The 72,089-nt window shown below is 29.3% G+C and overlaps 3 protein-coding genes across 3 annotated transcripts; 2 read left to right on the forward strand and 1 right to left on the reverse strand.

Annotated features, from left to right (window-relative positions):
- Positions 1–13,602: 13,602 nt before the first annotated feature.
- LOC123297471 (4-coumarate--CoA ligase 1-like) lies at positions 13,603–28,547 on the forward strand. The gene is made up of 8 exons (XM_044879140.1): positions 13,603–13,701; positions 13,766–13,905; positions 22,243–22,813; positions 23,263–23,451; positions 23,912–24,058; positions 24,742–25,058; positions 27,984–28,151; positions 28,228–28,547. Exons 2-8 carry the CDS (start codon positions 13,819–13,821, stop codon positions 28,348–28,350), a joined length of 1,602 nt encoding a protein of 533 aa, XP_044735075.1. The 5' UTR covers positions 13,603–13,701; positions 13,766–13,818; the 3' UTR covers positions 28,351–28,547.
- An 848-nt stretch (positions 28,548–29,395) lies between these two features.
- On the forward strand, positions 29,396–33,475 carry LOC123297807. The gene is made up of 6 exons (XM_044879598.1): positions 29,396–29,552; positions 30,102–30,249; positions 30,413–30,725; positions 31,441–31,611; positions 32,166–32,414; positions 33,464–33,475. Exons 1-6 carry the CDS (start codon positions 29,453–29,455, stop codon positions 33,473–33,475), a joined length of 993 nt encoding a protein of 330 aa, XP_044735533.1. The 5' UTR covers positions 29,396–29,452.
- Positions 33,476–33,542: 67 nt separating this feature from the next.
- LOC123299263 (adenylate cyclase type 2) lies at positions 33,543–49,715 on the reverse strand. The gene is made up of 18 exons (XM_044881599.1): positions 49,587–49,715; positions 43,286–43,633; positions 42,964–43,158; positions 41,740–42,086; positions 41,504–41,662; positions 41,302–41,431; positions 40,167–40,436; positions 40,016–40,077; positions 38,467–38,643; positions 38,143–38,395; positions 37,769–37,873; positions 36,399–36,562; positions 36,115–36,286; positions 35,217–35,429; positions 34,834–34,941; positions 34,138–34,255; positions 33,948–34,072; positions 33,543–33,668 (listed from the first exon to the last, which is right to left on the reverse strand). The coding sequence occupies exons 1-18, from the start codon at positions 49,713–49,715 to the stop codon at positions 33,543–33,545; spliced, it is 3,201 nt and encodes a 1,066-aa protein (XP_044737534.1).
- Positions 49,716–72,089: the final 22,374 nt, after the last annotated feature.

The raw sequence follows: 72,089 nt of genomic DNA on the forward strand, positions 1-72,089 counted from the left end.
CTTACTTAGTTTGACAAATGGAGTGATAATTTGTTTTTAATATATCTGGAAATTAATTCTGCCGTTTTAACTTTAAAATCTCTATCTCCAAAAAATACAATTTTAGAATAAATAAAAAAAATAATCTCTAGATCTGGTTTGGCTGTAGTTGATAAAAAAGTAGATAGTACTTTATACTGTAATTTTTTATCTAAAATATTACTCATTGGTCTGGGTTCGTCGTGTTTCCCCTTGCCCGACCCTTCTTCCACTGTATCCCAAACTTGGATATTTGTGATTTTCACTTGTGTTTGAAATTTCATGCTCCAAATTTTGCTGTCGATAAACCAATTTTAATATCCCAAACGTGAAAATAAAACAAAAAGTTTTGATTTCATGATGAATAAAATAATTTCCTATCACAAAATTAAAAATAATTTAATTTGATGTAATAATTATGTTTTTAACTTTATCACGCATGATCGAAACAAATGATTATTATATGCCTTATTAATATTCTAGTCACTTGAAGTATTATTTGTTATTAATTTTATTAATTTTAATAATAATAAAATTTACATACACTAATAAGAATAATAATTATCTACAATGTTGTTTTTAGAATTTGTGGCGCCAATTTAGTTCCAATAGAATTCATTTACAATTTATTCAATCAAACCCATAAAATTCAATAAATTATTTAATAAAAAAAAAAAAATATTGTTCGCCCAACGTATGTTATATGAATCTTATAAATATTAATTATTACCTGTTTACAGTGATATATCAGTATTTTGTGTATTAAATTATAAGTAGTTTTTGATAAACATTTTACTGATTCTAGTTGTTTATACCTGTTCTGATATAAGCCTGCACGCCAAAAAAAAATTATTTGCATTTCTTAAAAGTTAATTAAAAAAATGGTGTGAAAAATGATCTTTAGTTTTAAAAATTGAATAGGTTATTTTGGAAACGATTAAGGTAGTTTAGACTTGTGGTTGAAATTATTTGTACCCTGTTTTCAACTTTGATGAGGAATTTTGTTATAACTTTATGAATGTAGACGAAAATACATCCTTAATTAGTCGGCCACAAATATCCTGTGAAAAACTATCGTGTTTAGATTTATTTTTGAAAAACGGATTTATTTTTATGAGCGATGTTGAATCCTTACTACAACAGCAGATCTTAAAATTTGTGTACAGAAATAGAGCTCTATCAAAAAGCACCAAGGCAATTTTAAATAAGTCTAATTCAATTCTGAATTTTACGAGAGTTGCCCGATTATTTAAATAAATAAATGACTTCAAAAGTACGCATATTTAACATTGGTCTTAAGGGAAAACGGTAGATGGATGATATGTTTTCGTAGATTTCTCCAAGACTAGTCAGTGGAAATTTTAAAAAAACCCATTTAAACTAAAGTTAAAAGCTTAATAAATTATTGAAAACAAAAAACATCCTAAAGCTGTTTTATATGCCCCGATCTAATCTAAGGACTCTTTTTTGCTTTTGTATAAAATCGATTATCATATTTATGTGTAATTAGAACATTTAGAATTACATAAAACACTTAAATCATGTTATTTGATATAAATTACATTTGTTAATAATGTTGACATCACCAAATAAAAATGGCATCATAAGTGGCTCTTCTGCTGTTATATTGTTGACGTATTTCTTTCAAAAAATTTATGTTTTTAAGATGCGTTTTATACTTGTAACTAATAATGATGTTGTTGAACTTTATACCAAATAAATCATTTAACACTGTAAAAATAATTATTAATGTCCTTTATTTGAGCTGTGTGTAGCTAGCACCTGTCGCGATATTAATAGCAACGAGTTTGGACCGATTATACAACCAATTTTCCGAAAACTCCAGGAGCCGGGAGATACCACCGAGTAACAAATTTGGAATCGAAATAAATACCACGATATTCGAAATAAAATTGTATATTAAGAAATTCTATTTAAAAAATACAATTAAAAAGCATACAACAGACTTACATTTCATCGTAATACGTAATCATCATTTTTTAGAAATTTATATAAGCGATGTCAAAAATTATCGAATCGAGAAATCTTGCGACAACTGTTAAAGTTGTATATAAATTGAGGTCGATAGAAGAATTTTTCAAATCCACTAAATAATTTGCTGTGAAATGTTTACAAAAAGTTTGGTGGTCTTGAGAAATTCTTTTCTTCAAATTTGTGATAATTTTTGTATTTTTATTTTTGTAAATCGTTACTGTAATTATTGGTAATGTTTTGCTTATTTATTTTTTATTTTTGTGAAAAATGTTTATATGTAATGTGTTATATGAATAAATTTAGCTACTGACGATGATTGCGTTGTAATCAAAATATCGCAAATTAGCGACATGTAAGTCTGTTGTATTTTCAAGGGTGTCAGGGTGCTTACTTCACACAGGGATTTATTTACATGTGTTTTTTAAAACTATACTCTAGCAATATTACATAATAATGTGCGTATAACGAATGCAAACCACTTCTTTACTGTAATTTTAGCAAAATTATGAAAGAAACATTTTTGAGGGGGTAATATTGGTTTACTTGAATATTTACTAAAAATTTTCTTGATTACTTTTGTATAGTGAACTTTTAGATGGTTTTTTCATATACTTTCTTTACCATTGACATATCATTTTATTTTCTTTGAATTTTTAATTTTTAGAATTTGAGCGAGGACTGACAAAAACTACAATCAAACGAAATACAGTCATATCATACGAAAATACAGTGTATATAATTTCGATATTCTATAGAGTTGTTGTTAGGTGTTGGTATAGTACAGTTAAAGATGGTATAAATAACGGAAAATGAAACAAACCGCTCGCATTTTGCTAAAACATGTGCTTCCTAAGAATCAAATATCATTGGTAACGCAGGATTTCGTGGCGTAAATGTTTCTATTTGTTAATAAACAAATTCTTAATTCAATCGAACGGTTAATGTTAAAGTTGACTTACAAAATGAATAAATAAGCAACTTGAATTACGCATACGTTATACATGTATAATAGTTTTCGATTATTTGACAAACTCTTAATATTAACGTCATACAAGTTACTCTTAATATTAACGTCATACGTCATACTAATTTTTTAAGTGAACTTTAAAATTGATCGTTTCATTGAATTAAAAATTTATTGTTTATTAACAAATAGAAACATTTACGCCTCTAACTCATTTATTATCATGATATTGGACACCTAAGAAACACATTCCATGAAGATTTAGCAAAAGCGAGCGTTTTTTTCATTTTCTTATGTTAGCCGATTTTTGTAATATCTTCTCTGTACTAGTAGTCTATAAAATAACTAAATTGTTAGTCATTTCATAAATTGTCTAGCTAAGTTATAAAGTGTCGAACGCCCAGCCAGTAATGTTTCAAATACTACGATGAGCAGTAATTTTGTATATATGAAATATTGCAAGATACACTAAGTTTAGACCCAAGTTTGTAACGCTTATTTATAAAATCACCTAATTTGTCGGTATTTATAAAATCACCTAATTTGTCGGTATTTATAAAATCACCTAATTTATTCATTTACGGATGTCCGTTTGTCTGTCTGTCTGTCCGCCCATCTGTCACGACAATAATTCAAACAAGTGAAAACAAACAATTGACTGAGTTAATTGTTGAAATACCATGCATAGTCAGTGTTGATTTCTTTATCACATTACACATACAAACATGTGACACATACAAACATGTCACACATACATAACTGATAATCAAGTATAGTACATATTATAAAATTTCCGCCTAATTAGCACCCTCACGGGTAAACAGTGATGTTTACGAAAAAATGTTTCAAACAAAAGTTGTTTAATTTTTGATAAGGAACATTTTTTACATTTAAACTTTTGTTCTATCTCTAACGGTTTACAATATGGGTCCTACGGACCCAAGACCCAATTGACCTATGATACTCATTTACGAACTCACTTTTTACGTCCTGAGTACGCTGTACAAATTTCAGCTCGATATCTTTTTTCGCTTTTGAGTTATCGTGTCCCCAGACGGACGGACGGACGGACGGACAACCGGAAATGGACTAATTAGGTGATTTTACGAACACCTATGACAATTTTTTTTTCTTAGCATCATTAGTTTTAAGCGTTACAAACTTGAGACTAAACTTAATATACTATGTATATTTCATATATACATGGTATAAAAAGAAAAGAGATATCAAGCTGAAATTTTTCTAGTGTGCTGAAAACGTAAAAATAGGAATATCAGTTATATGTGTGTGACATTTATGTATGTGTGGTTATCTATGAGAGGCTATCTTTTTTTAATTACATGGCTTTAAAAAAAAACGATTGCATAATCAACACTGTCTATACATGGTATTGCAACAGTTAATTCAGTCAATTTTTTGTTTTCACTTGTTGTGTGTATGTTGCCTGGGTCTTTAAAATGAAAGATACATTATTGAAATTTCTGATGGACACGGAAATGATTTCTCTTTTACTACAATGTGGTAACAATGGACTTCACAAAAGAAACATTAAAAATTTAAGAGCTATACAGTTAAACACTTAAGCTAATCGAATATCATTACCAAAATTATAAAATAAAGTTACATAGTGCAGATATATTTAAATTCCCCAATGTGTTTTATAAATTTATAATTTATATCATAAAAAATATTATACGCAATTATAATTGATAATCGTTTATATAAAATAAATCTAAAGTCAGGATCGGATTTAACCTTAAATCAATAAAGCTTAAAAATAATGATGTGGGTGGTCTCTGTTAAACTGTTAAACTCCATTATTATTTATTTATATTATCATTTGAAATTACCAACAAATTTTCAACTTTCTTCTATAGTTTTGGAGAAATTTAAAACTCAATTTTTGCCCTAACTTATATCTTTATGGGAAATCAATGTTTACGAAAAAATGTTTCACTCGAAATTTTTTTTATAAGTCTGCTTAATATCATTCCGAGCTGCAAAAAAAAAAAGTTTAAATTAAACTTTATATAGGCATAAACTAAAATTTCATTTTTGTGTCACAAAGTCCAAGGTACCTACGTCTAGCCAAATGTGTAACCGATGAAATAAACTTCGATATAGAGTCTATAAAAACTTGAATCCGACTCATAAAAATGACGTAAAGATTTAATAAATTACTATGTATAATTATTGTGTGTATGTACAAGTACATGCAAATAATTTGTCACTAATTTATTACTTCACACATGTTTAAAATGCTCCATGTGTGAAGCACTTTGATTTGTAATACAAGAATAATTTCATTTGTATATGGAATATTAAATCATCAATTCAATCATTATATCATCAATACTACAATCATTTCAGATAGTTTATATACAATAAATCTCTATTTAACAAAAATACCCCAATAGCCAGAGCAAAAAAAGTAGTTTCATAATGCAATTTACTTACTGCAGAAATTTCGCCTTGGAACATTTTTATCTAGGGGTATCCTCCGAGTGTAAATCCAAATTGGCGGGAGGCAGGGGACTGGAGCTTTCACTACGCTCGCATATAGCTCTAATAAATACCTGAATAATAATAAATAATACCTCAATACTATTAAATTAGCTGTTTACAATTATAGGTAAATATGGTGGGAGCGCAAATAAATACATTTGAATAGTAAAATGTAATGTAATATATCATTTACATACACATCCACCATGTATTTCATGGGTTTTAATTTGGTTTCTTCTAAAACATCCACTTGAACACACACACAAAATTTTATCAAAATCGATCGACCCGTTTAGAAGGAGTTCACTTACAAACATAGGCAATGATGGTGGTGGTGACAATGACGCGAGTTGCATGGTTTTTGTTCAGCTAAAAAGTGCCCAACGTGCACTATATTATAAAAATGAGAATTTACATATTGAAAAAACTGAAAGAAAATTCGATAACGTTTTTCCAAAAAATAGAAAACTCTAACCTATGTACATCTTTATACCGTTTTATTTTTGACTACGGGCCGGGCTAATAACAGCTTTATATGATTTTTTGGCATCAAGACCTTAAAACTAGAAAACCCTTTGAAAACTCATGATTGATTTAGTGGGTGAAAAATAAAATCCGATAGCAATTTCTTTATGGTTCTATTATGCGCTATCTCATACGAGACTGAATATTAAATAATGGCCATTATTATATTTCAATAATATTTCATGAGAATTTAAAAGTAATAATGGAAAAAAAAACCAGTAAATCAGGTCTAATAAATGGAAATTATTAATTTTTAATCGCTAATGTTTGTATCTACATAATGTGACAAATAAATTACAGTATTATTGCATGTAAATCAGTAATAAAGGAATGATAAAGTTATTTAATTATACGTTATTTAATATTAATTATATTAAAGATATAATCAAATACAAACTCATAAAAATCGTTAATGGTTATTTCAACATTGGTTGAGCGATTTAATAAAAAAAAATGGAGTATTTTACAGAAAATGATTTATTTATTGAAAATGATTGAAATATCGGTGCCATAAATTCCGTAATTAATACTAAAATGAAACTATTCTTGCAACACCTATTAAAAGAGCATGTATAATTCATCCAACCTATTATTTTTTGTACAAATCAGTACACAAAGAAGAACCTATAAAAATGAGAGGCAATTCTTCCAAAATGACAAAAAAATAAATTATTTTCGTAAATCGGACTCTTTTATTTGTACCCATATATCGATAAGGTAAGTGCCAATTCCATCAATTTATAAATGCACTTGTCCACAAATTTAGCTGTGAGATCTCGAGTTTCAAAATTTTTGGTCTAATCAGCTGCAAAGTTCTCAATTCCCGCATTCGAAGCATGTAAAACTCACTGTCCTCTCAACTATTTTTTAGGATATTAAAAAATTATCTCGACAGAATTGATAAAAAAAAAAAGGAATATTTTTAGAATAAAATAAATAAAAAAGTGGTTCATATATATTAATTTTGACATAAATTGTTTAAAATTGGGAACGTTTGCATAATTATCTCGTGTTTCTGAAACTTTAGGATTTACTAGCAAGCCCATTCAGTTCTTAAATTTAATTTCTCGTTCAATTTTGTCGAACAAAAATTTTACTATAGGTTTAACATAGGAACTGAAAATACCATGTTAGAACTACATTAAAGGAAGTTTGCCCACTTCTTATTCTATTTATCAAAACAATTGCTTTTCTTGATAAATTTAAATGATTAACCCATGTTTTTTTTTTTTTTTTTTGAGTGAAAAATTTTGTTATAAAATTTGCCAAAAAATATATAACACTGCCATCTTGTGGAATTTGTCCGCATTATAAACTATTAATAAAGATAACTTCTGTATTAACATTTTGTTTGTTTCTTATGAGTATAAATTTTAAAAACATGGCAACTTGTTCATTAGATATGTATGTAGTATTGCATAACTAACTATTCATAATACACACATGTTAAATCATATACTGTTTGTGAGAAGCTGAGTGAATATTACTTAGATAAATACATTAATTCAGAAATATTTAAATTAAATTATTTATGAAAAAAACACCTACACATCACTCTGGAATTAGAATCTCTGTAGTTTGTCTTTTTAATTCATTATATACACGTTATTCTTCAGATATGCTTAGTTTCTAATCAAGGTTTAATAAATATAAGTTGTTCTGTAGTAGATTTGACTTAAATATGACAGGTTTTACTGTGCCTATTTAGCAATTAGTGTGTGATTGCGTGTTAAGTAAAATACCTTTTATGTTCTTTTGTACAATAATGCTTACACTATTTACACCAAGTGTAATTGGAAAAAGATCATCTTATTACCATGTAACATTGCCATTATTTTCTATCTACACTCGCTCAGTGCAAAACACCGTGACAAAAAGAACAAACGTCGGAATATTGCTATTGATAACAAAGATCAAGGTCCTACTATTAGTTATTGATAGGTACTTATCTACTATTTGTTTTTAAAACTTTACATTTTAGGTGTGTTATAATCGCTGTAAACTCTGCTCAAATCAAAACAAAATCATGAAAAATTATTTTGGTAACTTCATAAACGTGCGAATGTTTGGTTCTGATCACTTCCGGGTGCGGCCTCACGTAAAAATTAAGACTAAAAAAGGTAAGAGCGGAGATTTGGAACAGAAGAAAGGTGGAAGGAAATGTACAAATTTTTGGAAAAAGGGCACCTCCAGAGGGCTTGGGTAGATTTACGAAGACTTTAAAAATACATACCCGTTTTGCTAGAGGCCCTGTGCTTTTTTAATTTGGCACTAACTACAGTCGTCATTTCACCAACCTAGCTTTTTACAAAGAAAGTAAGCTATATAAAAGATTTTAAAAATCATGGAATATTTTCTAGTTGTTCCAGGCACAGAACCCTAAACTCGCACTTGAAACATAGCTAAGAACACTCCCATTTAATTGACTCTTCAAACGAGACCAAAAAAATACAAATCGGTTCATCCGCTTAGGCACTACAATGTCACAGACAGACATACAGACAAACAAACAGACACACATAGCAGTCAAACTTATAACACCCGTTTTCTGGTTCGGGGGTTAAAAACGTTTTAATTTCTCATTAAAATCAACGCAATGATAGTATCTATGCAGTTGAATCGAAAATTTTTCTTCATTCTAGTTCATACTGAAATATCTTTCAGAGTCCTGCAAAGCAGAAGCCAGAAAGTGATACACTCTAATATCTACGATTGCAAGCAATTGATATATTTGCAGAGTTTTTTAACATTTAGTCCGTGGAGATACCCTGTTCTGTGTACCTCCGATTGACATCAAATTCGAAGAATTATAATCAATAGATAAACAATTTCTAGAATACTTTTCAAAGTATAGTTGTTACAGCATCATGAGTTTTTAAGTAATTCAATATAATTTGAATGTTGTTTTGAGCTACTAACACGCACTGAATTTAGACATAGGTAATTGTTTAATTTGTGATGGTTGTCCATTGAGTATAATTTGCTGTATTAGTAAAAACATATTTGTACTTGTATTCAAGGCTAAAAATTTATGTAACAATTTTGTATTTTCTAATCGATTATTTTTCAAATTTACACTTGATTTGTTAGCGTTGATCGCGGCTTGGATTGAGTTCGGCATTTTCTACTTCATTTGTGCTAGAAATTGCTTCTTAGCAATTATCAAAATCTTATTTTTCATAAACAAAAATGACAAAAAACTTTTTTCTAACATTTTGGGTGCCAAATTTTTGTGTGTGTTGGCCAAGACATTTCGAAAAAAACATTCATTTCCAAAAATTTTTTGGAATCTCTGAAGTATAGAAAGTATTTATCATGCTAGCAATTTGCAAACACTTCAAAGTGTCACTCACCTTCATAACACGCTTAGAATTTTTGAAAAAAGCATGGCAACCGACGCTATCCTAATTTTAAGTATATTTCTTACGATTCGTTTATGAAGAACTATTACAAAAACAAAAAAACCCTCAGTTTTATTTAGGAATATTAAATATTTTTTATTAACAACTGAATATACTTACATTAAATTTATGTGTTAATTTTACAAGCTATTTAAATCAGACCTCGTCATTACTAAAAGCGTAATCAAAATATTTACCCAAACAATTGTTATCAATTGACGGGAGTATTTTTATCATTACCATTCTTAATATTCTCATACGATAAAGTTCAAAATTTTAAAGTCGAACAATTTTAATCACTTAAGTACAAAAGGTAAATATTATTTTGAATTGCTTATCAATTTACAATACCTTATCAATTTCTATAATAAGTGGGTAATGATTAATACCTAATTATAATATTATGCCATTTTTTTAATTGCCAAGAAAAAGGTGTGAAATAGATCGGTATAATAGTTCAGTCACTCTATTTTTAGGGCGAATTTTTGAGGTACACACTTCTTGATCATGGGAGATGGATTCGAAATGTTATCAAAATCAAAAATCCAAAAAAGTTGTATAAAAATTTGACCTGGAACGATCTTTTTTGGCGGGTTTTTTGGAAAATTTGTTAAAGGTAAATGGTTTTTTGCGAAAACTTTCGATTTTCGCTGATAACATCAAATGGAAAAGTTGAAGATAATACAAAAATAAGTATTTTGAGCCATGACTCGATCCTATTTCTTTATCCGTTTTCTAGTTATAAGCATTTGAAATTTTGACAATTTTTTTTCTCGGAAAATGTTCTATTTATGATATTTTCCGAATTTGTATTAATAACGGAAACGTGTCTATACCTGTTTTCTTTTAAATTTGATGGACCATCGCTGACAATTGATTATTTGTTCACACTTTCGCTGCCTTGATTCGAGCCCGCAACCTCCCAGTCAGTAGCCAAACGCTCAAAGACTAACGCCTTAGACCGCTCGACCTCTGATCCGGATGAAATAATGTATGTGTCTTTCTATTTGACACACTAGAGATCAAACGCGTGAGCCGATTGTGTTGGGCGACCACCAGACACCATATTATGAATACAAAGATACAAAGATAATAAGATAATAGTACAAAGATAGATAAGCATTATTTTCACGTGAAAAAAAGATTAGCTATAGCAAAATAAAAACAACTTATACTGAAAATTATGAAAAGTATATTTAAATTCCAAGTAACCAATAACAAAAATGATAAATTATGCAAACTTTGAATTTGATAATTGACTTTTTAACTTTGAATATGATAAGAGCATATTTTTTTCGGATTTATCGAAACTACCGACATAGATCATATTTTCTGTACTTAATAATATCACTTAAACTATCATTAAATCGTAGGCGTATTTCATCAAATTTAGCTTGTCTCTTTCTCACTAATAATTGATGAAAACTCTTACTCGACTTTGAACGAGAATATTAGATTTTGCACGATGATTCCCGTAACATCTGGGTCGGCGAGTGCCAATAATTCACTCGAAGCACTTGATATTTGCAATAAAGATGCGTTTCTTTATGACCTAGAACATGGTGAACAAAAGTTTGAACCCCTCCCTAGGATAATTTCTGCGCATGAGCCTTTAAAATAAATATTTCTCGGAGGTTGTTTGTTTATCGGACTCTCTTAGGTAATACTTCATCAATATTGATAAGAATGTGGTTTCATTTTGAAGATCTACATATCCTCTTTTTGCATCCTTTGCATAGATTGCAAACACAAAAATTTTAATTTTTTTTTCCTACATAAAGATGTTTCCCGGCAAAAAATGTGCATTTTATCGAATTTTGTTATTTTTGTTGTGGTATTTAACCTGTTTTGAGAATAAAGAACAAAATAGATAAAATTAATTATACAATACAATGTTTTAATGGCGTACTTTATCGAAACAATACACTAATTACTTTTATTTCTAATTTTCTAAATATTATAGTTATTAAAACTAACTATGCGAATTATTATGATAAAGTGGAATTGAAATTGTATGTCAGTATTATTATTTTAAAATTCATTCAAGGTTTATTTTAGAATATGGTCTAATAATAGGAATTTCATATCAGAGTATATCTATACAATATATTCCAGAAATCCTTAGCCACCCTTTAATGAGATCTTTCTTGAAAAGATCTATAGTACCAAGCATTCTTGTACCAAGAAAATATTTACTTACATACCAGGCTAAGAACTTATTTCGCAACTATGTATTTTTTTACTGAATAGGAAATGAAACTTATGTTGTTGTTATCCAGCTTTACAAATAATTAATCAAACTTTGATTAACGACAGCAATACATATTTCCAAATTTTTTATCTATTTTATAATAGTTGTTGTGTGTTTTGACTTTTGATAGTAAAACTTTTTTGATAAATATTCTACTTTAGTTTTTATAACTTATCAATACTAGATCCGCTGATTAAATTTGATTAAAAACGTAATTGTATATTTATACATTTATGGCTTAAAAACGTAACACAATCAGACTATCAATATTTAAATTGTGAATTTTATCAGGTTAAAGTGCAATCAATGTTTTTAAAAACAATAGTCAATCAAAATTAAAAGTCGAGTATACGACAAAACTACCTTTTTTTTTAATAGTATATTCATGGGTGTAACAAGAAGAGGGCTGTTCAGTGCAACAGCCTGTACCTGGACCGTGGCCTTTATTTAGTAGTCTAAGTATGTGTTTTTTCCAAAATACTATTAAATTAATTAAATTTTGAGGCACAAAGTTTTTGAATTTGGCCATTTTTAAACCAAAACTTTCTCATGGTTTTCCTTTGGGTTAAAAATGTTAAAAATAACACGATCTTTCTGACTCACAGTGGTGCTATATCTTTGATCTTTTTGATCTCTCAGGGTAGAATGATTCCTCGTTATTTTAATTGAACTCTTAAAGCCATCTAGTACATTTATCGATAAATGGCTTCCGCCCGATAAAATTAATCGTTCAACAAAGACTTATGGTGATGTATAAACTAATTAGTGTTTCGTAACAAAAATATTTTACTACTTATGATTTATGGTAAGAAAAATTTCAACGTAAAATTTCTTTAATTTCTTTTTTTGTGATGGTTTTTGCAGGCTGTTTGTTTTACTCTTGGCTTTTGTTTGACACATTTTAACGATAATCAAATATGTCGTTACGGGTAAAATGATCCCCTTTATATACGTTTAAATGATCCCTATTTTGTATGTAATATTATAATTGGTCTTGAATGTGTTGATCTAGAATCTAGATGATTATTTTAGCAGTGATTTTTGTTTTCATACTAATCGTTGATGGAATGTAAAAGAACAGTTAATATTATTCTTACAATATTGGTCAAAACAATCGATCCTTTTGAGAAATATTGAAAAATTTGAACAGATCAAAAGAAATTATTACATTCCAATATTGAATAACATTTGAATAAAGAACCCAAAAATATTTTGACGTTGTACATATCACGAATAGTTTGGCTTTAAATTACATTTTGCTTAGGAAAATCATTATAGGCCACGTTCCCCTACCTGCACTGAATTGTTTCGGAAGGATAAAAAGCTGTTGGAAAGAGAGGCGGGTAAATGCTTCATGTTTGAGTCACTTAACTCTTGACTCTTGAGTGTACTTAACTTTAAGTGATATCATAAAGATCGCTTAACATTTTGGCTCTTACCATCTGTAATAACAATACATTTTCGATTCAACAGCGTTATCTCATGTTAGACTTAAATGGAATGTTGATATAATAAATTAATTTTATTTTAAATAACATGATACTAATTATACTTTGGTTTAATCCCCACCATTAATATTTTTATGATTATTAATAAAATATTAAGAGTAATGATTTTTATTATTATGTTATCTCGCAAAATAAACTCAAGTCACAATGGAATAAATGTTGTATGACATACACTCTACTCAACTAAAGTCAATATCACCGTGCAAAGTATTCAAACTGAATAAATGCTAATCAAGTTTCCAGTTGTTAGTTATAATCGGGTGCTTGTTTTGTGTGGAATATTATTATATTAAAAGAAATAAAATATTTTGTTTTGTACATACTCAAACTTATTTTATTTAATAATAAATAAACATAGTGATTTTGAATTAAGTTTTTTTTTTTAAACTTTTAATTAAAACAATAAAATGGCTTTATATAAAAATAAACAATTAATATTACTTGTAAATTCTGTACTTAATAAAAACAATAATTCAATAAAATTAGTATTGAATCAACAATTACTGTATAATGTAAATACCTCAAGTTGCTTAGGTATTTATACTGATGATGTGTTCAATATGATTTTATTATTTATATTATCATTTTTTTCTTGCAGAACATAGAAATAATTTTTCTACAAGTACAGTTAAACGAAAAATTCATCAATCAATGTTACCGTCAATTGATTTTCCACAAGTGACCTTACCAGAATATATGTATAAATATTATGATTTATGGAGTGATCGAATAGGACTGGTAAGCACTTTAAAATCTCTTATTATATTAATTAAAAACAATTTCATATTGAAATAAAATGATAATTTCACGTTAAGTGGTCGAATTTTTGTCGTTCCAAAGTTTTTGGGAATGAATGCGAATATGTAGTTATTAAAAAAAAATCCCAATTGTGGAATAGGATATTCGTAAAAATCAGCGAAAGTTTTTGGGTGTTAAACCTTTATTTTATAATAAAATAAATAATTTAAAAAAAATAAAAACCCGCTTAAATAAAATCTGAAAAGAAAGAAACAAATCCAGTTGTTTACATAGTTCCTCGTTTTTAACAAACGAGGCCCATTATTGGGAAGATTTGAGCCAGTCGCTATGTAAATTAGTTGACTTGTTTCTTTCTTTTCAGATTTTATTTAATGCAGTTGGGTTTTCTATTCTTTTATTTTTTATGTTATTTTAGACTTTTTAGTGTCTAATCAAATTTAAACATAACTAATATATATTTTTTTAATCCCCTTTTAATTTCTTTTATATTGATACCCTACTCGATAGGTTTTTCTTTATTAACGTATTACTATTTCGCTCCAAAAATCCGTCATTTTGTTTTGTTTTTTCAAACACCTATCTAAGAATACTTGGGTTTTTGAGAAAAATATAATGAAACCTTAAATGTTGAAATCCATCAAGCTGTTTGGAAGAAACTTACAAACAAATATGCATACGTACAAGATACGCGCGAAAAACATAACTACTCTTTAACAGCCGGGTAAAAATTAATGTAGGTATTAGCGAAAAAATCAATCTCACTTTTTCAATCTCCAATCTCTCAACTCAATCCTAGCTCCATAGATTCGTTAGTTCCCCAACTAGCTAGAATACCTAAAAAATAGCTAGCAATTGTTAAGCTAAAAAGAAATATTAATAACATAAATTTTTTTTTTTAAATACAGTTATTTAGATTTAATTAAGTATAATTTTCCCAATACCCTTGCACATTTTTATTTGCATATTTTTTGCTTGACGAACGATAAATTCAATGAATATTCTAGTACTTTTATTATTTTTTTAATTGCTAAAATTTTAATTTTAAAAGAACAGAATTTTTGATAAAATAATCAAAGTGTCTTCAAATATATATACAGTCTTGATTACTCGACCGTAGGGCAGAAAGGGTGCTTTGATAAATGATTTAATACAATTATGAAACTTTGTGAGTTTCTTGTTTGGCGAGTCTACCAAACTTTTCTCTACGACACACAATTTGGAGATAATGTATGCATGTGTGTGTCTGTGTGTCTACATACATCCGTGGTCATTTTTTTCGTCGTCGATATTGCGCGAACAAAAAATGATTTCAACATCGTTAAGGAGTTGATTGTATTAACCGCAATTCGATCCGGAAAGGATTTCATAGCATTCGGTCGAGTTTTTTTTTTTTAATTTTTTTTTTTTACTTTTTTTATGCTGGGATGTTATTTGCGTTGACCTTAAGGGTCGCACCAGACTGTATTTACGGTTTTTTTTTCTTTTGTTTTACAACCTGGGTGCCGCAACACTTTAACAAATTTTATTTATAAACAGTTTAAGGATTCAATAGAAATCATATTATGGTGTCTACCCACTGATACACTCTCCATACTACTTCCAGCCTTGTTTGAATATAGAGGTTTATATTTCTTGTCCAAAGTCCACATCGAAATTTTTATTTATGTGGTGGGAAGAACCAAACTATTAAGCCATACACACTAAAAGGCTGTGTATTGTACTATATTGTATGTATATCACAACTTCTATTTGCTTCAAAAAGTTAATGAACTTTGTCAAGGTTGTACCCACTGTACAAGATCTATGTCGATACAAATATTGACATTAACCTTTATAAATGTTTACTGATTAAATATCGATATTTATAATAAATTATTTAATTAGAATTTATATTTTTACATTATTGCATAAACATTCAGGAGTTTAGTATAATAATTAATGTAAAAATTAAGTTATAATGGTTTTGGAAATATTTAGGTGCACTCTTTATTAGAACGTGGCACTGTTTATTAGATACATTATACGCTCGTTTTTTTTTTCATTAAAAAAACAGTTTTTTTTTCGAAGAAAATAATTCAATGACTTAATTGTTTAATCCCGAAGTTTTTGCACACATAAATATAAGTTATTAATAGTTATTTAAAGGAAACGCATAGCATTGATTATTATACTGCACCAACTACCTTAAAAGTTTAAACTGTGGTTTGAAGATAACATACCCTGCGGCTGAACCGCTTTCACTTGTTAAATTTCATTTAAAAAGTTCATCAAACTGACAATCATTATAGGCCATACGACAGAGATCGATTTTTTTTTCGGGCAAAGCAGATTGAGATGCGGTTTTTTCTTTCTATTCGATTCAGGAAGATAATTATAAAACTTGTGGCCTATTTTAGTTCTATCACTAAGAGGATTATCACTAAATTTATGTAAATTTCATCCAAGTCCCTGTTTACAGAGCTCATTTCCAGTGTTTTTCATAAAATTAGTCACAAAATGTATCCAAAAACGGTATTAAGAGATTTTTAAGGTTTATGATCATAAATATGGTGCCGTGGCAAATTTTGTGCAAAATCTTGAAGGTGAGCTCGGTAACAAGGGACCTGATAAGCGACTTTAAAACACAGTATCGATTTTGGATGCATTTCATGACTAATTTTGTGAAAAATCCTGGAGATGAGCTCTGCAACCTGGGTACCCTGGTCTCCAGGTACATCGAAGAGTATTTTAGATATTATATTCGTATCAGCAACCTCGAAAACCGCTGGGTAAAATTATTTTAAATGGGTTTTATAACAATTTAGAGATAATATAGATGATGATGTTGTACAACCAGGTCATCCAAGTCACTAGATGCATCAAGGAAACTTTGGAACATCATATTCCTGATCTGCTACCCCAAAGACCCCCACCTCAGCAACCAAATTTAACTCAATTCGTTTCTATAAATTTTTTCCATAAGGTTGATCCTTACTATATGCCAAAAAAATGTTCATGTGTTGAATAAAATCAAAATAGGTCACTAATTTGATAATTGACTTCTGGATCTGTCTTGCCGTTTTTGGTGTTCTATTCTATTGGCGCCTAGTCTACAAAAAAAGACATTCTCGCGTTTGTATTAAAGACGCTAAGTACCTTTCCTTTACCGGTTAAGAATTTTAAATCATCCAAAACCAATCATAAACTATTGTTGAAATAAATAATTTTGATATTTTGGAAGCACTTAGGTATCATATACAGCCTTCTATTTTTGCTAATTTGTTTATGATGTTCAGAATATGAAAGTTTTCAGAATGAATGCAAATAATTCAGACTTTTAAGGATGTTTTAATTTTTTTTCGAATTCAATTTTCTTATATTATTTTATTATCTGTGGGAATTTTTTATTCTGGTCGAATAGAGTGAAAAGTAGGTAAATTAATCCTTTCAAACGTAAATATATGTATATTATGATTTTGATAATTTTAATTATATAATAACTGAAATCCCCTAGTTCAATATATTTAACACTTAGTGTCATATTATTATTTTGTCTAATATTCAATGATTTATGATGTATGTAAAATTTTAGCATCTCTGATAAAGGATGTTATATATTTTAGAAACATAATTTTTATTTAGATAAATTATCATAAAATTCAGTAAACATGCAATGAAATATAATGTTCATTGTGTGATAATTTTATTATTATAATTTTAACTTTCTTGATAATTTAAATTTTGAAATATCAGGAAATTTTAAAAATAAATATCGTTTTTAGTTAATATCGATTTTAAAAAAATCGAAAGTTTGGTAAAACTTGTCGATTATTATATAGGTGTACGGGAATGAGCGTATATCCACAAAATTAATTAATTTAATATCAATATGTTTCTAATTCTAATATAACTGTTTAAAATAATATTTTTTCGTGCCATTATTTTCTCTAGAAATGAATGAGATAAGAATAATTAAAATTAATTAGTTTTAATTTTAATAAAATAATTTTAGACAAGTTTATGCAAAAATTTTCTACGATCAGCAGTAAATAATTCTCAATCAATAAAATTAAAAATTGTTTCCATATTGACTCCAATCGCTCATAATCATTTTAACCACTGATATACAAATGTTTCTAATTTATAAAATATTAAAATTTCCTGTAAAATTATTATTCAAGTATCAAACCAAGCTATGGACTGCGACTAAAGTTCATTTTGAAAGTTTATTTTAAAATGAACTATAAAAAAGATAGCAGCAAATACCGAATAACTTTCTCTAATTCTGTAATTAATTGTAAAACGTTTTCGTTGGATATTCAGTTGGCGGTATCTCCGTTAGGATTGCTCTTACGAAAAGGAAATACGAACCAATATCTTAGTTTTTTTTCTATTTTATCAAGGTGTTTATATTCTATTTTATCACACTATTTCTGAAAAAACGTACAGATTTCGAATTGTTTAAGAATTTTGTGAAAAAAATGTAAACATTTCTAAAAGTAGTACAATATCTCGGCAAACTTTAACGCTAGAAACTCATTAAAAATATGTAATAGAAAATTTAGAAAGAAACAAATTTTGTTTAAAATATTTTTAAATTACTTCCCATTTTTGTCAATTTTTCTTGTGTTAATATTCTTAAAAAGATTTTGTGTAGCTACCGTTTATTGTATTTATATTTTCTTAGTTTAAAATTTAATGCCAATAGTTTCATTAAACTATGGGTTCTTACTATGCCCAGATTGTACATAGATGTTTAAAAAAGATACTTTTAAATTCCGGTAATCATACACAAAAATTATACACCCTTATCAAATTGGTTTTATCCAGCGTAAATGGGCTCTTTTAATCGCCGCTTGACGTACACAATTATTTAATAATTTATTCAATTAAATTGCAATAATAATTATGTACAGACCTTTGAACATATTAATTAATTATTTGCACTTGATAATACTAAGCACCTGGCGTTGGTAATTAAATTCTAATTATTTAATTGGAATGATAAGATAAGAAGCTATTGTATAAAAAACAAGTGAAAACAAACAATTGACTGAGTTAATTGTTGAAATACCATGTATATACAGTGTTGATTACACTGTCACATTACATATACAAACATGTCACACATATACATTTAACTGATATACCCATATAATACTATACAATTTGCGCATAATTCGCGCTCACGGGTAAACAGTAACGTTTACGAAAAATTGTTTCGAACAAAGTTGTTTGTTTTCTTATGAGGAACATTTTTCAAATTTAAACTTTTGTCCTATCTCTAACGGTTTACAAGATGGGTCCTACGGACCCAAGACTCAATTGACCTATGTTGCTCATTTACGAACTTGACCTCACTTTTTACGTCCTCAGCACGCTATAAAAATTTCAGCTTGATATCTCTTTTCGTTTTTGAGTAATTGTGATGACAGACGGACGGACGACAGACAGACAGAGAGACAAGTGAAAATGGACTAATTAGATGATTTTATGAACACCTATACCAAAATTTTTTTCGTAGCATCAATATATTGAAGCGTTACAAACTTGGGACTAAACTTAATATACTATGTATATATATTTCATATATACATGATATAAAAATAAGTAAGATTTTTTTAAAACTACACATTAAGCTTCATATCTTACTTAATATACTATATAATAGTGCGATTAACCACTTTCTAAAATGACATCTCAAAAGCATAAGCAATTCGATGAAGTTAGAATGTCTTAAGCTTACGTAGCCCCTGTGTGACAAATTTTTTTAATTATTGATTACTTTTTAAGAAAATCTCCAGTTTTAACGATAACTAAAAATATCAAAATAAAGCATGATTACAAAAATTTGCTATAATGGTGGTTTTCAAGATTAGCCGGATTGAATAAGCCATAAAAAAAGTAAAGAAGATTAAGAGTTTTAAATCTGACAAAATCTTATTTGCATATCGTATGATGGCCTTGTACGCTTGTGGAAACTGGTTGTAAAGTAGATGCAGGGTTGGTAAAAATAAGAAAGGACTAAATGGCGATATGTTTTCAAAATATACTTATATATTTTTTGGTCCAATCGTTAAAACGGTTGTGTACATTATTGATGTGTTTGTTACGCTTGTTTATTTGTTACGCTTTCACGCAAAATAAGCGAATGGTTTTTAATGAAACTGCACAGCAATATAGTTCCTGCATCAGAATAACACATGAGCTATAAATAAAAAAGATACAGATACTACAATTTAAAAAATTGAAAACTGGGCATATCTTTTAGCTGCGTAAAACAATCTTTTCAAGTGTTATGGAACGTTGATAAGTTTGATAAATGAGATCAAAAGAGCTAGAGGCTATAAAGCGGTGGTTTTACTTTTAAGCCCAATGAAGCGGGCGGGTATCAAGCTAGTATAAAATAATTTTATCTACACTTGTCTGGATTACCTATACTTATACCTTAATTAAGCAAATTGTTTACCAGTCGAGTTTATCAAAAAAAATAAGTATTTGCAAATGTTTATTTATATTTTGTTTATTTAATTTGTTATAAATTGTAAAAACAATATTTGCAATACAAAAAAACAAATCATTAGGTTGTGTTCCAAAGTACAGAGTCCAAAACCACACACCACAGCAAACAGTTCAATTAATATAAATATTATTAAGTATATGTATGTATATTATGATATGATATAATAATCAATTGATGATGACGAAATATATTTATCAACAGAGATTATTAATTACATCCTATTAAATTTAATAAATGGAATGTGTGTATTAATATGTGTTTTATTGATACATATATTTTAATTGACATGTCATTTTAAGATTTCAAATGTTGCTTAGTTCATAAATTTGGCAATATAAGTAATCATAAAATTTAAGAAAATTTAAATATAACCTTCACCTTGTCAGACTGGACGAGATACAATAAGACTTAGATAAGACCAAGACTATAACTTAAGGATGTATGAGCACGGTAGTGGAGGCACAAATTTAAAAAATTGATATTTTCAATTTTGATTATAATATATGTTATAACTTGACGATATAAGACGAAAAGTAAGAATCCAAATTTTGCGATATCTGGCGTATTTTTTTAAATATCGAAAATTCAAAATTTTGTCTCAAGTTACTCAGCTTTCGATATTTGGTAAAACACATTTGGTACATTTATAAAGATATACTAAAATTTATCATCAAAGTTGAAAATAAGATAAAAATAATTTCAACCTTAAATCTACCCTGCTCGTACATCCCTTATATGGACGGAGACACTTGGTTTGTTTCTTTTCTGTCATTGCTAATATGCCTACTTTCTATTAAAAAGTTTTTTTTTTTTTTTTTAAATTTATTTTCATTCGTTCCAAGGGAAAATGGTCAAAAACCTTCAAAATATGTCGTTTTTTGAGATTTCTCCATTAGAGTAATGTATTTTATATCGATTTTCAATGATATTTTTCTTAAAAATTTGCATGGATACCTAAGCTGAAATTTTAACCACATATTCTTTGAGTAAAAGTCATTAAAAAAATTTTGAGCCTTTAAATCAATTATTGTTGCCATGCTTATACATCCTTGATATATAATTTGTCTAAAACAAGAATAATAGTTCAGTTTAAGATGTTACAAATAAAGGAAAATGAAAAAAACCGCTCATTAGTTCTATTACTAATATCATTAGTAATGCATGAGTGGCAAATGTTTCTATTTGTTAATAAACAATATCTTGTTAATTCAATGGAACGGTTATTGTTGAAAGTTAACTTACAAAGTTAATAAATAGGCAACTTCAATTACTGATACGTTATACATGTATAATAGTTTTCGATGATTTGACAAACAATTAACATTTACGTCATACAAGTTGCCTAATTACTAATTTTTTAAGTGAACTTTAACATTGATCGTTTCATTGAATTAAAAATTTATTGTTTATTAACAGATAGAAACATTTACGCCACTTATATGTGTTAATTTATGCGCTAGTAATGATATTTGACACCTAAGAAATACATTCCATGACGTTTTAGCAAAATCCGAGCGGTTTCTTTCATTTGTTTTATTAGTCGATTTTTATAACATCTTTTACTGTACTATAACTACGATAGAAAAACCAAGGCCATTACTCTATCATCAAACCCTAACATTGTGTTCTTAGTTACGAAATATTTTTTATTAGTTCGTGAACTCAGCAATAAATAATAATAAATTTAAATTTAAGTTTAACATTCCCCTCGTCAAACTGGGCAAAATCTTACCTCGACGCTTTAACGCTTGACATTGGAAAGAAACTATCTGGTTAATTCAAACACTTAATAATGAAAACATTTTTTTTTTCAGCAATGCTGTGATACAGATCGTCAATACACCTATAATGAATTAGCAGTTCGCACAAAAGCTTTTGCCGCAAATCTTAAGAATAAAATTGACTTACAAGATGGTGATGCAGTATGTACAATTTTAGGAAATATCCCAGAATACTCAATTATTAGTTTAGGTATAATACATGCAAATTGTGTTTGTACAACATGTAATCCAGTGTACACATCCGAAGAAATCTATAAACAATTAATTAACTCTGATGCAAAATGTATAGTTGTTTCAAATGATGTATATGATAGAGTAAAAGTTGCAGTAGATAAATTACCAAAACCATTACCTATAATTGTAATAAATCCACAAAATGGTTCAGTTCCAAAAGGAGTACATAATTATGAAGATTTCGTAAATCCAAATACCAATTTAGATGTATTAAGTAAATTAAAAAAACCATCATTGGATGACACCATATTTAGACCGTATTCTAGTGGTACCACTGGTTTGCCAAAAGGTGTGGATTTAACGCACCGAAATCTTGTTTGTAATTTAGAACAACAAACATCTTCAAAAATGCTTGTTATTCCATCATTAGGTAAGCACTTTTTTTAAATTTATTTATAATTTTTATTATAATTTTAATGAGATGTAGGACATGCGGCATGGTTCTTTTAAATGTATCACTTAAACTTCTCCCTCGGTTTCCAAAACGCAATTTTTAATTTTAGAAATTAGATCAATAGTTGTTGCAGTACCTAATTATCGGTGTTACATGAAAATAATAATGTTTTAAAAGTTGTATAATATGAATATTGTAGATGAACAATAGAAAGAGTTTTCCAAAATTGTCAATTATAAGCGAAATATTGGCGTGAAAACTTTCTAGTCACAAAACAAGAAAAACTTCCATCTTCAAACTTTCATTTTTGATAAGTAAAATTATTACTTATCAAATTTAAAATTTTCAAGCGAAATATGCGATTCTCTGCAAACCTTGATTTATGATTACTGCTTTTATATTAATTTTATTCTCGATAATTTTAGGTGAGGATTATCCATTGGTCGTACCAGGAATTTTGCCTTTTTTCCATATTTATGGATTATCTGTGTTATTGTATGGAAAGTTAATTCTTGGACAAAAGGTTGTAGCTATGCCAACCTTTACAATTAATAAATTTGTTGACATGCTCAAGAAACATCAACCACACAGCTTGCACGTAGTGCCACCTTTAGGTGAGTTAGTATTAAAAATTGATGATAGGTTAGGTTAGAGTGGCTGTCCTGGGGTGGGATACACTTAGCCCATTAGGTCCGTTGTGATACCGAAAAAGGATGGCCCATCCCCGGCCACTACTCCATGAACCATTTGGAGCTGTTGAAGAGCAGCGGGAGTGCTTTGACGTCGACGAAATTTAGGTTGGAGAGGTCGTCAAAGAGAGGCCGGCTCAAGTAAATCCATCTCCTTGTGGCAAGAGCTAGACAGTGACAGAAGATGAGATATGGTTTCCTCCTCCTCCCCATTGTGAGAGCTCTTGTAAGATTGTGCTCAGACCATATCTGTCTTGTAGTACAACAAGGACGTTCCTCCCTGCATCTAAGATTGAGCTTCTTTAAGATATCCTCTTTAAGTTGCCAGCTTGCAGTTTCTCTCAATATTTTCAAATCAAATAATTTTCTAATTAATTTTTTACAGTGTTTTTAATGAGTTTAAATCCTAACATTACGAAAGAAGATTTAAAGAATGTGGGAATTGTATTAAGTGGAGCAGCTCCAGTTGGCTTATCCGATTTCGACAATTTGAAAAAGAAACTCAGTTTTAAAGAATGTTGCATTATGCAAGGTATGTATTATCAAGGTAGAAAAAAATTATATTACTAGAAGGTACTACAGATATTCATTCAAGAGACCCAAGGAATCTTCAAAACCATCTAAGCTTTTTGTCTTTTCGCTTAATCAATAAGTATAATTCTTTTAAAACCAATTGGAAGAGAAAAACAAGCTTAGTAGTTTATTAAAATCTACACTAGCTTAAATTTTTCCAATATAATTGGCCTTGATTGTTAAAGTCGCTATGTAAACTACTGGACTTGTTTTTTTCTTCCCTGAGACCGGTAAACTTATTACATTTTAATAAATCTTTTGTTTTAGTCATTTACTCTTTCAAACCTTTCGTATTTAAGTTTCCATCTCATAATTCTAAAAACGATTTTTATCAAAAAAACTTTCAAAAAAATCTGTTGAGAGCTTTAAAATTTTTAACAGACTTGCGACACATTAGCTGAATTTCATTTAAAAGAAAGACCTTGTTATTTTTTTTGAAAACTACTGTGTGAAAAATTTGTTGGGCATATTTGCACTTTAGGTCGAGCCATTTAAAATTCCCGATCAAAAATTTATTGCTATTTGGTAACTACTGAAAATATAGAGTTCGTTAGAACATCAGATACTGTATCTTAGACTATTAATCCTTTGTATTTATAAAGAATAAAATATAATATTGATGTAATTATTCTTGGTCTACAGGATATGGTTTAACTGAAACGTCGCCAGTTGCATTAGGTTTTCATCGAAAATTGAAAAATTATAATCCTGGATCCATCGGTCACTTATTACCAAACACAGAAATGAGATTAGTCGATCCATCAACGGGTAAAGACGTTGATGACGGACAACTTGGAGAATTATGGCTTCGTGGACCACAAGTTATGAAGGGATATTATAAAAATGAAAAAGCAACCAAAGAATCAATTACGGAAGATGGCTTTTTCAAGACTGGAGATATTGCATGTGTTGAAGATGGTTTAGTCTATATTAAGGATAGGATAAAGGAATTAATTAAGGTACGTTTGCAACTAAAAAAATTCCGTACTTAAAATGATGTACAAGTGAAATTTACAAAATTGAAGAAAACCCCCGACCAATTTTTTGGAACCAACCCTAAGCTCGCACTTGATACATATCTAAGAAAACTCCCTATTAATTTACTTTTTTCCTTAAATCCTTATAACACCCCTTTTTTTGGGTCGGTTGTTAAAAATACAAATACATTACGACTTTTTATACCATGTATATAGGAAATATACATAGTATATTAAGTTTAGTCCCAAGTTTGTAACGCTTAAAAATAATGATGCTAGGAAAAAAATTTTGTCATAGGTGTTCATAAAATCACCTAATAAGTCCATTTCCGGTTGTCCGTCCGTCCGTCCGTCCGTCCGTCCGTCCGTCTGTGGACACGATAACTCAAAAACGAAAAAAGATATCAAGCTGAAATTTTTACAGCGTACTCAGGACGTAAAAAGTGAGGTCAAGTTCGTAAATGAGCATCATAGGTCAATTGGGTCTTAGGTCCGTAGGACCCATCTTGTAAACCGATAGAGATAGAACAAAAGTTTAAATGTAAAAAATGTTCCTTATCAAAAATTAACTTTGCATATTCCATTCAAAATTATTAATTATTCCAAAATTACAAGTATTGGTTTTTTCGATTTTTTGGAATTTTTTTAAGGGGTACCCCTTTATACAAAATCGAAAAAATCGAAAAAAAAATGTTGGCTCCGATTTCGATAAAACTCTGTTTATAAGGTAATTTTGACCCATAATTTACAAAAAACGTATTTATATAACGATTAGGAAACTAGTTTCGGAGATATCGAGCCAAAATATGGGATAATGGGTGAAATTTCAAAAACTATGCTTCCAATCATCAAATGAATACGATTTTTGAATTTTTTGGGTCAAAATTACCTTATATACTAAGTTTTATCCAAATCAGAAACCATAAATTTTTTTCGATTTTTTGGAATTTTTTTAAGGGGTACCCCTTTACAAAAATCGAAAAAATCGAAAAAAAAATGTTGGCTCCGATTTCGATAAAACTCTATTTATAAGGTAATTTTGACCCATAATTTACAAAAATCGTATTTATATAACGATTAGGAAACTAGTTTCGGAGATATCGAGCCCAAATATGGGATAATGGGTGATATTTCAAAAACTATACTTCCAATCATCAAATGAATACGATTTTTGAATTTTTTGGGTCAAAATTACCTTATATACTAAGTTTTATCCAAATCAGAAACCATAAATTTTTTTCGATTTTTTGGAATTTTTTTAAGGGGTACCCCTTTACAAAAATCGAAAAAATCGAAAAAAAAATGTTGGCTCCGATTTCGATAAAACTCTATTTATAAGGTAATTTTGACCCATAATTTACAAAAATCGTATTTATATAACGATTAGGAAACTAGTTTCGGAGATATCGAGCCCAAATATGGGATAATGGGTGATATTTCAAAAACTATACTTCCAATCATCAAATGAATACGATTTTTGAATTTTTTGGGTCAAAATTACCTTATATACTAAGTTTTATCCAAATCAGAAACCATAAATTTTTTTCGATTTTTTGGAATTTTTTTAAGGGGTACCCCTTTACAAAAATCGAAAAAATCGAAAAAAAAATGTTGGCTCCGATTTCGATAAAACTCTATTTATAAGGTAATTTTGACCCATAATTTACAAAAATCGTATTTATATAACGATTAGGAAACTAGTTTCGGAGATATCGAGCCCAAATATGGGATAATGGGTGATATTTCAAAAACTATACTTCCAATCATCAAATGAATACGATTTTTGCATTTTTTGGGTCAAAATTACCTTATATACTAAGTTTTATCCAAATCAGAAACCATAAATTTTTTTCGATTTTTTGGAATTTTTTTAAGGGGTACCCCTTTAAAAAAATCGAAAAAATCGAGGAAATTTTTTTCTCTCCAATTTCGGTAAAAGTCAGTTTATAAGGTAATTATGACCCATAAATGACAAAAATTGTATTAATATAACGGTTAGGCAACTAGTTTCGGAGATATCGAGCCAAAATATGAGAAAATGGGTGATATTTCTAAAACTATGCTTTCAATCAACAAATGAATACAATTTTTGAATTTTTTGGGTCAAAATTACCTTATATACTAAGTTTCATTCAAATCAGAAACCATAAATTTTTTTCGATTTTTTGTTTATGTACTTTAGTTTATGTATATGAAATATACCAAGGTATACTAAGTTTTGTCCCAAGTTTGTAACGCTTAAAAATATTGATGCTATGAACAAAATTTAGGTATAGGTGTTCATAAAATCATTAAATTAGTCCATTTTCGGTCTGTCTGTCTGTCGTCTGTCCATTTGTCATCACGATAACTAAAAAACGAAAAAAACATATCAAGCTGAAATTTTTATATAATGCATCTAAGTGAGCAGTATACATGTGTTCTCTCCCACTCTTTGCAGGCACACAACAGAAGAACTGTTGTATAGCTGAAAAGACATCGAAGCCACGATACAAGTCTTTTTTGCAATTTCATATAACATCTATAATATCTCTTACTTAGATGCATTGCTTAACGCATGTACTTTGTCATACTCGCGATATTTATATGCCTAGATGTAAATCGAACTAGTGGTATATGTGTGACATGTATGTATGTGTAATGTGAAAGAGTAATCAATACTGCCTATACATGGTATTTCAACAATTAATTCAGTCAATTGTTTGTTTTCACTTGTTTAAATCAATTTTCGTACAATTATTATTATCAAAATATAAGTTTGGCAACTTTTATTAGTGCAACATTTGAATTTTGATTTTTGGACTAAATTGTTCGAAATCTCAACCTTTCTACATGAACCTACTAATTAAACTCTAAAAGTCTAAATATTATTCTGTCAATCTTTTACAACACAAACTTTTGATACAGGTTAAAGGATTCCAAGTTGCTCCAGCTGAGTTAGAACAGATACTTCGTTCGCATCCAGATATTGTAGACTGTGCTGTTGTTGGAGTTCCTCATGAATTCTTTGGAGAATCTCCTAAAGCGTTTGTTGTAAAACGAGAAAATTCAAAAATAAGTGCAGATGATGTTGCTGTAAGTATTTAATAATAAATTTTATTTTACAAACTATTATTTACTTCAAACTAACAAAACATTTTCTTTCAAATAGGATTTTCTTGCCAAGCAAGTAGTGGAATATAAAAGATTAAGTGGAGGTGTGGAATTTTTAAATGCAATACCAAAATCTGCAGCTGGTAAAATTCTTCGAAGAGAATTAAGAAGTCAAAAATAAATCTCTGAAATAATTTTATTAAGTAATTCTTAAAAGTTACGAGACAGGCGGGATTTGTACATTTTGTTTTGAACATGAGAAAATTGTTCGAATGTGGTTTCTTGTTGTCTGTTAAGTTTTTATTTTTTATTAGTTTTATTTGTTACGATAAGTTAGGTATACTATTGTTAAAACTTTTAATAAACTATTTTTTATAACATGGCATTTTTATTTACTCAGACTGTCAACACACAGAACGTTAGTAAAATTATCGATATCTTTGATCTCATAAAAATTAATCTCACAGCTTCTAATTTTAATTAGGGGAAGGTGTTCTATAATGATCCCCCTAAGAGAAAATGTTATTTATAGCCAAAATATTCGACATATGTATAACGTCGAAATATTTTTGATTTCTTTATTCAAGTGTTGCAATACTGGCATGCCAATTTCTTTCGATTTGTTCCAATTTTTAGAACTATTCAATATTTCTCAAAGGGATCGTTTTACTGACCTTGTAATAATAGGTGGATAAAGTGATCCCATTGCATTTTTTATCAAACGGTATTTTAGCGTATATAAGGGGGATCATTTTACCTGTAACGAAATATTTGAATATCGTCATAAAAACTGACCTTTATTATAAGTCTTGAAAAATGTGTTATAATATTATTAAAAGTCAACAGAAGCCAAGAGTAAAACAACCTGCCGGCGAAATTAACTAACACAAAAGAAGAAATTTTACGTTGAAATTTGTCTTACCATATACTATAAGCAGTAAAATTAATATTTTTGCTACGAAACACAAAATAACTTCATCGTCATAAGTCTTTGTTGAACGATTAATTTCATCTCGTGGAAGTCATCATTCGATAAATATACTAGACGACTTTACTGGTTCACTTAAAACAACGAGGGATTATTTTACTCTGATGGATCATTATAGAGCACTTTCCCCTATTATATAAGTACTGAGTAAATGTAAACATTTTTAATTCCATAGAAATTGAATTGAAAAAAACAGGGTAATATTATTATTTTTTTGTAGCATTTTGAGTGATGGAAGTTAATTAAACGTAAACAAAATTTTAGATGATTACATATATAAATGATTTGAAAAATAATGAATTTAAAAATTCTTAAAATAGACATTTTGATTGTACTTCTTCCCTTTGTAAGTGCAATAATTGTTAATGATCCAGCCCACGTTGAACTAGCTGTGTGTAAGTATATTTAGTAATTCAAAAATAGAATTAACACAAACAGTACAGCTTTTTGAGCTTAATATATGATAGGTATATAACTTTTAAACCGAAATAACTTGCTGTAGTAAACCGTTAAGGATGTACGAGCGCCAGGGCAGGGATTTTTTTATATGAAGTTGGACTAAGTGTAAATGAATTCTGAAAATTTAAGGGGAGGGGGGTTGGATTATTTAAATAATAAAATGACTTCAAATGGAGGCATATTAAATATTGTTATCATGGGAAAACGGTATAAATGGATGATATGTTTTTTTTTTTATAAATAACCAGTTTTAAACAGCAAAACTCAAATTTAAACGATTAAAACTTCTATTGTTATTACCAAACTTGTCTTTATCAATTCCTCAAACGCCCGTGGCGCACAAAAAGAACTATAGAAATTTGTCAGCATTATTGCCTGAAATAACTGTGATAAAAAGCAACTTCTAAAAAATTTGTGGCAATTTGTTAATAAACAATTAAGAATTTCTCGTTGGACACTATAATGTAAAGTTTTTATTTTTCTAGCTGAAAAAACACCAGTTTGTATCATTTGTACAAAACGCACACAATGGGACGATAGTAACTTACCCCCAATTTTAGCATATTGTACTTGCGCAATATTGTCACCGAAAATGGTAATAACTGCAAAAGCTTGTTTTATTCAATTTAACTGGTGAGTTTCGCAGATAAAAATGTATAAGTTAAGAACTAACTACTGTCTAAATGAAAAACATTATATAATGTTTTTTATGATACTGTTATACTTATTGATTCAATTTTTTGCTGCAATAAAATTTTCCTTATGGGTTTATAGAAAAATAAAATTTTAATTAAAGGTATGTGTATATAATTGAAGACACGAATGGTACCATCTTTGATGAAATAAAGCACTTAGAAGAATCACGTTTATATAAAATAGCTCATGTGTATGATTCGGATCGTATAACAGTTGCGTATACTGAAAAAGTAATTGAACATGAAAACTACAGTAAAATGTCGTATAATGTTAAAAAATCGCAACCAGTGGATCAATGCTATTTGGTGAGCTATGTAACACCATCAAATAAACCAATTATGAGTACAAATGAATTGGAAATATTAAAAAGTATATGGAAAGTTGGTAGTACATTAATTAAGGTACCTGTTGAGGTAAATTTTATGCTTTCAGTAAATATAACACTACAATAAACCACTACAACGAGTATAAAAAGAGTGGAACAGTCCAATAACTCTCAATTAAGATTGCAATTTTACAACAAAATCTTTAAGCTTTAAAAATATTTTTCGTAGTCAATGAAAAGCATCCCAAGTTCGCAAATGTTACCATTAAATTCGAAGAATTATATAATTGCCTTTTTTACGATCAATTATTAAATTAGACTAAAATCCCATGCTAAAATTTTTCGTCTAAAATGTCATCCTCCTTGGTGCCTGATCATTGCACCAGCTTATATGTTCGGCGTTGCTGGATACTACCTCTCCATAATTATTTGAAGCAAATTACATAAATGCCGTACAGAAGTAAATCACGTAGTTCTTCGGAAATTGATGGGAGATCAAAAATTTTACCGAAGTTACCGGATTTATTTCTGCACGGCATTTATAATTAGCTTCGAATGCGTATGCAGGTTTCGGTTCCGGGAATGCCGTAAATATTTGCTGGTGCAATGGGACATTCAATTCTCCTTTGTACTCAACCTGTATCGCGCAAAAGCTGACGCCATGGTGCTTATACTTATTTTTATATAAAGGAGCATCTTTTTCAACATAATTCCTGGCTTGTAGTCTACAAAGAAGTTTCTGCGTATTGCACAAAAAACTACAAACATTCTTTGTTGATATTTATTTGAATAATTCTATTCAGATTTCAGGGTATGAAGATTCTCCATGCCATTGGAAACATTCTTTTGATCAACCACCACTAAAAACTGGTATTGAACCTGGATCTTTGCTGTGTATTACACCTAAAAGTGTCTTGTTTGATACATGTGCCCCAGATCTAGGTGCACCAATTTTTTGTGATGATATTCTTGTGGTAAATATTTTATAAATTATTATATCAATTTAACATACTTACTCTTATCAATTTTGTCTATTTTAAAGGGCGCCACCAGCTATCGGTGAAAGGGGCAGTACGACAGACAGATAAATTTAATAACTGTAAAAAAATCGTATTCGAAAGATTCGCGTGTTGAATTCGAAAGATGTTGCGAAATATCACAGACTTACCCCTTACCAAAGTCTTGCCTCTCTTGGGAGAGAGTTATCCCTCCTTGGCGACGCCCTTGACTATTTTGTAGACATTTGTTCGAAAGTTACTATAATATATATGTTCACAAAATAAAAAAATACCTTTTATATGTCCGTTAAACTAGGCGAAATAAATAATGTTTCCCCCTGAATGAAGTTGGATGGATAAAATATCGTGCAAATAGGTACCTGCCTTAAAAAGGCCCAAAATTAATTTTAAAGTTAATATATATATTCCCATATTTGATATTAGAATTTCCATAGAGTCGTTTCATACGGGTACTTTACGAGAGAGAATCCCTGAGGAGACAAATAATTTTTCAAATATTTAATTTAAAGGGAATACTTTCAACAATGATTAATCGCCCACCAGATGGAATTCAAAATTCAAGATCAAAAATACCACTTCATGTGCCTAATTCATGTTATACTCCATTAAACAATTCAAGTAGTATTGAAGAAAATTATTCGTACCTAGCAGAGAATTTAAAATATTATGATGTGCATACATTTATTGAAGGAATTATTGCACGTCGTCAAGTATTGGATAACATGGAAGCGGCAACCGATGGTGAAGATAGTTTATATGTGACACAATTTATTTATAAATACTATTTTATACTATATTTCATGATTATTTTAATAATAAATATTTATAGATAATAATTTGTATTAATAATTGTTATTTTGAAATAGATATTAAACATTGAAGCACGAACAACTGACACCTATCTGGTTCGTTTGTTAAATTTTGTCAAAAAATTAAACAAAAACTGTATGTGATGGTGAGGTTATCACCATCAGACAGTCGCTTAAACGGCTCTTCAATTGTTCTTCAATACAGCTGTTCAATCTGGCCACAGAATGATCTGATGCGGGTTATTCTTAGCGTACTTGTACTACCGTCGAGACGAATCGGAACTGTGCCATCAGTGCCCTTAGTAATGCGTTCCTCAGATAACCACTTCCAGATCATATATTGTGTATTGATTGAACAATTGACGGTGATCGACTTGCATGAGCTTTGAACCTTAAACCTATGGAATAGAAGTCCAACACTCTACCAAGCCTACCACACCGCCGTTGGAAATGACAACAAAAAAATAGAATGTAAATTTGATTTTTGCTCAATTGGTCTTTAGCTGACTTAGATTAACGGTAAAATTGCACTACAATTGGGTTCGTTTTTTTTAAATTATGACAAAAAAAAAAAAAAAAAATATTGGAGTTCGAAAGAGAATGCTGGCCAAAGTGCTCCCGCGTGTGGGCCCAAGTAGCCAAAAGAGCTTCCCTTGATAATTCCAGGTTAATTTATAGAAATTAAAAAATAGCTGCTGAAGTGTTCTCTACAAAAAACCTGCTTACGGGTCACAATAGTTGTAAAAGCGACCCTGAATGTATCTGGAGTAATATTAAACGTAATATTGGGTAAGATTATTCCTTAATTCAATGTTTCGAATATTTCGACCATGCGAAATTTTAGAAAATTAAAATTTCTAAATTCGAATTATCACTACGATAATATTGTAATCTAACACAGAATGTATTTGAAAAAGAGTAGCTGGATTTAATTGAAATACTGTCAGCTGATTGGCTCTTGCGGTGTAAATTGATAATGTAATATTGATATGATTTAGATGCTGGATTAGATTTTAGATCCAATTAATTGCATTATGTTGAATAAAAGAACTCGCACAAAAAATAAAATTAAAATTTTTATTTCTCAGAATCAGTTTTCACAAAATATGTATTTAATGTGCCTTTGCCTTTAATATACGTAGGACCTCGACTTTCACATTGATAGTTTGCAGCCATCAAAATTTTTGCAGTTTCTTCTGTCACCTAAAACAATAAACAATCTGGTTTTATTTAGTTTTAAAATTTCATGATAATGCCGGTTTTCTTCTAAAAGGACAATTGTGTTTTTATTGAAAAACAAAAACAAAACTTAATCTATAATGACCATTACATTGCCAGTCTTAAAAAAGTTGCATTGAAAGTCCAAGTGCCAGTTATTATAAAAGGGTGCAGTTTTGTTTTTCTTCGACACGATAGTTAAAGTTTTGTTTTATTGGTCCGTTTAGTCGAGGAAAACCAGCATTACACGTCATTATACTTAACCTGAACATGATTAATAAGTCCACAAGAATCCATGCGACTGGCAACATTTACTGTATTGCCCCATATATCGTACTGTGGTTTTTGAGCCCCCACAACACCAGCAATTACAGGACCATGATTAAGCCCTGTAAGCACAAAGATCATAATGAACTTCAGATTTGATTTTTGTTTTAATTTTAATTAAAATTACCAATTCGTAATTTAAACCGTTGAAATGATTCACGATTTATTTGATCTAATACTGCCATTAGCGCAACAGCAAAATCCATAAGTACAACAACAATATGTTCTTTTTTTCGTATGGCATCCTAAAAATGGGAAATATTTGTTATGAATTAGAGAAATCAAGTGCGACGAATTAACTACTTAAAAACTGAATAAATGGTGGTTAATGCTCAAAGTATCCAGAATCAAAATTCAAAAAGACCTGCATGAGCTGAAATAAATGAAATCATTTTGCTGTCTATGTTACAAAATTGACAGGCGGTGCAAGCATATGCTCTATTTATTCCTTCTGCTAGATGACAATTGATCGATTTAGAAAATTTAGATAAGTAAAAATTAATTTTATGTAGCAGACCAGCAGCGTGAGCCCTAATCCACCAGGCAAGTTGAATTCAGATTAAATTTTTAGGGGTTGAGTTTCGACCGTCATTTCGTCGCGATGGTTACGCGAGTTCAGTACATTTTCCCGATCCTAAATGTGTTCAACGCATCTAAAGAAGTTTTCACTTCAAAAATGCATGCTAGCCTTGTTAATACCTATTAGACTAATTTATTTACCTGTTTATTTACATCCTTATGATAATTGTAAAGAAAAAATTGATTTGTTTTATATTTTTATTACTACAATACTACAAAACATCGCTTTATAAAATTCTCTTACTTTTGATGTGCTGTCTTCAATACCAGGTCTTAATCCTGAAGCAAGCATGTATGTACTACCAATTGTTTTAATCTTTTCAATACAACTGAATTTGGGTTTTAGTAATAACTAGAATATTACATAAATTATTATTACATAAAAATACATTATTTCGTATTCAAACATCACATGATCAAAGTGAAATATTTCCCATTCATTCAAGAAAAGACCCCGCATGATTACATGAGAAAATGGCTTTCTGTGAAACTTTTTCAAACCGCCCCCAAAATGTTCTTCTAATAGTTCTGATCAAAAACTCTCACGGCCACAAAGCTTTTTAACGAGTAATTTTCGAGCGGGGTCCTTTCACTTTATGAAAATCATTTAATATTAAGTTTATTTACTTTATCAAAATCACAAATGATTTCATTTAGTAACCGTAAACATTCCAATCCTTGTTTGTTCACATCTGTTTCATCATAAAACTCATGGTAATTTGGGATCGATGCAAACATAACACCAATACACGAATATCGTTCATGATATAAACCTTCGGTCATTTTTCTAGATAAGAAATGTTCTGCCACATGTGCTGGTAATATATTTTCTAATAAGATCTACAAAATATTTTAAATTAGTATTATTATTTTCGAAGATATTTTGTATTAGAAATTAAGGATGAACGAGTGCCAAGGCAAATATCGAAAAATTTTATTCTCATTTTTCGTCTGCATTCATGAAGTTATAACAAAATTCATCATCAATATTGAAAATAAGGTACAAATAATTTCAACCACAAGACTAAACTTGCCTTGGCGCTTGTACTACCTTAAGGTTAAATTTTCACGGGTCGAGTAGGGAGTACAGCCGATTGGTATAGTACAGAAAGAGTGTGAGATAGAGGAGAAGGCTCCCATTATTGACTATGTGAAATAAGAGTATACGAGTTTTAATTCCTCTAGTGATTGTGCCCAGTCATGAAAATGTAAAACGCGCGTGATACCCCATTAAATTGAATTTAAATTTGAAAGTAGGAATGTGTCAAAACTAATTGATAAAGAAAAATTGAAATTTATAAAGTTTATTCCATTCAATATCAAAGGCAATATACTTTAGTACTTGGATAGAAATACCAGATGGCTTTCGTGCCTGTATACGCTACCTTCTGCTCTATCTTATACTCTTTGGTACAGAAGTTGTACCATACTGTATGAGTGTATGGCTTATTTCGATAAAATCAAAAAAATTAACTGATTCAAATTTATTCAGCCGAAAATAAATACAAATAATTTGTATCCTAACTTTATTTATTCCACGCATTGTTTCAACTTCCTCTTGTTCAATTTTTAATTTGGCTTGCCACAGAAAATCAGTTCTCGATGTGAATTCAATTTGACGATCCAAAATGTGTAACAGTATTACCACTATGGACAAAATTAGTGCACTTTTCAATTCAAATGGAAGAGTTGATAATCTAAAATTTAAAACTATCTTAATTAGGGCATTTTAAAAAATATTTCTAAAAAGAAAATCCCTTTTTGTGGAAATTTTCCTGAGGGCAAATAGCTTTCTTGGCATAAACTTACTCGTCATCATGAGTATCGTGATATAGTTGAAATAGTTTATATCTACTGAACAAGTAAACATGTACTGCAGCTGATGTGACCATTAATAAAAATTTTAATAAAAATCCAATGCGTAAAAATATTGAAATCACTGTTAGACTCAATGCAGAACTGTACAAATAACTCTAAAAAAATTATAAATGGTAGTTACGATTATATAATTATTTTAAAATGGAATAACTTAAATGCATCTTTGACGTTGAATATAAAATCATTTCCAAGACAAGGCTTATAAATACTATACAAAGATAATTAACAATTTTAAGGAAATAAGAAATTTAAACATACTTTACTAATTTCTTTTAAAAGTTATTACATTTTTCAAGGTTAAGCACACATTAGTAAGAAAATAATACCGAATAGACCGATTATAAAAAAACTTCTTGCAAAAACAGGTTTTTTGCAAATATCAATTTAAAAAAAAATGGGACCAGATAAAGTCAAATTCGTTCGAAAATTCCTCGGTTATGTTTGAAACCGAGAAAACACAGTTTTATCGCGTTTTTCGCCATTTTTTTTCGCTTGTATGATTCACAGGAAATCTGTTCGAGGCTCAAATTGAAGCTATAATAGTTTTGCAAAATACGATAAAGTTTCCGCACAATTTGCGAAAATGTAAAAATAGGTGCTTTGGAAAAACCGTTCGCGATCGGTAACAAAGCATCCTATAACAATTTAAAAGGATTTTCTTCGTTAAGAGTTACCCTACAACCTCTGCAAAATTATTAATTTCGTAGATCCATGACGGAACTGCGATAACGCAAAGAAAAACGTAAATTTACAAATATAACTGTTTAGGCATTATATCTACATGAAAATATAAGAAAATTCTGCCGCCGAATATTCGAAGATTATTATTCGTTAGGTATAGAACAAAGCTGGTGTTGCACGCGCCGTTATTTAATTCAATTCTTGATTATCAAACTGTCCAATTTTAAATGTGAATCGATTTTGTTTCAAGTCGTCCCGAGGTCTAATACTTCATAAAGAATAGCAGAATGCTTTACCTTCACCTCTTTTTAGAAAGTTGGAAATATACTTTTTCTGATCGTTCCACAAATTTTTATACTTAAATCTTTGTTACTTAAGTGAAAAGTTATCAGAAGGCCTAAAGTTTAAAAAAAAATATCTTGTTTGCTAACTCTAAACAGTGCAAACCTTCGAATGGAATATAACTGCTTATTATGTACCATTTCGAATGGAATATAATGGCAGATTATTTACCACTTTTAAAAATTGTATAGTAAATGGTTGCTAAATTGTCTATGCGCTAGGCTCCTTCTTAAATTTTCAAAGTCAAAGATATCCCTTTAAAAAGGAAAAAAACATACTGGTGCAGATTCTACAAGACGTGAATTTGTAAAATTATCATAAATTTCAAATTCTTGTGTTTGATTTGCTGTGATGTTTATATTATCCAATGGCTCAATTATTACCTAAAAAATAAAATAAAAATTATTGATTTTTATGATGAAAATGTAATGTGCTGGAAGTTAGCAGGGTAATTTTTGAATTTTAAAAAATCGAAATTTGTACTAAAATTTGCTAAGGCTGTGCTGCGCCGAAAAGTAAATTGGAAAATAAGGAAAAATTAGAGAAACGGCGGCCAAAAATTAAATTTTTCGTTAGTAGGGTGATTTTGTTTTCTCAAACAAATAATAAAACAATATTTATACCAATAATAAAATTAATAATGACTCCTTACCAATGTAATAACAGCACTTATTGATGTCAAAAATACACATATTAAGAAAACCGCAATTCTTAAACATCTATTATTTGAAATAAGATGATCTTTCGTGGAATAATATGTTGTCATTTCAAAATCGGCATCCTTTGGAATTGGTGTACCGGAATCTTGATGGCGATTTGATCGAATGCCTTCTAGCCAACATAAATACACAAATATTGATAAAGCCATTACTACTGGACCAAATGTTCCATATAATACGAAACCACTTTAATAATTAAAAATAAAAATAAAATGTTATCAGAATGTATTCGAAATGCGATTAAAATTTTAACGTACCCTGGTATGGTGATCAATTGAATCAATGCCATGAATATGACCAGAATTGTTGCACATGTCACATAATATCTGTAATCATTATCATATTGAGTTCTATATGCTTCATATGCTTCCTCTTGTTTTGAATCGTTAAACCATAGTAAAACTGGATTCATATCTTCATTATAACAACGATTCCTATTTGTTAAAAAGACTTGAACTTCTTAAATGTTTTTGTGTATATTTAAAGGCTAGAGCAAATTATTTCTATTGAGGCTGCATCGTGCCATATCGATGGTTAACGATTTCCATAACCGGGAAGAATACTGAATTTCCAAAGAACTTTATTGAAACGAAGACTTGTAGACTTGAAAGTTTTGATGTTACATTACTACCACATTCTTAAAAAATAAAGTTCAAAAACTAAAACTCTGCCGACTGCAAATTCACGCTTTTAAAAGTATGAAAACAAGAAAACATTATCATCTGAAATTGTTATGATAAGTAAAATTGTATTACAGGACCTCTAGGATTAAAAAGTATTCCACAGGAGAGGTCCCGCTAGTTTTCATACTTTTAAGGGAGTGATTTTGTAGTCGGCGGGGCTTTAGTTTTTGAACATTATTTTATATAAACTATTTATTTTGTGGCTAAAATTTCGTGATAAAGTATAACAATTTATACATATCTGTTAAGTGCTAATTACGCCCTTTCATTTGATACCTAACACGGTATCATTAAATTAAAATTTATTTTTAGTTCATAAATTTATGTTCTCTAGAGGGCACCTTATTCAATTCAATGTGACGTCACATAGCCTATAACCTGCGGGTGATCAAAACGCTTTCAAAGATATCTCATTTGTAAAATATTATGATAATTACTTAGTTAAGAAGTTGAAAATACAATTGAAACGATTTTAAACGATATGTATTTTCAACTTCTTAACTAAGTACTTATGAGATATCTTTGAAAGCATGTCCCTATAAAGACTTATGTCACTGAGTACCATCGAAAGTGCAGATCTTAAGGATACTCATCTGAACAAATTAAACGGTTTACGTGTTTCTCCATTTGCATTTCGTTGGCTATCATCGCTTTTCAAAGTATAACCAAAAAATAGTTTGGAAAAGAATATGACATAAGAAAATAGCAGCTAATTTTGCTTCCCAATTTTCTACTATTTTTACTTTCAAGGACTCCTTCCTGAACTGTTTCGAATTAAGTGTACTGACAACTGTATAATATTTATAGAAATTTCCAAAAGTCTCACTCTTTTCTTGGCTGATTAATGGTTGGAAACTTCGAAATACCAAGCTGAAAATGCTTTTTACATTATAACATGTCTATCGCTATCCAATTTCAATAAGAGTTAAAAAATTTATAAAATTTAGGCCTTCGTTTAGAAAAATGTAAGAATGATGTCTAAAAGATAGTTTGAATAATTTTCAGAAAAGCTTTAAACTATCTCTACGGGATCCTGTTATAAAACTGCCATATAAATTTTATTTCCTGAAGTAATTTGCTCTAGCTTTCAGGTATAGTAAATAAAAATTCTATTGCTACGCACCTTGTACAATCAAAACACGAACTATTATTAGGTAGTAAATTCGATTCAATCATTGCTAAACTCTAAAAAAAGATTTTAATCTATTCATGTACGAAACTTGCTAATAGATCAATTTTATATAAAAATTATGGGCACACTTATTAAATATTACCGTCAATCCAATATTTTTTGCTAATGTTGTTTCAGTTATATTTGCAAATGGCTTATCAGCTCCCCAACATTCAACATATTTGGTCATTTTACTTGAGGGTCGAGATCTAGTTGGTACTGGACCAAGTGGTAAATTCCCGGAATAATCAATTGAGAGTCTTTGAGGTTTTATTGAATTTGTCGAATTGTGATCAGATACTCCGTTTTCTTCGTGTGAAAGAGATCCTTTTCCTATGGTGGAACTACTGCCATGCTCTTTATTGATGGCTCTCTAAAAAAATTTAGTTGTTTTCAAATTCGTAGATATTTTAAAATAAAAACATGGATATCTTTTTTCTATTTCTTAAGATAATCGAACTTTGCTAAATTAATGTCGCAAGTGGCATCTTGAATGTGATACCTCACAAATTCATACGACAAGCCTAACTCACTTAACATTTCTAGAAACTGGAATGTAATAAAGGACTTGACAAAGGCAGGTTAAATTGTAGCGTTTTTGTAATGATGAAGCCCCAAAAGAGGCTGATTAGACTCATCTAAAGTTTTTTCGTTTTATTGCCTATTAAAATAAAAAGACTATCTATCATTTACTTACTAGATACACAAATAAAATTATGTTCAAAAACTAAAACCTTGACTACTACAAAATCTCGCTCTAAAAATTATGAAACAAGAAAATATTCCATCTGAAATTTTTATGATAAGTAAAATCTTCATTTCAGACCAGAATTTTTTTGTTTCATGCTTTATAGATTCATGATTTTATAGTAGTCGGTGTTTTAGTTTTTGAACTTTATTTTATTAAAATTATCTTCGAGTAGCTACATGGGACTTTGATTTCCATTTATAATATTGTGAAAAATTACAAACAATATATGCTATATTATGCAAATCAAAGTACCATGAAGAAAACACGTATAAATTAAACAGTATTTTATTTCTAATTTATTTACTGTCGTAGTAAATTAGAATATTTAATAAGCCTATAACCAGCGGACTATCAAGACGCTATGAGGGAACAGATAAACATACATTCATGGTTAAACACATTTCCCTCGTTGTAATTAGGGTAAGATGATCTTGCTACACAATCTAAAACACATTACACTACTGCTGTCAGTTTTGTATTAACTTACATTTGGAATAATTAGAAATGTTTCTATTTTATGATCGGCTAAATAGCCATCTCTACTTGCTCCATTTCCTGGTTCTACCGCAAATTGATCATTCAATTGCATTAAAGTTGCTTTGGTTATATGAACCCTCCTAAAATAATTATAAATGTCAAAATTCAATACTAATGAATGAATTAATGAACTAAATGGATAGAAAAATTACCCTGCTATACCACCGGACTCCATATGATTAGCTAAAGTAACATCATCACTCCATACATCAAACTGCCATTTGCGCAGTCCTAAAACACCACAAAGTACATTGCCCGTATGAATGCCAATTCTCATATCGACATTGAAACCGGTTGCTTCACGAATAAACCTTGAATTGAAAGCATAAAAGTTTCAAATATATTTCCAGATTTCCAAAAATTCATTATTAAAGAACATATTGTTTACCTTATTGCATCAATCATTTGTAAGCCCATATTAACACAATTGTATGCATGATTTGGTCGAGATACTGGTAAACCACTTACACAATAATAACAATCTCCTAATATTTTAATACGCATACATTGATTCTCTTGGGCGAGATGATCAAATCTTCCAAATAATTCGTTCAATGTTTTCACTAAATCTGATGCAGATAATTGTTCTGATAATGGAGTAAAATTTACAATATCTGCATATAAAATGCTCACATTATTATGCCGTTGTACATACATATCATGAAAACGTGTTTGCTTGTTCCCAATATCTTGATTGCATGCATCTGCCATTTTTAACATTATACTTCGTTTCACCTATAAATCGAAAATGTTTTTAATTATCGCATAAGATATTTGGAATTAAAACCCGTAACTAACTTTAAAGTGGATAAAAGCATTGGGTTGCTAAGTTTTGAAACAATAAACTGACCAGTGTATTTTTGTTTTATTCTTTCTCGTAGTCAAGGGAAAGAATTGATAAAAAAATTTCATGGGAAAATAGATGTAAAACTAAGAAAGTAGATTTTTCAAAGTCGCGCAATAAACTCTTTTCAATACCCCCTTTGCTGTCGTCGATATGGTAAATACCCGAACACTTCGAACAAGACCGAGCCTTCGTAACTTGGCCGAAAGTCATTTATGTTCTCTCGAGTCTATTTGAATTAAAATTACTAAACGTTCGTATGATTTTTTGGGTGAGCAGATTTATTTTATTTATAATCTTTATTTATAAATACAAAAATAATTTCTAAAATTAATAAGATTAAATTACAAAGTTCATTAGTTAAATTAATTTGATTACTATGAAATGACAAACCGATTTCAGTTTTTTAGCGAAAAAGTAGAGTGATGACCAAAATCTTAGTCGTGTAAGTACTAAGAGAACCTATCTACATTTTCTGCATTTGACAAATCTTATCAGGCCATGCAAAAGCAAATCAATAACTGCTGCAAACTGATAAGTATTTGTCTATTTTTTTAAGAGTATTGCAAGAATGCTTGACCTTATAGTTGAAGTCTTGCAATCATAGGGTAAAATTCAATGAAGCAGTTATTATGAACCGTGTTTGAAGCAAGTATAATTTTATAAACGCAAGATTGGCGCAACTTTACCAGCCAGTTAACTGGTCTTCTTGAAAAGATTTAATTTATAAATCACTTTGAGAGAAGGAAAAATATAATAAGTATTTACCTCTGCTGCAATATAAGCCGGTATTACACTAAGCAGTAGTTGTTCTTGTTGTTCTCGTTCACATTCAAGTTTAACTCGAGATTCAATACATACTCGAGTTCCAACAAATGTTCGCCTATGTGCACGTTCTGTTAATCGTCGATAATATAATCCAGCGCCATTTCCACATAATAATAGCAGTGCTTCTGCAACCAACTAATTTTATACACAAATAAAGGGTAATATCAAAAGAGAACATTAATTTTCAGTGCCTAAGTAAAATGAATTAAATAAAGTAAGTGCCTATCCTCTTTCTACATTTATTCAAAAATTTGTTCCTTACCTGACCATAGAACGGTCTTGCTTTATCTTCTGTTTCATAATAACGTAGAAATAATCCCAATCCAATGTGTAATATTGTCAAAGAGCTCGCCATTACTATTGATATAAGACGTGATATTGGCATCATTGTATGTACAGCCAAAATTAACGCAAATATTGGTATTGTCGCATTGTGTTTACCCAGTACAAATGTTCCAGATGCAAATGTTATTGTTAATATTAAGGATGCAATTAACGCAAATATTTCTGATTCCAGAAAAATTGGAAATTGTGTTGCAAATAATACTACACTTATAATAAATACTATAACGGCTAATGTTAATGTGGGAAACATTTTTTCTGGTAATTCCTAGAAAAAATAATAATATATTGTTATTGTTTTTGGTTAGAAATATGCAGGTTGTACTAAATCACCGGGCAAATAGAAAGTTTGAACTCCTTACGAAATTCTGAGATCAAAAGTCCTTTTTCGCTTTTGATTCGTTAACAATTATGGCTTCGTAAAATATTGTTTTTAATTTTGAGAATTTCTAGGCTTATATTTGGAATATTAGGAAAACGTAAATTTTATACTAAAGAAAGATGTAGGAAACAAAGTTTACTTAAGTTTATTATCAGACCAATTTTTCGTTAAGTTTAATATATACACGGTATCGGCTGAGCAACACAGAATGGTTCAGGGTACATTTGAGTTTAGGTACTACATGTTACCCTACTGTTTACTATACGTAAGTAATAAACAATATCCCCTTAGGCGTATATTATACATCTCATGTGCGATAATTATCACATTCAAATTCAATGCTTTAGTTAGTATAGTTCTATCAAACTAAAGTGGTACTGAGCAAAAGAGAGTGTAGATATGAGTTCAAATACATATATATCTCTTCCCCAGTGCCACTTTGGTTGGATAGAACTCTAGTATTTGTAATATATTATGTACATTAGTTTTTTCATTATCTTTCTTGGCTACAGGGAAAGATGTAGTACCAAGAGTACAATATTCCTTGGTTCATTCTCTAATTTCTCGACAGTCAGTAAATCTTTTCTATATATGATTAAATTGTATGCAGACAAAGTTTAGTTTCTAGAAGAAAAACAACGTATACAATATCTTTTCAAGGTATTAGTTTTCAAGTCAAGTAACATTTTGCTTTTAATATTCATTTATTCCTTTTTGCAAACCCCAATTTCGCTACAATATGATACTAGAATCGTCACTAGAGATCTAATAGTTTCCGAGAAAAAGCTGTTGAAAATTCATCATTTTTTCTAACTTTTTTGCAATATTTCAGACGTCAGTTTGCAATATTTCAGCAGTATTTCTAGCTACTCTTGCGGGAAGTAGTTTCACTTACCTCCGACGTAGTCTGCTAGTGTTGTTCAGGGTCAAAATTCATTCAAAACCACATAATATTCCAAAAAATTGCGAAGTAAGAAAAAATTGTAAATTTTGAAAGGAATTATCTCGGAAACAATTGGATCTACAGAGGTGATTCTAATCTCATATTGTAGCAAATAGTCTACTCTAAAAAAAATCTTGAAAGGTACTTAAAAAACTACCCATTTTGGGTTATAATTTCCAAAATCAGAAAAAAAACCGAAATTTTCACGCGTTTTTTCGATTTTCGACAAAATTACGATCGTTGCTCGAGGTCACAAACTTGGATTATTCATGCGGACCATATCATAAACAAGCCTGTTAAAAATCAGAACTACCGGATTTGACGTTAGCTCTAGATGTATGAACTTCCGTCGATAAATTTTGAAAGGCTTTATCTCGAAAAGTATTTGGTCTACAGAGTCCATTCTCGGCGCATATTGTAGCAACATTTAGTCTATTTCAAAAACGTTCGAAAAAGCTTTTATCAAATAACTAGTCCTTTAGGGTTATAATCGCCATATTCCGAAAATTACACGGAGTTTTCGATTTTTGACAAGGTTGCGTTCGGCGCTCGAGGTCACAAACTTGGATTATTCATTGGAATAACATCATAAACAAGTCTGCAAAAAAAACAGAACTACCGGATTTGATGGACACTACCCCATACTCGACTACAAGGTTACTTAATGTATTAATAGCAATTTTGCCAAATTTAACACTGGGTCTCCATAGATGAATTGAATTAATAGTTGTTTAATATTTAAAATCTCAAAGAAAGTATACTTAATTCCAAAAAAACTGCTACAGTTAAAACATTCTAAGCGTACTCATCATATGTTATGTTATAATAGTAACACTTAGAATGTTTTAAAACGAGCATTTTTTTTGACATAGAGTATACATTAATATTGTTCAGATGTAACATCGCTACAAAAAGAGATTATCGTGGTATTTAAAAAATTGTTTTAAAAAACACATACATGTTAATTTTTTGTCTATATAGAAACTACATCTTCCCCTACATATATCTATGACTATTTTTAGTTTTTCTCATTAAAAAAATCTCTTTTTTTTTTTTTTTGTAATAGAGGTAAGTAAAATAATATAAATTCTATTGTTATTAAAATACAGGCTTTTGTTGATTTGACTCTTTATTCATTGTTAAAGTTATATTCAGATATACTAAACTATAATGTACATACATCTATAATGCCTCTATGTATATATCCAATAGTGTACAATTCATATTCACTACTATTAAACTTCTATTCAGAATAGGAATTAACTTCAATAATTAACTCACGTAATATGTATGGATGTGTGGATGAATGTATGAAAGTAGAAGCTGGATGAAGTAGAACATGAGTGATGATATATCTCAGGTTAAAATATTGGTTACATTAGCTAGGGAGTTGTATCATTGAAAACTAAACATGCATGTCTTCCAGGTGGTGAACTTGTTTTTCACCAGAATTCAGTCCCCAATTAAGAGGAAGGGGGGAGCCGGGGTGGCAAAAATGGGAGCGGAATATACTTAAAAAATTAGATAAGATAAGATCTTTATTGATATAGGCCAAGGCAAATCAATTGTATACATATACTTAAACAAGGTGTTATAAAATTCTAATAAAACAAAAATAAAAAAACAAAAACTAACAATTCTTGAGTTAAACAAAATAAATTCACAATCACTAACAAAGGTAAAAAAAAATTCACCCCTTAGAGCCTTCTTCACCCCTTAGAGCATCTTTCTAAAAAATTATTTACAGTAACCTCGATAATCGGGACTCAGTAAGACCAGTGTTATTCCGAAAACTGAGCAGTAAATAAAAATATAAGTATAAAAAATTTAAGTAAAATTTCCATTTTCTCAAAAACTATAAAAGGTAGAGATTTGAAAATTTGCTGCTAGCTTCAAATAGTGAGTCTATTGATCATAATTTCATGCTAAACCCACCTGAAAATGTTAAAGAAATAGCGTCGAAGAAAAATTTTATTGCTTAAAGAATCATTTCAAAGCATGTAAATGCCAAACCAATTTTTAAAAAATCCCAGAGAAATTTTCGGTGAAAAAATGGCCGTCATTTACATGTTCTACATGAATCTTTTTGTTTTTCTTTTATACAAGCACAGATAATTTATTTTATTTATACAAGAACAGATAATTAACACTATCTATTTAGAATATTTCAACAATTTGTTTATATTCACTTGTTAAATTTATTATTGCTTTATGCAACAAATAAATTAAACTTTATGATATAAATCAATTTCAACTTTATTAACAATTTTAATAACATTTTACACAATTTAAAACACAATTTAAATTAAACTATTGTTAAATAATAATTTCAACTTTATTAATAAATATATTTTATTCTTAATTAAAATAGGAATTACCTGTTTTCTCTTTGAAAAATAATCTATGAGTACATTATAGTCCAGATTTTTAAAAAAATCTTAAGAGCGAAGTTTGTTTTTAATCTACTTCATTTGCTGTCATCATCAGCGCCGGGTCTACCCCCAAATCAAGGTAGACCCCAAATCAAGGTAGAGCGAGATCGTCTTTCGGCATCTTTTTTTTTCCAAAAATTAATTTGTATTTCAATAATCAACACTTAAAATGCGAAATTGTCTTTCGCATTTGATATTTTTGGGGCCCCTTGCAACCTGGGGCCTGAAGGGTACGCTCCACTTGCTCCACCCTTGGTCCGGCGCTGATCATCACGACCAAATATATTCTTAACAAGATTTCAACGTTATGAAAATTATCTGTTAAATTCTTGTCAGCTAATAACTGTTATAATTTAGGTTAATTATAAGCCCTTTTTTTCTGCGGATGTCGAATGGGAAATGCGAAAACGAACAATGAAAACGAATCCAGCGAGCTATCACACGTATTTTTACGATTATTATTTCCATGTTTCACCAATTTGAACTTGTTAAACAGACTAAAAGTGAGAATATTTTTGATTTATACGATAAGTAGATTATAGATTATAGAATTGATTATTAACCCTCGAACCAAAAAAATGGGTGTTATAAGTTTGACCTCTGTGTGTCATTCTGTCTGTCTATGGCATCGTAGCGGAGAAGCGGATAAACCAATTCTGATTTTTTTGTTTCGTTTGAAAGGCAATTTAATGGAGAATATTCTTAGCTATATTTCCGTGCCCGGAACAACTAAAAAATATGCGATGATCCTCAAAATCTGTTCAGTTTGGAGAAGGTTTTAAGGAAAAAGTGTTCTTAGATACGTTTCAAGTGCGAGTTTAGGGTTCCATACCCGAAGAATTGCTCGGATATTCTTTGTAAAACTGCACTTGTTATATTAAGTATATAGTGGAAGTGATGCGATGCGATGCATTTTCTGTTCAGTTAAAACCCCCCTTGTTTGTTTTATGTATAGAGGTTTTGTATTGTCTATGTATTGTGTATTGGTTTTCTGTTTAAATATTCTCTTTATTGGATATTCAAATGACACATTATCATTCTACTACAATATACATACATACACACATACATACATACAGTATAGATAGATACAGATAATTCTACTGTTTGGAAACAATAGAATTATATAATAGTTTGTTTGATTTTAGTATTTTAATTTTTAGTTTCATTCAAATCAAAGAAGTATCATTGAGAAACTAATAATACTTTCAATTGGCCTACAATTTTTTTCTAGCTTCAAAGGACGTTCGTAGTCGAGCCAAACCATCGTATGAAAATCAATTTTTTAGATAACATCAATAACTACGAAAATATGAAGGATTTAAGTAGATATACAAGGATTGAAATAATACCAGGGATTTAAATCAAACTTTATAAATACATTTTTTGATTAACAAGGTTTCAAAAAATCACAAAAAATTCCTAGATAATCGGGCTTTTTATTAGTATTTTAGCGTTAAAGGTTGGCTGAAAAAATAATGAATCGTGCGAGTTATCCTTTTCAATTGGATATTGCTATATCAAAAAATTTAGAGAGTGTGATAAAAAAACTATCTAAAATATTTCTTGTTTATTATAATACCATAAAAATATAAGGTTGTCGATAATATAAAAACAAAATTTTAATTTAATTATGAGTTCATCCAAGATTCATCATTTGATGAACAAAGACGACTATAGTTAGTGTATTGATGATTGAAGAGATCTATATTATCAAATTTATAAGCAGCACTTTCACACAATATATTATGTATTTTTGTCTGCAAACCATGTATTTGGTTTATATGGTATGTACCGTGCAATAAACTCAAAACTTTTTTACAATACTAAAAACATTACTTAGTGTCTGCCGAGTTCAACTGTACCCTCATTTTTGTTCTTAGATTCTTTCTTCAGGAGATATAAGGCCATGTTTGATTAATAGCAAAACATTGCCAAAAAAATTTTAATGTCTCTAGCCTGTTCGACTAAGCGGAACTACTCCTTGAAAGCCATTGACAACAGGTAATACAAGTTGTAAATATTGTCATATCAGTTGCAAAAAGTTCAAAGTTGATTAGGTTAGCTACTATGAATAATTAAGCATAAGATTACGCCAGAAAAATCTAACAAAAAACAACTAATATCGCAAAATGCTTTATAAGCTGCTTTTTTGGTATGTTATTTGGACCCCTTAGGAAAGTGTGAAACTACGTTTTGCAAGCAAAAAAACAGTTGTACTACCTGTGCAATCCGTGAAAAACTAATTTTCGGACTTTTTTCAGATTTTGGATTTTAATTCAAAAACTATAAGCTTTTTAAATTAGTTGATACTATCATTATGAAAGTATATTAAATTTAAAACAATTGAAACCAACAACCACAGCTCCGTATGTCTAATAGTTTTAGAGATATAATGAATTTGGGCATCGAATAATACAAAAAATTATTTATAGTAGGTAGTAACAAATATAATCTCTCTTACATTTATATGAAGTATACACGTGCTTATTAATACAGCTGTTGAACTAAGAAATGCAACAGTTAAACATGATATGAATAATGCATGCTTCAGTCGAATACAATAACGTCTGTATAAAGCTTCCAATTCCATTCCACTACCAGTATTATCATCCATTGCTGAAACAACAGTTTTAATCTTATTATCATAATTATTAATTATTAAAATAGCAGTAATCGTGGGACACCGCGGTTTTTTTTAAATGATGAATGCATTCTTGAAACATCGTGAGTGGCTACTGGCTTCTTTTTAACGAGTTTACCAAACTTTCCTCTACGATTTTTTTTTTTTGAAAAAGCTGCGTTTTCCAATGAGCATGATGACGTAATATTTTAGTTATCGTTTTGAAAAAACACAGCAGAGAATTTGTCAGACATGGGCACTTGATAATAACATTAATAATTAATAAATAATTCAGCAAAAGTAAACTCATCGGTTCAGTATTTTTGCTGGACCAAATATTTTGTTGTTTGATGTTATCAAGTGTCTGAAAAATTCCCTGCTACATTTTCCACTCACAAAGTTTGAATTATATATTAATCATTAAAAAAAAAAAAAAAAACCGCTGTGTCCCACGATCTACATTATTGTTATATGAAATATGAAAAAACAGATCGATTACAAACATAATACGTGATTTTTATTAAAACTCTAGAAGCTTATAAATCATTTATACTGAAACAATAAATTTTATTAGTTTGATGAAATTATCATTATTGTGGAAAGATTTGTTTGTATGATTATAGTTTTTGGCTCATAACAAATGATAAAATAATACTTTGTCGATATAATAATTTTTATTATAGTTACTTATTATATAAATCTATTTTTATATGCTTGAAACAGGTGTAGATAATAATATTTATGATTTTTAAATATTTACAATATTTATGAAAGGACTTGACTGTACCAAAGTAATTTAAATCACAAATATTTGATTTTACGCACATACAAAGTTGTAATAGAATGTTTTATAGCTTTATGAAAATGCTATAAAATTATTAAGATACTATAAAAATATGTTTTGAACAAGAAGTATATATAATAAAATATTCTTTGAACAATACTTTACTATTTAATGTCCTTGTAAAATCGAATTGAATTCAATCAGAATCAACATCAACGGACCATATCAATTGAAAATTGGTTGACAATTCAAACTTATAATCTATTATCAGTAAATAATAGGAATAATATAATGTAAATAAAATTATAATATCTCATATATAGACACAAGTTAATAGGATAATAATATAATAAATAAATAACAATAATAATAATTATATATAGAGATATTTATGGTGTGCTGTGATAACGTTCTGTGATATTGAGTACGGTGCATTATTATTCAATAGGCACGTCCAGGAACGTATCTATTAAGGAATTAACAACACGCCTTATATCGGTATAAGGATGGGTGGAGATAGTTAAGCAATAGACCTTGCTGAGGTAATCTTTACTCCAAGATTATCAGGCTAAATTTCAGCTTAGGTACCCATGCAAATTAAAAAAAAAAAATCATTGAAAATCGATATAAAATACATTGCTCCTATGGAGAAATCTCAAAAAAACGACATATTTTGAAAGTTTTTGATAATTTTCACTTGGAAGGAATTAAAATAAATATAAAAAAAAACTTTTTAGTAGAAAGTAAACATATAAGCAATGGCATAGAAAAGAAAAAAATCAAGTGTCTCCATCCAAATAACGGATGTACGAGCAGGGTAGTATTATGGTTGAAATTATTTTTATCTTATTTTCAACTTTGATGATAAACTTTGTTATAACTTCATGAATATAGACCAAAACTAAGAATAAAGTTTTTCAATATCTGTCTTGGTTTTCGAAATATCGAAAGATGAATATTTAAAAATAATTTTCAATTTTCGATATTTTGAAAATTACGCCTGATATCGAAAAATTGTTTTCTTATATCGTCAAGTTATAACATAATTCACCATCAAAATTTAAAAAAAAAATTTTTACATTTGTGCCCCCACTACCGTTCTCATCGCCCTATTAGCTCAGTTGGTTGTGTAACCAATTCCGTCCGCGGTATGCTTAGGGTACCTGGTTCGGTTCTCGCCGACGCAAAAAAATTAATTTCAATAATAGTTGTGATGGGCTGGTGTAGTGGCCGTTGTGATGGCATGGTAAATGCATGAAGGAGGTGCCCTCAGCATCTGACATTGAGGAGCTGATAAATGAAATTATCAGTGGAAAGGTTCTACACACAATGGGCTCTATAGCCTAAGTGTGTCCTTCATGGACAGCCAATATAACCTCACCTAACTTAACCTAACCTAACCGTGCTCATACATCCTTAATAATAAATAATACTTAAATAATAAAGATTTATTAATTCAAATTTATCCAATAGGACAAGCTACGTCTATGACAGCCGTGCTACAAATATAGTGTGAACGACGTTTTACATTGTTTAGTCATGTTACTGGGTAGTAATTAATAATAATAACAACAATAACAATATTGTTTGAAATACCAATATGGATAATTCCGATAATGCACATATATGTAGTAACATAGTAACACTTAATACTAGAATAAATTAATTAGAATTAGAAAATTAACACAATAGAACGGACACAGGTGGTCTATCAATATAAAACACAAGGTCGGATTATATGCATTTGCATATTTTATATGGCGTTATGCAAGTTAACGATTATATGATTAAAATATACAGACATGTTATGAATTTGTTCCGCTAAACGGCATTCGTTTAACGAAGATATTTGTGGTAATAATACTTGCCTATTTTTTACTTCAAATCCGTAGGTTCATATCGTGTCAGTATTTTAAGCCACAGTAATTTTTCAAACGAAAGTTACAAACGATAATTACAGAAATCTCATATTATCAATGGTACATCGAAATCAAAAACTGTACAAGATTTTATTGGATAGAAATTCGATTTTTTCTGTAGTTATCTACGATAACCTGTCTTTATTTATTTGAAACTACATAACTACGGAAGCCTGAATGGCTCAATCGGTGATGACTATCCTTTAATTAGACAATACCAAAACTGTCTGGATTTATTAATAATTATATGTCCGTATTTAATAATAATATGATAATGTTTATAATTTGTCCTATGTAGTTACTTATAAATTTTCTTTAGTATTATTTAAAAAATGTAATACTTTAATTGTTGATGTTTTTCTTTTGCATCTGCACATTTCTAATTTTAAACCTGAATAAACACTTAAAGGGCGCCATCTTCTGCGCTCTCTAAGTGTTTATTGTGACGATATAATTAGAAATCTACACATGAAAAAATGTCGACATCTTCAAAAGGGTTCGTTTCCATAATACCACAAGTCATAAGTGCAGTTGTTGAAAGTGAACTAGTGGCTTTTTAAAAGTTGGTTTCATACTTGTAGTACACATTTAAAAATAAGATAAGAAATAAGGTATAAATCACCAATATTTCAGAATCAGCAGGGATTATAATTTCGATTCGAATTGAACGTTCGTAAAAAAACATATAATGGGATGATTAAATTCATCCTATGGAAGTTATATTTTGAAAGGAATGAGATTTAATATCTGTCATCCTGTTTATTACATAAAACAAATAACACTCAATTTATAAAGATTAACAAATCATTCTTACAACGGTATGTAAAGTATTCATAGCCCGATCATCTCAGTCAAAATAAGTGATCAACCTCTGAATCAAACGGAATAAGCTGAAATTTTGTACAAACCTTTATTTTGATAGTACAAATGTTGTCTCAAAAGTTAAATATGATCACGCGTGCGCATTCTTAGATATTCAAAGTTAAAGGAAGCGAAAATCAGTTTTTTGTGAATATCTCGTTTCTTTTGCCCTACAGTATTAACATTTATTATAAAAGTTGTAGAGGATAAAATTTTGTACAAATTTATTTGAAACTTTTTTTTGTACGCTAAACCGTTTTTGAAATAGTAGGCGTAGAAGATGGAGTGCTTAGCTTAACGTACTTCGGTGCTGGGTAAATATTTACCACAGGTAAAAAGTATCAATACCAATCATTATCATAGGACCATCGTCGATATATCAAAAATTTGTTTCCTTCAAAAAAAATTCCTTCAAAAGTGAATAGTTTTACACACTCGAAACATTTTTTTCCCTAAATTCGCATAATAAAAAAGAGTTTGCATAATTTAAAAAAGCAGTAAGTATATTTTCTTTAAAATACAGGTTGTAAAAACAATTTCACAATATATTGAAATTTATTCATATACAAAAAATGGAATGCATGAAAAACTATATACAAGCGATTTATTAATTCTGTTTAAACTAAAAAAAGAAATAAAAGAGTATATAAATCCAAAAACCTCGTTTAAGGTATTACGAGCAGGAAGGCAAGTTTAGACTTGTGGTTGAAATTATTTGTACCTTATTTTCAACTTTGGTGACCAATTTTGTTATAACGTCATGAATGTAGACTAAATATAAGAATAAAATTTTTCAATATCTGCCTTGGTTTTCGGAATATCTAACATTAAAAAATTAAATAAAATTTTCAAATTTCGATATTTTGTACATGATATCGAAAAATTATACTTACTTTTCGTCCTATATTGTCAAGTTGTAACATAATTCAACATCAAAATAGAAAATGTATATATTTCTTACTTTGTGTCCCCACTGCCGTGCTCATACATCCTTAATTTTGGAAAAAAGGACTAATTTTGGAAAAAAGGACTGATTTTTTCCGACTAATTAGTCGGAAACAACGGATTTTTTTGTTTCCACCGACTAGTTTTGGAGAAATCTATGAAAACATATCATCCATCTACCGTTTTCCCTAAAGACCATTGTTAAATATGCCTACTCTCAAAGTCATTTATTTAGTTAAATGGTCCGTATATAATAAGAGCAACCCTATTAAAATTTTCAGAATTGATTTAAACTCAGTCCAACTTTATATTTAAAAAAAATCAGTCCTTTTTTCCAAAATTACCCCGGCGCACGCACATCCGTAATAAAAAGCACGTACATAGTTTTTTATGTGAAGTTTATAAAATTTTAAAGAAAATTTATGTTAAAAGATCGTTTAGCCTCTTATCATCTTTCAAACTTCTAGGATTAATTTTGGGGAAATATATAGGATTTGTGTACCTATGCTATGCAACAATTAGGCAAAGTTAAACTTCATTCCACTTTCACTACACTCAGACTATACGACTAGAAAAAAGAGGCAACATATACAGCAATTTTTCGAGTCTAGTACCACAAATACTTTTTCTATGACCCCAAACAAATTTTGCATTAGGTTTACAATTAAGTTTAGGAAGATGATTCATTGAAAATCTCTCTCTTGGAAGTACAGACAGACAACAATGTCTATAGAAGGTATTTAAACAATTAACTCATTGAATTGTTATTTTCATCAGCTAAAAGTTATAAATAAACTAACCATCCTTTATAGTTTATACATTACCGAGAGTAAATTGAACGTACAGTTCCCACGGCATATACCTATCTAATATTATCAAATATGTTTCATATTCGACTTCGATCGAACAAATACATTTCAAAATGTTTCTATATGCATATCAATAGAAAATTGACTCTGCAGTGGAATTGTTTTATTTACTTAAATTTTATAGAGATACCCAACTTTAAGTATAATAAAAAATAAGGAATTGGAGATTATATAAATTCAAGATAGCTTTTGTGTATTCAAGGCAAATTGGAATTTTACTATACGAAGTGAAAACAATAATTGACTGAGTTAACTAGTGAAATACCATGTATAGACAGTGTAGATTACACTGGCATATTACAAATACATATATGTCACATATGCATAACTGATATTACCATATAATACATACCATACAATTTGCGCCTAATTTGCGCCCGAGCGGGTAAACTGTGATGTTTACGAAAAAATGTTTCAAACAAAAGTTGTATTGTTTTATAAGGAACATTTTTAAAAATTTTTTATATGGAACATTTTTTTATATTTTTATACTTTTGTTCTATCTCTAACGGTTAACAAGATGGGTCCTACGGACCCAAGACCCAATTGACCCATGTTGCTCATTTACGAACTCGATCTCACTTTTTACGTCCTAAGCACGCTATAAAAATTTCAGCTTGATATCTCTTTTCGTTTTTGAGTTATCTTGTTGACAGATAGACGGACAGGCAAACATATATGGACTAATTAGGTGATTTTATGAATACCTACAAACTTGGGACTAAACTCAGTATACCTTGGTATATATTACATATAAATATGGTATAAAAATTGTTGATTAGTAAATTGTTTGTGAGTTGAGTATTGCAAATAGGCAACTAGCACCTAGACTAAAGGGTGCTATTTTAAGCAGATGAAGTAAAAAGATTCTGTCGAGGTCAGACGCCACACATTTCGGAGCCACACATTTCATTCCTGACACCCTCTAGATTTGTAAATTTCGATAATAACAAAAATAATTCACTGCATCCTCCATTTATTATCTTTGATACATTATTATTTAAATTAAAAAAGCTTTCAAGCATCCCGTAATTTATTTAAAAATATTAGCCTTGTTGCTTACAAAACACGTACAAGAAAAGTCCATTTTCTCAATTGATACACGAACAACAACTTTCGATCGACCCTGATTAAAGTTCGTTACAGTAAAGGAAAGCTGTATCATTTTCCTCAATCGAATCATCATTCTCCTTTTCTTTCATCGTTCTATTCTTTCGTAAATTTTTTTTTCTCTATCTTTATTATGTACCTCAATGTACCACCCTGTGTTACCCCACAGTACATGTTTTTAAAAATTCAAAGCAATCATTATTTCACTTCAAAACTATAAATAAACAAATGAATTATAAGCTTAACTTTATATTTGGTGAAATACGGTAGTTGCAGATGCCGAATTTGCCATATAACGCCTAAAATTGACTAAAAGACTGAAAATATCTAAAAGAAAATGTGCCCTATTTACCTACTTCTGAATTTTATTATTAACATTTAGCCGTCAATTTCTGTCAAAACTATAAATCATGTTCAAATAGAAAATTTTTGATATAAAACAGAAAGTTTAGTTTATTATCACTCACTTAAAAAATTAATCATACAAAAAACTATATCTAACAAATATTTTGCTTCAAGTAGAAAATGAAGTAAATAAACATGAAGACAAAATTAATTTACCAACCGCTGTTACATTTATGAAATTCTGTTTTATATTTTAAAGTATCAACTTGGGTACTTTATTACGATCTTTATACGTTTTCATACAAACATTAAAGTTAATCATACACATGCGATGCAACTCTTTACTGTATTATATGCATTTCCTGTCGAATATAAAATGCAAAATTTTAATCAAGAGAAGTAACATGGAACTCCTGTGGCCAGGGATACTTATATTATAATCGTTGTGAACTACCCGCTTTGCTGGGCAACATTTCTACTTTCACCCACTCCCCTCATATGCCCTTGCGTAGGGGTTACAATTTTGTAATGTACTCGTCATGTTCTTTTACTTAATACCTTATCTGGGTATATTTGAAAAAATTCGATTAATCATCCCCACTTTCTCGCTCCACCTTTCCAACCCTCGAAGGTTAAAAATAGAAAAAAACAGTTCTTGAAACTGGTTGCAAATTTTGCCAATCTTTGAGTTTATTCGATGTAAAACTTTTAAGTTTTTGAAGCTCATCCCTTTCAACCTCTATTTCAATCTCTTACTCTACTATATTATGCATGTATTATACATAAAAACTTCTTCTTGAATCTCACTCTATATATTAGAAAAAAAGCATCAAAATCCGTTGCGTAGTTTTAAAGATCTTAGCATATATAGAAACATAGGGACAGTCATCGAGAAGGGACTTTGTATTTTTTATACTATGTATTGATTGTAAAATATGTAGCTCTGTAAGTCCAGAATCTGACACAAAAAAAGTGTTGAGCCATTTATATACCTTGTTTTTGTTACTTTTCCCAACAATTCTTGCATGCATGTTACATAATTCGTTTAAACTTATCATACAAAAAATAAAATAAAATATTATTCTTTTTTCGGAAACTATTAATGGTATAGAATCGGAAATCATTCGAATATCATTGTAATTTTTAGAGCTTTATAGTGATATCACAATTTTTCATACTTTGAAAGTACGGTTTTTGGGCTATCACCGAAAAACTAATAAAATTTATGGTTTCGCGCATGTCAGAAGTCTATACTTAAACTCAACATAAAAGAAAATCTGCAAAACTATGTTTGCTACAATTTCTATACAAAACTTTTTGATTAAATAAACAACCAAAGTTTGTTTTGGCATAAATTTGAAGAACCTATACGTAGTTAAAAAATATTGAATTCTATTCAGGGGGTAGGAATACGAAGATATGGAAAAAAGTTATAAATAAAATGTGTAGATATCAAAATTTTCTATAAAATCATTCTATCACTTTTTACGTATTTGCAATAAGAAACCGAGATATTTGCAATGATCAAAACTAATTTATAGCTCAGTCAATAAAAACTATTTTTGCAATTTTAAATAGTTTTAAGCAAAAAAGTACTTTTGCGATTTTTTTCTCTAGACGTTTAGTTTTCGTAATAAAAATTATTGAAAAATCAAAAATGCAATGTTTGATTTTAAGAAAAATGTGTTATTTTTTCAATTTATCAGGGAATTCGCATAGATAACGCAGCTCTTACGCTACGACTTTTTTTAATAAAATTTCACTCATATTGTACCCACCTAACTTATTTCTCATCACAGAAGTAAAAATAAAAAGTGTAACTTTGAAAACAATCGTGATTTTTGAAACAATTTATTGAAACATTTTTTAGATAAAGTTTACTAAGAAATTATATTTATCAACTCAAAATTCAAAATATATAAATTACATTTTTATTGAAATATGCAGGCATTTTATTTATAAAATAATTTTATATCATATTATATTAGTTTCACTTAATTACTGATTTCACAGATCAGAGAATGATCAAAATTACTGATCCACTTGAAACTAAACAGAGACACTTTTTTTAGAAATCAAAAAATTAAATAAATCCATAAATTTCTTATATTATAATGAATTTAAAAGCACTATTTTAAAACAAAAAATTAAATATGCACTGCCAACAACCATTAATTTCACTATCTACATAACGAATCATTAATTCACTGTACTGTTTTTTAATGTAGTCGGAACCTAACTATTCACTATAATTTATAACATTTATAACAATATCAGTACACTTTTAAATCTGATGTAGATAGATATAAATATTAAAATCGACGTCTGACCTGTGACGAAAGATCTTTTAATAACGTAAGCAAGAGTAATTAAAAAAAATCTTTTTGCATTTGTATAGAAGTAACCAAAAATAGATTTAATTTAATGATTCAAATATGAATTAATTGACCTCAAAACATTATAAATATTATTAAATAATTTTCAAATACAACAATGAGCATTTATGAATAATACATAATACATTAATTATTGAAGTTACGAACAAAAATTTGGTATAGGTGTTCATAAAATCACTTAATTACCTAATTAATCAATTTCCGTTTGTCTGTCTGTCTGCGTGTCTCTTCGTCATATATATTGGAAAATATTACTATTCAAGGTTCAATGTCGATTAATGTACTTTCAATAGAATCCTATTTTTTGTTATAATTTAAACGAGCAAGTGCACTTCATCACTACATTAAAAACAAAGTCACTTTCTCTGTCCCTATGTCCCTATGTCCCTTTGTATGCTTAAATCTTGGAAACTACGTAACGGATTTTGATGCAGTTTTTTTTAATAGATAGAGTGATTCAAGAGGAAGGTTTATATGTATAATAACATCCATTAAATAGTGGAGAAGTACTGTTATTTTTGAGGTTAATAGTTAAAAATGTAAAAAGTAAATAAGTAAAAATGAAGTGTATGAATTTAGATATTCCAAAGATAGCAGGAAATCTTCATGGTATAGGGAAAAGGGGATTGTTTTACTCCAAATTTAACGCGTGCGGGTCACGGGCAGTAATGAATAAATCAAAACTACTGGATCGATTTTAATCACATAGGCTATATATTTTATACCCGTGCGAAGCCAGAGCGGGCCGCTATGTTTTTACATACAACGTTCACTGTTTTTCTGTAGTGTATTTAGTATCAGCATTGCACCCGTGCGAAGCAGGGGCGGGTCGCTAGAAATTTACAAAATTTAAAAAAACTCCGAGAATTTATTCGAGTACAGAACCTTAAACTCGCACTTAAAACATATCTAAGAACACTTTTCATTAAATTACCTTTTTTCTTGGAGCCTTTTCCGAACTGAATCAATTTTGAGGATCATTGCCCATTCAATTACCTTTCATACGAAACAAAAAAAAATTCTAAATCGCTTCATCCGTTTAGGCGCTACGATGCCACAAACACAGAGACACACAGGGCGGTCAAACTTATAACACCCCGTTTTTTGGTTCGGGGGTTAAAAATCGATCTATCGAAATTTCTCTTGTATTTAACTTTTTATTACGTTCTACTATCATTTAAAAAAACGCAAAAAATAAACATTGTGTAATGAATACTAAAAACCAAACATTTTATCCATAATACAATGTATGTAGTTTTATTTTACATTATGTTTGTTATCTAACAATGAATGTGCTGTGCTCTTTACGATATGTGTGCATTAACAATAAAAAATAAACTTGATTATTGTGGGTTATTTGAAACTTTTCTTTACATTTATTGTTGTTATCTGTGTATCCAATATATATCATAAATTTATTATACAGTGTAGTGTTTTAAACACAACATCGAATACTGAATTGTTTTGCTCAAATTTCTTTTATTCTACAGAAATATTTACGGAAAACTCTGTTTAGTATTCTATAGCCAGGTGTCCCTAAATAATTTTAAGGGCATTAAGTGCAAACAAGCAATTGACTGAGATAATTGTTAAAATTCCATGCATAGACATTGTTGTTTAGGCATTCGTTTGTTTTTTTTTACGTAATGTAAGTAAAGGAAGATATACAAACAAACACATATATCCGTGTTTTTCCAAGCATTGGCTAAGGCTGATAAGCCAAGTTTATCGTTACCAATTCTTATTTATGTTTTTTGATACTCTTATATCATAGATAATGCCCGGACGTTCAACTTTCAGTAATAACAGAAACTGGTTCAAACCCTAGTTCAAAACTCTTCAAACCCTAGTACAAAATCCATTAATCTAACATCAGATACCTCCTAAATAAAAATTTTGACGATAAATACTTAGTTTACCGTTTTTGTGCCAAAAAGTGGAATTTCGGATTAAAATTAACACGATTTTTGGAATAAATGGCCAAATTGGTGTAATCTGACATCGGATTCATATTCAACGACCAAAAATACCTCCTAGATGACAATTTTAAGCCAAAATAAGCATTTCAAAAAAGCCCCCCGCTGGGGTCTTATGGTTTTTTATGACTTCCTTGTTGCCCTATAAACACGTTACGAAAAATAAACAGTAAACACGTTAAAATCGGTGCTGTTTCCTCACTTTTCAACTTTCGACACTTTTTTCGGCTTTTTTTATTGTACTATCATAACTACGCCCTTTTCTAGATATATCACATTATTATTTTATGACATGTGTGGTGGTCTCTTTTATTGTTACATTATCAAAGTTGAATATCAAATCATTAAGTGTATCAAATTAACACACGAAGTTTTTGATTTGGAAAATGTTCCAATACAGACAAAGTAATGTTATTTCCGTATTATTTTATGTATACTACATATTTGTTTGATTGCTGACTCAGTGATACGAAATAAATGTTTGAAAGGAATCGAGATAATGTCAAACATCTCTTACTCTAATTGATAACAAATAATGTAGTTTGTCACTTTCATCATTTATTTTCTGTTTCAATACCTATCTACTTTTATTGTATCTAGTAATATCTACTTTTATTGTATCTAGTTATCTACCAAAAAGATCTTTCAGTCCAACTGTCTGAAAAATTGTTAGGTAAACTTTTTTGATAAAGCAGTAGAAATTAAAACCGAAAAAAATTGTTAAATAGTTTGAGTTATCGAGTTTTAACCTACTTAGTAACATAAAGAAAGAATTAAATATACTATAAAAGCAAAAAGATCGAGAGGTATCGTGGGACACACGATAAGAACTATGTTCCTTTTGTACCTTGGTACATTATAAATGTTGCGTAAATTTCTTTTATTTTTAAAATTTTTCTAAAAATTTAAGGTATTAATTTTAGAAGTCAAATATTTGATTCTTTAAAGAATTTAATTTTATAGCGACTTTAAGTTTTTACTGTATGAAATAATTGTAGTATTAGTTTAAAAGAGACACACTTCTGATTTAGTAGTCAACCCAATATGTGAGCACATTGTCGCCTCTGTTTCTGACATTGTCGCCTAGACTATGGATATTTTACGATTTATTTATTATTAATTTCAAATGTTTCTAAAGATACAAATACAATTAAAACCAAATGTGCCAAATAATTATGTGATTTATATTATTCTTTAAGTGCTATATATATATATATATATATATATATATATATATATATATATATATATATATATATATATAAATATATATAAATATACACATATAATAATCCACAATGAAATTTCATTTTGAGATTCTATTAATACGATGAAAAGAAAGTAATCAAAATTGAAGTTTGGCCAAACACTGACAGGAATATAATATAACTATCTACCAATACTATATCGGCCGTATGTAGATATTATATACATATACTTCAGTATGTCTAAAACGAATTTCATTACTGTATGTCTAAAACGAAAACCACAAAAAAAGATCGTTCCAGGGCAAATTTTTGTGCAACTTTTTTGGAAATTTGTTTTGATAACATTACGAACCCTACTTACTCTTATTGTGTATGTTACTCGTTGCTAATTTGGTGGCGGACTGCCTGAAATTTAATGTTAATGTAGTCCGGATATTTGAGCAAGTACGGTCAATGTTTTTTTTAACCGTAAATGATAGTTCAAAGTCCCTTGACCACAATAAACACAGTTTTGAAGCTTCTTGCAGAGAAAAATTTTTAATTATTTCATTTTAAAATTGTTCTTTTTAACACAGTACCATATGGAAGAACTTACAATAATGTTAACTGTACAAAAATTAATCGGTGATTGTGCTTCAAAAAAATTTTCATCCTTAAGTAACTTTATCGCAGATTCTGTTTATGCAAAAAAATCATTACCTTACGGCGCTTTTCAAACAGAAAATATAAACAACTTTTGTTTTCGATGCTTTTACGGTTATTTTAGAGCATTTTTTTACATTTACGTCTTACAAATTGCCTAGTTAACGATATTTTTAGAGCATTTCATTACATTTACATCTTAAAAATTGCCTAGTTGAATATTGAATACACAACATCCGGACTACTTTAATAATACACCGTATACAACGTAAATTGTACTGGAATCTACTTCACGCACTCCCGTGCACTAAACTAGAATATAATAAATTATTTGGGAAAATTTATTTATTATTATACAATGACACTTCGTTTTGCCTGGCTTTTATCATTATTAGATTATAATGAACTCTGCAAAATTGAAATAGTATTATCATAATAAACATAATAATTGCATCACTGATTTACAGATATTGTTTTAATAAATTCTAGGTAGAGGGTTAACTTTGTTAATATAAATACAAGATGTAGCACGATAATTTGCTAGTTTTTATTACTCCCAAAAAGCATTGAGTGAGTGAGCGTGGATACGATCTCTTTCAGAATCTCGAATATTAAAATTTTTGTGTGTGGGAAAATCAAAGACATCATCGGGAAATCGCAGATATAAGCGCCATCTCCATCCAACAAAACTAGTTTAATTTAATTAAAAATAACCATTGATAGAAAAACTATGATATAAGTATTTGGTTTTCAAATGGGTGAAGATCGACCTTATACCATTATGAATATTTTCAGAGAAAGTAGAAATGTGGTTGCTTCACAAACACGGTTTAAGCGCCTGTAAGATAAATTGATAACGTTGAATAGGTGACAGTGGGAATTTTTCGATCACTTCGGCTTACGAATTGCAAACAGGCGATTGGCTTAAGAAATTTTGAACGGAGAATTATGCTTCGAGAATTAATTAACACAGCTTACTTCGAGAGAAATTACTTCGATTAATGGCTTACCTTCCTAAGAGTAAATTCTCAAGTTCGCCCGATTGAGCCTTATGTGAAATATGAAAACCATTGTGGACACTGATTGTCCGACGACCTAGCATAAACTTAAGCCTAATATACGGCAAACCGTAGTCGATATTCAGGTCGTAATGCATGAGAGATTGTACAAATTTCAAAATTGAAGTGCTCTAGGTTATTGGAAATAGGAAGGAAACACTTATGGAGTGTCATTTTCAAATGTACGTAAAATCAATATTATTTTAATATCATACCGTACCTTAAACATGTTCATTTGGTAGTCAAAACAATATTTTCGTATGCCGACCCTTGATTTTTTAGGGCTAGTTCAAATAAGCAACTTACTCTACCACATCTTGTACATGCTCATTTGTTAATCAAAACAATGTTTCTATTCAATTCATTTATCATTTTAGATGTATTAGGCGAGACGGTAGAACACTAAAAACGTTTTTTCTATTCGATTCAATTATAACATTTGTGACCTTCTTTGATCCTATACAATGCATGTAAAAAAATTTATTACTCAGTAAATCATTAACGAAATCGGCCAAACTTTGTCACTTTGAGGTTTCTGCATTTCTTTGTCGCTTATCACGAATATGATATGCAAAAGTTTTTTCGATGTATCTGGTGATCAGAATGACCTAGACGTATAACCCATCCCCGGGGTTTCTTTATGTTGTTATAAAATGCATCTAAAATAAATACTAGAGCAGTTTTCAAGTTCGCCAATCATGAATATGATGCATAAAATACTCCTTGGTGCATCTGAGGATCAGAGTTACTCAATTGCAGAGGTCATCTCCAAGATTTTTTGCAAGAGTAGCGAGTACAACGAGGACTCTGTAACCAAAATACTCTGATCCCCAGATATACCGAAGAGTATTTTGGACAACATATTCGTGACCAGCAACCTCGAAAGCCCCCGTGTAATTATTTTAGGTGCAGTGTACAACAAATTAGAGATAATCCTGGGGATGAGTTATACAACCAGGTTGTCCTGGTAACCAGGTGCTTCGTCGCAGTGCCGGATTATGCCATCGCAGGCAGCCCATAAGGGTGCACCGTGTCCAAAAATTTACCTTTTTCTTTCCAATTATTTTTCAATTTTCGTTAATACTCCACTTTTTTTAGTTTTTTTACATGGCTTATCCACCACTGTATCATTTTAAACACCCAAATGTGGAAAACTACTTGAGGTAGGTACTTTTTATTTTTGTTTCCTTTAGGGAAATCATTTCGCATCACTCTCCTCTGTTTATAAAAAGGTAAAAAGACAGGTAAAAGGTTTTTGTGTATCAATAACAGGGTTATACTTTTTACGGACAAATATAATTTTTCTCTCAGGTTTCTTGAAATGAAATAGACTTTTTTGTTTATTTTGTACAGAAAATTGAATTTTATTTTTGCTGTAGGCCTTTAAAAACAAATGTATGTGTTTTATATATTTGATGATAAGGAAACATACTTTTTCCTAACTTCATGTAAACAATTTACCTCTGGTATAATATTACTTCTTCCAATTAAGATTGTATAGACATATAATTATTGTCAAAGAAAATGCGTGCGTCTTTGGTTTTACTTCGTAAGTACACATAATAAAAATATTGTGATTACAAGGACATGCAAATTATGACATATGCGCATTACTTGTAAATAATAGACACAACACCATATCCCACGGGTAATCATTAGAGCTTAACCAGATAATCTAATATGCTTATCTTTTCAAAGAAATAATAATTCATTAGAGTACAAGCAAAGTACAAAATTATAATCATTAGGGAACGTAAATAAACAATGTTAGTATAAAGCGGTGGCCACATACATGACAAACATAAATCTCGTACATTGACAAATAAAAGTGATTCACATAAATTAATTATTATTTTCTACTTTTTAGCCCCGAACAAAAAATAACGGATGTTCTAAGTTTGACCGCTCTGTGTGTGTGTATATGTCTGTCTGTCTGTCTGTGGCGTTGTAGCGTCTAAACGGATGGACTGATTTTGATTCTTTTGTTCGTTTGAATGGTAATTTAATGGAGAGTGTTCTTAGCTCTGTTTCAAGTGCGAATTTCGAGTTCCGTACCGAAAAAAACTAAAAAATTGTTGATGATATTCAAAATCGGCTTTGCTTGAAAAAGGCTTTAAGGAAAGAGATAATTTAATGGAGAGGGTTCTTAGCTATGTTTTAAGTGTAAGTTTAGGGTTCCGTACTCGAAAAATTTGTCGGGGGTTTTTTAAATTTTGTAAATTTCACTTGTTAGTACAATGAAGTTGCTTGTAAATGTCCGAAGTTTTAAGAGGAATAAATGCTTGTTTTTTAGTTGAAGTATCTCATGTGGTTTAGAGTAGAAAATCGCATTTGATTGAAAAAATCTAAACAAATTTTTTTGTTTTCGGATAGTAATCAATATCTGAAAAATAACATGTCAATTAAAACAATTGAGCTAGGGGATTGAGCTGGAGTTGATTTTATGCTCAATCAATAGAACACGCGAATTTGCTTAGTGAGCATAGTTTGTCGAAAAAATTCACTTCTAAGTAGAATTCATTCTTAAATTAGACAAAATATTTGTCAAAAAGTAAATTAACAATTTTTTTAAAAACATTTTTTCGAAAAAAGTTGACGTTCGGAAGAAGTGCGACTTAAAATATGCCATTATTGCATTTAATCGACGTACATGTGCAATTCTTGGAAAAATTGCGAAAATAGCGTTGGGAGTTTCCAATTAAAATTTTATAGTTGACTCCTACATCAACCCGGGGTATTAACGGAGTTCTTGAACTGATTGTTCCCATATTTTTTGAATACCCTGTATATTATGTAGCCAAAATTTAATGAAATATTGACTCATCTTGCATTTTAGACAATTTAAAGCATGTAATACATTTTACTTAATCCATGGATTCAGTGTCGTTCGTTGAAGTGTTTCTCGACATGCACCTGAAGGATTTACCAATATGCTAATTATATTAATGACTAAGGCTAAGCTTTATATGTATTCCATTGATCTCCGGCATTTATCTATTTCCTTTAATATCTCTTCATATAAGTTGAGTACAATACAGGGCTGGCGCTATACAAAGTAACTATGTACAATAGACAGAGCAAAGTTATATAATTTATGTCATATAACTGTTGGATATATAGGGTGGGCCATTTTAATCTATACCTACACCTAAATATCTAATTTTGTGGTAGCCAACAAAAAAAAAACAACAAACAAAAGTGGCATAGTTTGAAGTGGGGCATCATGTTCTGACATCAGACTGGTTACAATGATTATTAGATATTGTCTAATCCAAATAGGTCGTAAATTTTAATTTCGAGTATGGATGTTAATTTTGAACGAACTAACTTGTATTATATATTAAACAATGTATTTATATCTGTGTGGTAAGTATACAGCTTATATTTCATTTCCTGTTTTATGCGGCATCTTCATCTTTGCATCATAAGATAAATTATTATCATTAATTAAACTTGTGAATAACATATAGCTCGAATTTAATATCACACTTGTGTTATGATGACTGTTTACTGAAGTGTATTCCGAGGGATCTTAATCAATTTAGAAACTTTTGATTTCGTAATTATGGCAACTTGAATCGATTGAAAAAATTTAAGTGCAGTTTTTTTGGTTACCAGCAAATAAATATCGTGCGATAAGGAACATGGTTCTAGTAGTTCCAATTATATACAAAATAACACAGGTAGTACGCACGTCTACTATAATAAAAATTATGGCTGCCAATACTGATTAATACTAGATGACGTTAAATCCAATTTGTATCTTCTCCCATTGATTTTCATTAATGTTAATTATATTATCAAATAAAGTAAATTAAATATAAATAAAATGAAGTCTTTATTATAATTCAATAGCAAACTGTTTTTGTTGTGATATTAAAATGTATTTATTGAAATAAATTATTCTTTCAAAACTTCGATTCAATTAAGTACTGAAATATTGTACAAATTTATTGCCAATATATCTTTTGATTTATAAAGTGGCATAAACATGCGTAAATTTCCAGTTTTAAAAACATATTAAAACAAAATTAGCTAGACTAAAACTTAAACAGCGTATTAATTTTTGTTTTTAAGTTAACATAGCAAGACCTTGAATGTGTATGGTTAGTTTTTCAAATTCGATTTATACTTTTGACTTTTGTCCCTAACTTTCGTTTAACAAAGAATTGTGAAAATAGCACATTTCAGTCCTAGGGAGACTAGCAATGTACTTTATTGATTGGGAAAAAATGAGATAGTACCCTTATAAGAAATGAAATACTGATCGACAATAGTTTAACAATGGGTTAAGAGTTGAATAATAATATCGTATCAGACTTGCACAAAGCGTGGGTGTCAGGCCTTTAGCCAGGACTGAGTTACAAGTCACGACTCAGTCTTGAATTAACTCCGAATGATTCTAATATCCGTCGATATTAACCCAAAATTCCAAGCAATAAAACCAATTGCTACGACAAACCAATTTTTATAGTTGGAATATTTGTATTTGTTTCAATAATCAGCTTCAAAGTGCATTATGTCTAAACATCCCGTAATATGGTACATTTACCTTAATCATTTATTTCAATAAATTCATTTTAATATCATAATAAAAAACAGTTTACTTACTATTGAATTACAATAAAGACACGTTCATTCTATATAAATTTAATTTACGTAATTTAATAACCAACATTAAATTTTAATTTTATGTATGATTAAATATTAAAGTACCATGTGTTCAATAAAGTACTCAATTAACTTTAAAGTACATTAAACGCGTGCAATCAGATAAATAAAAAATATTCTGTCGCTGTTAATAGTTCTAGATTCTTTTGGTTTATGTATCTTTCTTCTTTTTTTTTTTTATTATTTTTACAGTTTGTCGTATTTAAGATGAAGACACCCTCATATTTATACAAATATCGATTTGAAATTTTACAGTCATATAGGGTCACATTATTTTAGATACTTAACCAAAATCTGAACTTTTAACTCAGCCGACTATAAATTGACAAAAAGGGCCGATTCTTTAAATTTTGACTAGTTAGATGTTTAGAGATATCGTAAAAAATTGTAAGAAAAACGTTGCTTATATTTTTTGTACCCATATACCGACTTTCATGATAAAGCATTTTAATTTTTTCTTTATTTTGTTTCACACTCATAATTATTACAAATTTATTGAAATATTTGAAAATATGCGAGGTAACTGTATATAATATGCAAGTGAAAACAAATAATTGACTGAGTTAATTATTGAAATACCATGTTGATGACGTAATTGAGACAGTGTTGGCGATACGTAAGTAAAGAAAGAAATCCACTCTTAGATAGCCACACATTCATAACTGATATTCTCATACAATACTAAATACTAAATCTAATTTGCGCCCTCGTGAGTAAACAGTGCTGTTTACAAAAAAAGGTTTCAGACAAAAGTTGTTTATTTTTTTATATTTTTTATATTTAAGCTTTTGTTCTATCTCTAACGGTTTACAAGATGGATCCTACGGACTGAAGACCCAATCGGAGTCGAATGTTCTGACACGGAGCTTTAATTTAATCCTATATTTATATTATGGCATTGATGTTATGTTGTTGAACGTAACCCTCTCTCTTTTTACCTTCACGAACTTCTCCCTCTCAACTAGATCACACTTTTCGTAACAGGCTTGACCACACATTTGCGTAACATTTTGATCATACATTCATCAGTTTACTCCCCAAGTCAAGCGTGCCTAAAGATGTTGTACCTTAAAAATTCACTTAATTTAAAATTCCTGAAACGTTTCCATATGAAATATTCCATTTACAAACAAATTCTATAAATAATGCTTACACACATCCCAACCACACACGCACTCGCACACGGTTTTTGTTTTCTCAAACACGTCATTCATTTAAATGCAAATTTAATTCCATTAACCGTATTAACTCCTTTTATCTAACTAAACGCCTGCAAACATATATGTGATTAAAATACAACTATAACATTATTACCTATATTCTTTAATTAAATTCTCTTAATTACACAAAACAAAAACAATCTTCAATTTATATACAGAATGTTTCAAAACTACCGTATAAGAAAAGGAAAAGCAGGCAATTTTAATTCAAAGCAGATAGTTCCTATGCAAATTTTGGATCTAAATCGCATTTTCTTGTTATGGGGTTATATCTTGTTATGGGGTTATATCAATGTACATATATTTAAGTATATTCTCTAAAAATTTCAAGTTGATTCGATAAATATTCTCGAAGATAAACGAATAAAAAAACCATTTTCCTTGTTTTTATGACAAACCGGACAAGTTAATTATTTTAAATATGAAACTCTTTAGTCCGTATTAAAATATAATAAAAAGAGTAGCAATCAAAAAGAAATAAAATTGAATAACACACGAAGGAACACGGAACACTTCAATTAATTTTTTTTTGTGAAGTACTCTATGAGAGTTTGACATATCAAGGAGCTTTAAATTGAAGATACACCACAATCTTGTAACCACATTCATTATAGATACGCAATAGATACTTTTTCTAATATCAGAATTTTTAAATTTAAAGAATTTCAAAAACGGTTCGGAACTTACTTTTGTACTAAAATAGGTACATTCAGAGAACTTTGACATTAATTTTTTTTTTTTTGTGAGAAAATTTACATTAATGCTACCGCTTTAAAATGGAATTTTAATGGAAAACCGATTTTCAAAAACATATGCGCTCTTCAAGCTTTGTTTGGTAGTTCCGATACAAAAACAAAAATCTGATAAATTTCTATGTTACTCAAATTAAAAGCAATTTTTCATTTTGTTTGACACAAAAAATTAGATGTTATTTTGTAAATGACAGGAAAAATATACCTCTTATATTTGAGAGGAAAATTATGATGCAAAAATTCAATCCCGGTGAGAATTTATTGAAAAAAAAAAAAATGATGAAAAATGATTTACCAGGGAATATGAGCAAGCTTTTTTTGTACATATATGTTGTCACAAAAAAAAAAATGAAACTTATTTTTTACAGTTATATTCTGACACAATAAATAATGTGTAGGTGGGTAATGTTTTAAACAAAGCTTTCAATATTTTAACAAAATAGCTAATTAAATTATTTATTCATTTTTTTTTACTTTTGTATTTGTCGTATATTTGTGTTATACTAATTTGCGATTAAAACAAGTAGAAAATACTTTTGAAAACCATTTTTATTGTTCGTCTTTGTGGAGGCGAACTTTTTAATAATAAATTTTTATCGCGAAAATTATCTCTTCTGATACCCTTAATATTATCACTTGAATTTTTTATAAAATTATAATTAATTTTTCATTATTTGAAACTATACCTACAAACTTTTAAGTCTCTATCTTTTATACTTTTGGAGAAAATGGAAATTTGTACCCTCATAGGAAAACAAAATAATTTCGTAAGGAATTTTTTTACAATTAAACTTTCAATCTATCATCTACGGTTTAGAAGATGGTTTTACGGGATTACCAGTTAACCTAAGCACGCTATAAAAATCAATTCAATAAAAATCGATTCTGCTCGATATCTCTTCTTATTTTTTAGATGAGTTATAATGATGGCGAATTAATAGGGTGATTTTATGAACACCTTTACCCAAATTTTTTTGTAGTGGAAATTTTTTTTCTCGCTGAGCAATTTCTGGGTACAAACAACGAAAACCATGGAACTCGCGCCATCGTAACAGCGTGTGTTTGTAATTGAACCCTTCCTTTACAGATGGACCAATTTTGATGAAATTTTGTGTGTGTATGTGTGTTCAAGTGGATCAATGTAAACTTCAGTATAAATACTAAGGAAGCTGCGTTTTACTTGAGCCAATGAACATTTGAGCTTAACATAGAGGTATAAATATGTAAGTCTTTGTAGCTTAGTGGCTTTTTAGACTAAAATGATAAATTTTTGTAAAGTGGTTCTTGAGCATTTTTAAGTTTTGAATTTAAATATATTATTTAGAATCAAAACCTACCAAATAAAAATATTATGTTTTTAACAACTTTTATACTAAACCCATGTAAATGAAGTCAAAGTTTGCCGTTTCTTAAAATTATATAGTTAAAAAAAAAATTAATTCAATAACTCATTCAAGAAGGTATAATATGTATTACTATGTCATATAACTTTTGATTTAAGAAAACAAAGTTGTTTTTTGCGAATACAAGCGTGTCCAAATCATACAAAAATTTTTAAACGATATAGCTATGTAGAAAATATTATTAC

Source organism: Chrysoperla carnea, chromosome 4 (genome assembly GCF_905475395.1).
Source record: "Chrysoperla carnea chromosome 4, inChrCarn1.1, whole genome shotgun sequence".
In the NCBI taxonomy this organism is placed as follows: Eukaryota; Metazoa; Arthropoda; class Insecta; order Neuroptera; family Chrysopidae; genus Chrysoperla; species Chrysoperla carnea.

Coding starts and splice junctions, on each gene's coding strand:
- LOC123297471 (XM_044879140.1), top strand. CDS start 13,819: ATGTTACCGTCAATTGATTTTCCACAAGTGACCTTACCAGAATATATG. Junction 24,059..24,741: donor AGAATGTTGCATTATGCAAG/GTATGTATTATC, acceptor CTTGGTCTACAG/GATATGGTTTAACTGAAACG. Junction 28,152..28,227: donor TAAGTGCAGATGATGTTGCT/GTAAGTATTTAA, acceptor TCTTTCAAATAG/GATTTTCTTGCCAAGCAAGT.
- LOC123297807 (XM_044879598.1), top strand. CDS start 29,453: ATGAATTTAAAAATTCTTAAAATAGACATTTTGATTGTACTTCTTCCC. Junction 30,250..30,412: donor TGTTTTATTCAATTTAACTG/GTGAGTTTCGCA, acceptor TTTTAATTAAAG/GTATGTGTATATAATTGAAG. Junction 31,612..32,165: donor TTTGTGATGATATTCTTGTG/GTAAATATTTTA, acceptor TTTAATTTAAAG/GGAATACTTTCAACAATGAT.
- LOC123299263 (XM_044881599.1), bottom strand. CDS start 49,715: ATGGAATTGGAAGCTTTATACAGACGTTATTGTATTCGACTGAAGCAT. Junction 38,644..40,015: donor TCGTGTTTTGATTGTACAAG/GTGCGTAGCAAT, acceptor TTTAACAAATAG/GAATCGTTGTTATAATGAAG. Junction 34,256..34,833: donor TTGAAGACAGCACATCAAAA/GTAAGAGAATTT, acceptor TCCCATTTTTAG/GATGCCATACGAAAAAAAGA.